This window comes from Heloderma suspectum, chromosome 5 (genome assembly GCF_057233095.1).
Source record: "Heloderma suspectum isolate Gila_16-S chromosome 5, 16-S_ref, whole genome shotgun sequence".
NCBI classification, from domain to species: domain Eukaryota; kingdom Metazoa; phylum Chordata; class Lepidosauria; order Squamata; family Helodermatidae; genus Heloderma; species Heloderma suspectum.
The window spans coordinates 135,502,512-135,574,600 of NC_139462.1; positions in this window are offsets into that span (position 1 = coordinate 135,502,512).

The window sequence follows — 72,089 nt, forward strand, 5'->3', positions numbered from 1 at the left end:
AATAGCGTGCCCTTATTTTCGCCGTAGTCTACGTAAATCTTAACGTAGACTAGACGTGCCAAAAGAAGGAACACAAATGGCGGCGCCCATGGGCCGCCGCCATTTGCGTACGCGCTTTTTTTTTTTCCAAAGTCACCCGTGATAGGCTACGTGATGATTTACGTAGCCTGTCATGGCTGACTTTGGAAATCTAGCCGTGATAGGCTACATAAATCGTTACGTAGCCTATGCACGGGTGTTTGTTTGTTTTTTTTACTTTAGGGGGGGTTTTTTGTCGGGAGACCGGCCACCACCCCCGCCCGTGACCAAACGCCGCCGAACCGCTGCTGGGAACCACTGCCGGGAGGGACATTCGCCAAAGGTAAGTCCCGTCCCGGGGGGGGCGGCGGGGAGAGAATTTCACCATCGATTTCGGGGGGCCGAATGCATTGGCACTTGGCCCCCTGAAGATTCGGGGAGAAATTCTCCGCCATCCCTATTTGGGAGACAATTTCATTGAATTTCTCCAGAGGGAGGAGAAATTCTCAACAGTTTCTCCCAGGCAGGGTTCTCCATTGCCAGGGCTTGTAGCACAGCTTCTTTCTTTTTTGGTAAGCGTTGGTGGGGGCCATGGGGGTTGTGCTGCAAGAGCGTCAACTGTCAGGCAGGCAGGACCCCAATTTGCATCCAGTGCAATGCAGGTGGAGGAGGTGTTGTGTCCATCTCCAGGGATGAGGTGGAGTTAGTGCCCTGCCAAAATTAGTCCTCCAATTTTCTGAAAGTTTTCTCTCCCCATTCTCTTCCATTGTTCTGCCTCATTCAGGATGTTTTATGGTTTATTTCTGAGGTGTTTTTGAGCTTACCTAATCACAGCTAGCCTCCCAGGCTCCCTGCATATCCTGATTTGAAAAAGCCCTATGGAAGAAATTACTTCTGGTGCCTTAAACTGGGGTTTAGTTCAAGGGTAGGAAGCTGAGGAGGCTACAGGCTGCCGTGGAGATGATTGTACAATGAAAAACAGGACACACATGCTTACTCCTTGGCCATCTCCTAAGTAAGGTAAGCCCAAGAAACTCAAACCCAACCCATGAGAATTTATCTGAAATTTCTTCACCATTGAATTTCTTTTTGAAACCAATGTCTCTTCTATCAAATTGAATGAGAATGGTAAAAAAAAATGTGGGAGAAATTTCAGCACAGCACTAATTCTCATGTGGCAGCTATAGCTTCCCCACCACCACCATCACCACCACCACCATCACCACCACCTATGTCTTATACCCCAGTTGCACCCTTTCCTGCTGGGATACAAGGATATAGCCAATGTGATACAGGCCTTGGTACTAGGGGTGAACGAAAGTCACTTACCTTTTCTCGCAGCTTTTTCGCGGTGGGAGGGAGCGCTTCGCTGCTCCCCCCGCGAAGTTCAGGCCGGGGGGGGAGGCTTCCCGCCTTGCCCGGCCGAAATTCAGGCCCGGGGGGGAGGCTTCCCGCCTCGCCCGGCCGAAATTCAGGCCGGGGAGGAGGCTTCCCGCCTCGCCCGGCCGCGAACACGAAAGTAAAAAAAAAAAAAAAAAAGTCCCCTGATAGGCTACGTGACGATTCACGTAGCCTATCACGGCTAGATCTGGAAAGTCAGCCGTGGTAGGCTACGTGAATCATCACGTAGCCTATCCCGGGTGACTTTAAAAAAAAAAAGCGCGTACGCGAATGGCGGCCCCCATAGGGAGCCGCCATTCGCATTCCTTATTTAGTTGCTGTAGTCTACGTCAATGTTTACGTAGACTACGGCGAAAATAAGGGCAACGCAAATAGCGTTGCCCTTATTTTCGCCGTAGTCTATGTAAACATTGATGTAGACTACAGCGACCAAATAAGGAAGGGGAATGGCGGTTCCCTATGGGGGCCGCCATTATCCGTACACACTTTTTTTTTTTTAAGTCACCCGTGATAGGCTACGTGACGATTGACGTAGCCTATCACGGCTGACTTTGCAAATCTTGCCGTGATAGGCTACGTTAATCGTCACGTAGCCTATCAGGGGACGTGTTTTTTTTCTTTTCTTTCATTGCAATGGCGGGGGCGGCAGCCGGTCGAAAGACCGGCTGCCGCTCCCGCCCTGCTCGAACACCGGACGAACCGCCAGCCGGACCCGCCGCCGGGAGGGACATTCAGGGAAGGTAAGTCCCGTCCCGGGGGGGGGCGGGGGGCGGGGGGGGCGGAGGATTTCTCCCCGAAACTTGTTCGGGGGGCCGAACACGTTGGCACTCGGCCCCCCGAAGTTTCGGGGAGAAATTCTCCGCCATCCCTCCTTGGTACCACTGAGGACAATGTGATCTATGTAAAGAGGACAGCTAGCCTCCCAAAGGAAGCTGGCCTGAAACATACAATACCTATTCTTAAAGAGCTACATTGCTTATTGATATGTTTCCAAGCCGAAATGAAAGTAAGGAAGTAAACGTAAACCTTTAACAACTTGGGCCTAGGGGATCTGAAGGATATAGGTGGATTATATAATGAGATATATTCCACTTTGTTTGAAAAACAGTATCTTTTCCCTTTAAAATTGTTGTTTGTTTATTTGTTCACTTGAAAGATTTCTAAGCTTTATTTCCAAAATGCTTAAAGCAGCTGAAAGAAAGATATCAAGATTCTACCCTACTATTTCATGACAGCTTTAAGTGCATTACATTATCACAAAAAAGTGTATGTGGGGTGGGGGAGAATCATTAAAGGATTGGGATGAATATTAAAGCTAAACAATTCAACAGCAGACGTCTATGTAGGCACAATACAACAGGAAGGGATGTAATGAAAAGTGGAGGTTATACCAACTTAGATGCTATTTGAAAACCTTTAAGGGCTCGAGAGGCTGCAGGTGACCTATTTAGATCAGTAGCATGACTCAGAACATTTCCAGAAGTCTTACAGCCCCCGAGGAATATAATGAATCCAGCAAATCCACAGAACAGCAAAACATCAGATGGAATGTAATCTTAGCTAACACTGCCATCTAACTCCCAGCCATTTCGCATTTGCCTTCGTCACAGTGAATGTTGGCATTAAGCAACCCGGGAAGGCAAATTACATGCAGAGCAATAACACATGTCTGCCCACAATATGACTTTTATGTCTTGCTTCTGCTTCAGCTGCAAAATGACACTCGCGCATGTGAGAGTTCCTGAATAAATGTGGAGTAAGTAAGGACTGGGGGCGCAGATGATCGCTCACAGCTAATAGTAGGACTGAGATGAACGTTCTAAAATGAACATTTTCTGCTTGGAAGGGTGGCTTTCAGGCAGATGAAGAGCTTCCTTTTCCCTGACGCTCACCATTTGTGCCCTTTCTTCGCTGTCTCTTTCTGGTCCTAGCAACAATGGTCATACTCCCTGCCTCTGACTCGGCTTTCAGCTGTGATGGCTGGAAGCCTTGCCTTCATTTTGACTCAGCTTCTTGACATGGGCTGTGTGGCATCCCCCCAAACCAAATCAGAATGAGAGCAATGTTCCCTGAGTTCAGTCCCAATTGGCTTCACACCGCCCAAAGAAAAAAACTGGCATTGAACAGCAGCGGAGAGGATGGTCACAAGCACAGTCAAAGGGAGGTACACATGACCCCCTCCATGTGTTCAGTGAAGATGCGGAGGGGTCATGGGTTAGCCCTACATAGGGTGGCCAGGTGTCTTCTTTTACACATTCCTCTATTTGAAGGGCTGCCAGAGAACCAACCTCTGTTTGAAGACGTCTCCTATTCAAAGGGCTGCCCTGTCCAGTTCTGGTTGAAAGACAAATAACCATAAGAACTGTTGCCTGTCACCAGCACCTGGCCAGCAGGCTGCACAGGCAGGCACACAGGTCACCTGGTCACAGTCATCCACAATATGGTGAGAGATACTGTATTTCTATTTAGATTAGTATTATTATTTCTAAATTTCCATCTATACATATACATTAGCACAGGGGTCCCCAACTTTTTGGGCCTGTGGGCACATTTGGGAAGCTAAGACCCTGCTGTGGGCACCACCACAAAATGGCTCTGATGAACAATGTGGCTAGTCACATAATGGCAGCCATGGTGGCCTGGCTAGTCAAACATAATTCACCCAAGAAAGTACAAGCAGAGGAAGGGTCTAAACTCTGAAGCCAATCCACATGTTTGACCCCATGGAGGCACAACAAAATACCCATTTAAGGTTGCAATCCTATGCATGCACACATGGAACTCAATGGAAATTACTTCAGAGTAGACCTACATCCTGCTCATCCTATCCACACACAGACACACACACCTTTCCCCAAGCCCAAAGGAAAGGAAAATGACCCCAGCCCCAAAAGGAATGTTCCCCCCTACTCAGCTGCATGGGGCACTGCATTGGGGACCCATGAATTAGCATGTGCAAATTTTATACAAATTGGTATCCTCTTTTCTCCTCTTTTTGGGTGATGAAGAAGTGCCCACCCAAGCTTCCCAATGCTGGAACTGGCTCCCTCTTCCCTGAAAAATGTCCATCAATTGTTCCTGAGGAGGAGTTCTCCATGTGTACAGATATACCCATAGAGGGCCCCTCCACATGAAGACACTTCATGACTGGCCAGGATACCTCCTTGCATGTAGGAAGTCTCTGTACATACATCTGTATGTGCAGAGGAGAACTCTTTCTTGTTGACTTTCATCAGGAGAGGAAGGAACCAGCATGCACGTCTTGTGGTGGGTGAGACTACTCTGTGTAATCCCACCTGGACATGTAAACGCTTCCCTGCATTTACTGAATACATGAGGGAGTCTGTGTGAACCACCTAATGTTGAGATTTCATCCTTCTTTGCAGATCCCTTCCCAGAGCTGTGAAGCTGTGGGGGGAGTTAAGTTGTGGGGGCGTGTTACTTTGAAAGAAGGCTGATCTGATCTTACTTTTCATAGGCCCAAATAATAAGCAGTTCATGGAAGAAAAACAGAAGCAGTTTGAGGGTCACATCTTTAGCTCATGTCCAACGTAGTGAAGAATTTAATGTCGTCATTTCCAGTTACTATGTTGTGTTTCAGCTCTGACATTGTAAATGTGCTCCATTTACAAGAATGTCTATCCAAAGATTTGGCTGGTTCTTAAATATCAAAATGTGATTTGCCAACCTGACCAGATGGGCAGATCCCCCCACCCCGCAAAAAATTTTTTGAGAAACTCCCCAAACATGTTTGCTAAAATAATGCAAGCTCTAAATTGGGTTCTGTCTGGATTGGCCCTGTCCTGCAGCATTACACTGCAAGCCATCCCTTTCTCCCTTATTTAACGGGACGGGTCAGCAACAGACAGGGCTTGTGGCGAGTGCCACAATGGGAGCTCCATTAGAAGGTGGCATGTGTCCTTTTAAAAAGAGGACTGCCCTGTATTTCAAAGTTTCCTCTATTTGAACGGTTGTCATGTTTAAACATAGCTTAAAGATATGGATAAAGTTCCAGTTAAAAGATAAAGAACCATAAGAACTGTTGCCCATCAACAGCTAGCACTTGTACAGCAGACTGAACAAGCGGGCATATTCTTCCATGCTATGGTGAAATGCGTTGTATTTCTATTTAAATTTTAATAATTATTTCTAAATTCAAATCTATACATATAAATTAGCATATTTAAATTTTATGCATATCACTGTCTTCTTTTGTCCTCATTTTTGATAATGTATTTCCATTTTCGGGAGCGATTCATAAATAGACACTCTGTCCATTAAGCCCTAGAATCTAGCCCTAGGACCTAGATTTTGTCACAAGTATGTGTGGTTCCCAGAATCCTCAGTGTTTCCCCATAGTTCCTGGCATCCCTGGACACTCATGGCATTCCAGGAGTTGTAGTCCTACAACATATCTGGAAGGCACCTGGTTAGGGAAGGCTGATTTAACTTTTATTCCAATACAGATTCGCATTTATAAGATAGTTTAGAAGCAATATATTATATTACGACTATGCTTTTATTAAACAGTGTGGTCATTTTAACAGTATTCATCAGAACAATGGAATACACATTGATTTGTTTGTTCATTTTGAAAACTTATACCCCACACTTCCAATGCATTTCATTGCTCAGGGAGGCTTACAACAATTAAAAATGAAACAATGCCAACTCCACACACACCCCACGCATACACACACAATAGCAGACAAATCAAAATAGGCTTTGCAGATTAAAAAAAAAGTTCTAAACTGATGGTCTGTCTACCACATTTTACAAAATAATCATTATCAGTTTAAAAAGCAGACAGCCATCTGCAGGGGAGCATCACAAAACTTTGCACCGTCTTGCTTGCTTTCACTGACTGAATGTTTGACTCCATACGTCTAGTGCAGTTAACACAGATTCCCTTGCTCTGTGGGTTGACGCTCAATGCAACAGTGATCCCCGAGTTATTACTGTGTTTAAAATGAATTAAAAATCAATTTCTAATATTTCTACTCCCAGGATGAAGATACCTTATTACTACTGCTCCGAATACTGTGGCACAAGCACTTGGGGATTTCTTTGCCACTGCCTAAATGAGCTACCAAAACCCTCATTTGTTACTCTGAGATGTTTATTTTTATCCGGATACTCTGCAGCTGCAGGCATGACAGAATAATACCTTATTCATCCAGCTGTTTGTTCCGAAGAATCCACAACAGCTATAACTGATATATAAAACAGGGTACATGATGCTAGATTACAGCATCCAAGCAAAACAGGGACAGCTGGCATATTCTCAAAAGCTTGTGTCACCACATTAGATTGAAAGATATGAATGAGCAGAGATGCTGGAAAATTAATCGGAAACTGCAAAGGCAGCAGGTGCAAGCCTGTAAGAATCACCACAATCAATGGAAAAGTTGCCAGGCATCATAAAAAGTAAAGGATGTGATTGATTCCTCAAATGATTGGCCTACAAAAGCTGTTGTGGCAGCAGTTTTGGGGGAGTGGGTGGAAACAGCTCAGACATTGCAGGAATCCAAGAATAGGACTTGCTGTCCTTGACTAGTTTGGGGTGTAAAGCAATTGCATTTATTTACTGGGACACCCATGACCTAGTTAATGGGCTATATACCTCTTCAAACTCCAAATGGGGGCCCAAATGATGGAACATTCCTCCATACAAAATAGTTCTCTCCACACAGAAAATTAGCAGTAGAAAATTACTGCCTAAGAGCTTCAGTAATAAATCAAGGGCAAGTTTTAATTTCCATTTGTTTAAACATAATTTTTATAAACGTAAGAGAAATTATTCATGATCGTTCACAGCATTTATACTGCAGATAAAAAATATAAGAAACCCCACCTGTGTATTTCATGGTAAAGGCAACATTTCAAGATTGTCCAACCCTCCAAAGAGATTATTCTAATAATTTCTGTATTTAACAGATTTCACTCACTTTGACTGAAAAGTGATAGCTTGCTCTAACAACGGTCCAGCCAAAGTTAAGCAATTTTATAATCCCATTGGGCAAAAATGAATGGGGTGCTTACACCTCCACTGATTCTTTTGCGACCCGCTGATTCTGTTGCACAAGTGGTAGGTCCGGACAATTCCACTGTGTGAGCGGGACCCACCACTTGCACAATAGCAATTTAGTGCTTCCCAGGGGAAGCCCTGCAACAAGCAGAAATGCTCATTTCTCAGTTGGGGCAAGTCGGTGGAGCTCCTTCATGTGAGCGCCACTGACCTGCCCCGTTCCAGAAAAGAGTGTTTTCACTGATTTTCAGTTGCCCCAGAAGCGCTAAATCTTCCTTCCACAAGCAGTGGGTCCCGCTTGCAGACAGGAATTGGCCAGGCATAAGAGAATTGATGGAGGCATAAGCGCCCCTTGGATTCTGCCCACTGTTTTCAGTGAGAAGCAAGTAAATGTGTGTACGCATCTCTGTCATCGAAATCCATGAGCCATATCAATACAGAACATTAATATTTATTTGAAGCATGTTTACCTCACTCTTCAGCCAAAACAGTCTCCAGTGCAGGTTACAAAGGTCCATAATAAATTATAGACTCTGTCTTCAGGCTTACGATCAAAAAGAAATAATAGAAAGGGGTTGGGGAGCGAGAAGGAAGGGCGGGGGGACAAGCAAAGGCATTAATTCTTAGTTATCAGTTCTTAGTTACCAGTTTTTTATAACACCCTCAAGAAAAGGAGGAACCAAACGTTCAGTGGAGAGACCCTGCCTCTCATTTCTCCCTCCGCTGCCACCTGATGCTGCCAGATGGCAGCTGGTGGCAGGAGGAGTCCAGTGGAGCTGGATTGCAACCCAAACTTGTTTGTTAAGTTAATTTAGTACTGTTTAGCAGGTTCTTATGAACTAATCCTCAAGCACAAGGACATCTGAAGAGTTCCACAATTTCTGCTGTGTCAGCGGGTTTGTGCCTGACTCCATATCCCGTTTTCTAATTGCTTTGTCTAATTATCTAAGAAAAATCACAAGAGGATCAAAGTGGAAATTATAACCTAAACTATCATGAATTATCTGTTCAACTTGTATCTGAGTGTTACATTACATTTCCAGCGATCTTGAGGCACGACACAGTCTTTTGACAGCGAAATAATGCCTATATATTACTTTTTTTTTCCTTTTAGAATAGTGGCTATAAAGTACTAATCAGATGCAATTTACATCACAATCCACAAACCAATAAATGCAGAGTACTGGAATTTAAGGGTGAAAAGAAAACACAGCAGGCTCTTCAACTGCACTGGGAGACCACCTTCCCTCCAGCTTTGTCATTCACATGTAACAGAACTTTATTTCTGTTCACAAATCATGCAAACATGGCTCATTCACAATCCTGAACATGAATGCAAGCAGGAGTGTTTTTACTGAGACATGTTTGCAAATACCTGGATTTGCAATTGCATTTGAAAGATGCATTAAATAAACAAAAACAAAATGCGCACTTTCAAATACACACTTTTGTTTTTAAAGTATTTTCATGCTTCAATCAGTGAGGAAATGTGCACACATCTGAAAAATATGCACAAAAATCCACACTTATCCCATTCGAAATGTACATTTTTTCCTATTCGAACAAGCCAAAAACAGGTTGAAAATGAAAATGGGAGCAGGCCGAAATGAGCTTCCAAGTTATTTTTGGAGTTAGGTGAGCTCAAAAATCACTGGTTCTCCCATCCCTATTCTCACGGGTTCCCATCCCTTTTCAAATGACCCTTCTGTCAAATAAATGCTGGGTTAACTATGGGTCATGCTTCTTCCCCATGCTCAAGCTGAATTGTGCTCCTTTCCAATGCTAAAGATGGGCTGCCTGCTTTTAAAACTGTTTAAACACTTATGTGCATGTATTCATTTATACATTTATCCCTTTGTCTTTTAAAAATGATTTTTTTAAAAAAAAAAAAGTTGCAAAACTGTTTAAGGGTGTCACCACCCCAAGGACTTACCTCACAGTGACTCCCTCAGGCTGAAGGACAGAGATTTGAAGACAGAGGAAACACCTTATTTAAAGCCCTGCTGGGCTCATGCAGGCAAGGAGGGAGGGAGGAGGAGTGTTTCCTTTCTTCACTGGGTTTTGTTTCTTGCTTAAACTGTTTCCCTCCCACTGATGCCAATGGGAGGGAAATGAACTACACCAACTCCAGGGCTGGCATCAGGTGTGTCAGGGGACAAGGCTGTTGATCCTGCAGATCTCCTGGAACAACTCCTTTTTTGTGCTCTCCACCATCAGAGTTCAGACTTGGGGGAAGCACTGGCTGCAGACCTGTCCACGGCTTCGCAGATGAGGCTTGAGAGGTCAGATCTGAGAGCAGACCTCTCTTTCTTCTGGTTCTTCTTTTCCAAGGATGATGGTTTCTTCCCCACCCTCAGAAGGGACAAGTGGGTGATCTGATAAATTCTGTGGCACCTGGGGCACCTTCCCAGGGACCACAGGATTGCAGCGATAGAGAGTAATCCCAAAGGACTGCTGCTCTTAGGTGAAGGGCTCCGAGATCAGAGCCCTCCATCCATCCAATGTCCTGCTGGCAAGAGCTGTGCAAGGCAGGTGGAATGGCAGAGGCTTTTACAGCCTCACCATCCCCATTTGCAAAGGTTTCTGCTTGATGGGCCTCTGAGCCTGTCCAGCTGCTGTGTACAGCTGGGTCTGAGGGGCCTTTGGATCTAGCAGATCCTAGACCTCTCCCCTCCCCATCCCACCTCCCAGCATGCCTCTCCCTCCCTCCGTCCCTCCCCCCTCCCTCCCCTTTTTCTGTCCTCTTTCTGAAGTTGGAGCTCCGATTTGGGGTGAGGAGCTGCCACTGAGCTTTCTGCTGTGGCTGGGAGGTGCTAGGAGGGAGTGGGGCAAGGAGATCCACAATCAGATCTCCTCTAAGGATGGAGCTCTGTGTCCAGCCTCAGAGGAGGGGATCTGTAGCATCCTATGGCATCCCAGTGGCTGTCTAGGGGGCATAGGATTGCTCTGTTAATGTTGTAAGGCACTGTGAAACTTCAGTGAACAGTGATTTAGACAATTGACTGAATAAACTAAATAAGTAGTGCACTCCTAGCTACTTTACAAAATTTGGTTGTTGGGGTTTTTTTTAAAAAAAAATCATTCTGTCATGACACAGGTGTGGATATTTTTAATAAATAAGGGCACAATCCTATGCATGTTTAGACAGGAAAAAGTCCAACAACTCCCAGCATTCCCCATCCAGCACGGCTGGCTGGGGCATGCTGGGAGTTGTTGGACTTTTTCCTGTCTAAACATGCATAGGATTGTGCCCTACGGTATTTTAAGAAGTCATCGGTTTCTCTGAGTGGCCACAGAGTGACTACTCATCAGAATCTTTCCAGTTTTCTCAGCACCTTGCATGAGAAAGAAAAATCTCAATTAAGTGGTCTCACTCTCTTTCACCACACGAAAAGCAATTGCCTATAAAGAGACTGAGCTGGCACTGAGCATTACGAAGGATCCCATAGCCAACATCCTTAGCACAGGTTTCCTTTAAACCAGGGGTGGGCAGCATATGGCCCATGGGCCACATGCATCCCTTGATGCTCCTAGTCCATCCCCCGGCATGCCACTAAATTTAGTGCTATGTAGTTCTAAAATGGTAAGGTTTAACCTGCAAACAAGCTAAATGTGACCCGTTCAGTTCTACGTAGCACTACTGAGTGGCTGGCTTGCCACTGAATTTCAATGACAGACTGCGGGGTTCCTTGTGGACTGTGAGGTGCGGTGGGGCATGAGGGCCAAATTGCCGCCTGGGCCTCCCATAGTTGCCCACCGTGCTGTAAACAGTGCACTCCTGTGCATATCTAGCTATGTAAAAATAAGTTCCATTCAGTTGAGTAGGGCTTTAACTCCAGGTAACTGGGAATGGGATTGCAGCCTAATCGTCCCTCCACTGTACATTGCAAAGTAAGCTATTAGCTCTGGCAAACATGAGGCTATAGCCCATTCAGTAGGTACTAGCCAATCCTGCAACCAGACAAAAATGTTTAGCATTAGATTTAATGGGGTTCGTAATTCCACACATAATTACATTATTGCAGATATGAAACGTAATTATTGCAAACAATATATGCTTAAAAAAACATTTCTGAGTACACAACGGGGAGCATTAAAATGAATTCCCAATCCTTCATTGCCATTCTAAATGTAGCAAGGGCAAGGCACAGCACTTGCACAAATAAAAAACCTGCCTAAGGATAATCTGTCCATTTGGGCACTAGCCAATGATCGTATCGTATTTACAACCACCATATAGCTCATTACTGCAAAGATCATTTCATGTTCATTTCCAGCCTCTCTTAACCATTAGATTAAGATGACCTGTTTTCAGGAAATTTTCTCAGAGACAGAGGAAGATCACTTGCTCCCTCGAATAAATCCAGACAAAGGGTGAATTCATATGATCTTCCTACCTATAAACAGATAGTGTCTATGATTAACTGCAAAGAATCGTGTGACTAGGCTGCCCCTTCTTAATGTCCCGTAACAGTCCTGAGAAGTCCAGCCTACTGCAGAAAATATATGCAAAAAGAAAGGGAATGGTGTGCAAAATAAGGGGGGGAAAGTGGTTGGTCCCGTTCACAGTCAAGGGGAGGACTTCAGGTCAAAAAAGAAGCATGCTGTGGGAGGACTACAGCATAAACGTCCCTTCTCTGCCCCTTCTTAATGTCCCGTAACAGTCCTGAGAAGTCCAGCCTACTGCAGAAAATATATGCAAAAAGAAAGGGAACAGGGTGCAAAATAAGGGGGGAGGAGTGGTTGGTCCTGTTCACAGCCAAGGGGAGGACTTCAGGTCAAAAAAGAAGCATGCTGTGGGAGGGCTACAGCATAAACGTCCCTTCCCTGCCCCTTCTTAATGTCCCATAACAGTCCTGAGAAGTCCAGCCTACTGCAGAAAATATACACAAAAAGAAAGGGAACAGGGTGCAAAATAAGGAGGGAGGAGTGGTTGGTCCTGTTCACAGCCAAGGGGAGGACTTCAGGTCAAAAAAGAAGCTTGCTGTGGGAGGACTACAGCATAAACATCTCTTCGTCCTCCATGCTGACTCCATACAGGTGCACTGTTACTGTACCAAGGCCATTCCTAGCCAAGAACTGCCTCCTGCTGGAGTAGGGAGAGGCAACATGTGCCCCTCCAGATGTTTTGGCTTGCAGCTATTATCAGCCCTAGACAGAACACCCAGTGGTGAGGGTTGTAGGCCAAAACATCTGGAGGGCCACAAGCTGCCAACCCCTGTCCTGGAGCATTGAGAAGCCCATTCTATCCAGCACTGGAGTGCTACCATAGATGTCGTATTAGGTGTGTCAGCAAGGCACAGAAGCCTTTGGCAAGATGAGAATGACCTGCTGCCTTGCTATATTCCTGGCACAGGAAATGGAGGGAGCAGGATGTATTTATTTACTTAAAACATTTTCATACTGCCTGTGACCATGAGATTTCAGGGTTTGACTGGCACCTATTTTGTTGTCATTTCCACTCCAGGCAAGGACCTTTTTATTTTCCTGGTGCTGCAGGTAGGTAATTTTAGAGCCAGTAGTTAATGCTCTCTCTCGCTCTCTCGTTCTCTCTCTCTCGCTCACTCTCTCTCACACACACACACACCCCTTTAGAACTGGGAGTTCTCTCCTTGCCCCCTCTACCACCATTCCATGCTTTACAACTGCATAAATGCACTTAAATTATAGCACCATCCTGACTACAGGAATAAAACGGTGTTTGCTTCTCTTGCTCTGATGCTGTTGTAGAAAAGGATGATATATTTTGAAAGTAAAAATAATACAATGAGCATAGCTGCCTGGCCAACCCCCTGACTATAAAATGTTTTGTTTTGTAAAAGATAAGGAGAAAAGGTGGTGCGGTGAGCAGCTTCTGCCCTGGTGTGCCCCAGCACACTCATGCCAACCCAGCAGCTGATGCACGCCACACCAGTTTGCCATTGCCTCCATTCCTTACTGCTCTGGTTGGTTATTCCCCTGCCCCTGGTCCCAAAATCCAGCACTCCCTGCACCATTGTATTTTCCCAGGCTTTTTCCAGCTGTGTTGTGTTGTAATAGTTTTGCCTGCTGTTACCTGATTGTTGCTTTCTATGTTGCCTTATAATTTTATCATTATCTGTTTTTACTGATGTTGAATTTTAATTTGTTTTATTCCTTGTTATAAGCCACCCTGGGAACTCTGTTCTAAGTATGTTAAAAAAAAGAATAAGGGTTATTAATAAGCAGAACAAATACATGAAACAAAAACGAGAAATGGCAGATAAAAACTTCTTTTAAACAGACTAACATTGCAATTCTATGTCTACTCAGAAGTCCCATTTATTTAGGGATGTTGGAAGAATCCATCCGGGGGATAAAGCTAGCTGAGCTTTAGTCAGCTCATCCCCATGAGCTGGCCTGACTTGATCTGCATTAAGTCAAGCCAGCTTGCGGATTTCCAGTGTTATTTATTTATGCATTTATTTATTTGTGTGAAACAATTTGTGCAAATCACGGCCGCAATTTGCACAAATTAGACAAATTTCAGCCGTAATTTTGCATACATTGCAGCCGTGATTTGCGTAATTTGCCCAAAATTACGGCTGAAATTTGTGCAATTTGCACAAATTGATTTTTATGCCCAAAAAAGAGAGAGGAAAGGTTCCTGGATTTCATGAACAAGCCCCCAGGAAGCCAAGTTGGGGGCACCACGGAAATCCATCAGGCCCCAAAAGTGCTGGAATTCTCACCAATGGACATCCCTAGTCTGAGTCCATGATGATCGGTCTGGAAGGTGCAAACTGGGTAAATCCTGATCAAAAATGGACCAGAACAAATGTCTCATACAACCCTACCTAAGATTGCATTAGACTTTTTGGAAGTTGTATCTTACTGTTTGTTCAGCTTGTGTTCAACTGCAATCACGGTATTACTGCCATGCCAGATACTTCCCCATCCTATATCTGTGCCATTTGATGTTTTCCCTTATATACAGCACTTTGGAGTTGTCTCTCTTGAATTTCATTTTGTTAGTTTCAGCCTAATTTCCCATTCTATCAAGATCACTATGAATTTTATTCCTGTCTTCTGAGATGTTAGCTATCCTTCCCATTTTTGCATCATCCACAAATTTGATCAGGATTTCCTCCAATCCTTCTATGTCATTGATAAAAAATTGTGAAGAGTATCTGGCTCAGGACAGAGGCCTGTGGTATCCCAGTTGAAATCTCCTTCCAATTTGATAAGAAACCTGTCGGGAAAGGGCCCAGGCACCCTGATTTGGTTTCTGACTCTGATTCAGAGTTGGAGGCAGAGCTAGAAGAAGCCCAGCCAGGACAGGGAGCGGGGGAGGAAATTCCCCAAGACTCTCCAGGAGTCAGTGAAGAACCTTCCCAGGGGCTTATCAAGTAGGATAGCCAGGCTCAGAGACTGTCTTCCCCACACCGCATGGGAACCTGAACTCTGTCCAGAGAGAGGAAGCACCAGAAATAACAGATGCCAGAACTCACCATCAAGTTAAGTGGGAGGAGCTGAGAGGAAGTAGGAGGTGTTCTGCCAGAATGGCTACCCATCAGCAGGTTGGGAGGATCCTCCCTGAAGGCAGGAGTCCAGAAAAAGCTGGTCAAGCACAGTGGGAAACCTGTCCAGCAGTTGAAAGGCAACTGCCCTGCTTCAGTAGCTCTGTTTTGCTAATTAGGCCCAGAGCCCAGTTCCCAGCCTTTGTAGTCACTTCAGGTATGAAGACGTGCTATTAACGAAATAAAAGTGTGTGGGGGTTGCACAGCAAGTCTTTGTTGTTTGTTTCACTACTCTGCAGGAGGGCTTGGAATCTCTGACAGAACCATTGATGAGCATGCTCTGAGTATGGTTTTCCAACCAGCTGTATATCCACCTGACAGCATTATCATCCAGCTCTCATTTAACCAGTTTACTAACCAAAATATCAGAGGGATCTTTGTCAAAAATTTCATTGAAATCAAGATAAATTATATGCCTACAGCATTTCCATAACCCGCTGAGCTAGTAACCTGATTTAAAATGGAGATAAGATTAGTCTGCCAGGAAATTGTATTCTTGACTTTTACTAATCACTGCATTATTATCAAGATGCTTACAATCTGATTGTTTTATAGTCTTCCCTAGTTTGACTGGTCTAGTTTCCCAGATCCTCCTTTTCTCCGTTGTTGTTGTTGTTTTTTGAAGGTTGGGACAACCTGTCCATCTCCAGTCCTGTGGCAACTCAGGCATTCTGCAGGATTTCTCAGGAATGATAGGCAGAGCTTCTGAGAGTACATCAGCAAGTTCCATTAGAACCCTAGGGTGCGATTCATCTGGGCCTGAAGTCTTGAACTAATTTATGGTAGCTAGGTATTTCCTGACCAACCCTTATCAATCTTGAACTACAATCCATGCACACTACTTTGATGATGTTATACAGAGTTCCCCTTTGGGGGGAAAAGAAGGGGGCAAAATAATCACGTACGTAAAGTAGCACTCAAGAATGACAGACACACATTTTTGACACAGCATGATATCCCTTCTATAAGTGGATATGGAAGATACTGCAAGAGATACACTGGATAAGCATTTTCGTCAACTGTTTCATAGATCCCCATTCCCTCCAAATGATAGAAGGTTTCAGGAGCAATTTTCTCCATGGGCTTCCCAATGAAGAGTGTACTGCAGACAGATGGTGTTTGTGTAACATCTATTTATTTATAAGTATACAAACTGAGTAAGAGGGAGCAGGCAAACACCCAAATGGACAATGCTAATTTTTAAAGTACCATCAGTTCCTCAAAATTGAGGAGTATGGAGCCCATGGAGACTGCAGCACCACGCTCCATCTTGCAACCAGCTACAAATTACATTGCTAAGCAGAAGGCTCTAAATCCACCTTCTCCAAACTGATGCCTCCAGATATTTTGGACTTCCCACTCCCAGCATTCCTGCTCACTGGCCATACTCTCTGGGGTAGATACCCAAAGTTGAAGCCCAAAACATCTGGAGGGCGCTAAGTGGGGGGAATTTGCTGTAAATTCATAATGAAATTCCATTTGAGGAGAAATGTGGTGACTGTCCCATTTCTAACACTTTGCCCACTGCCTGGAGAATTTCTTCTCTGGCACTCACAGCACAACTTCAAAGGCTGATGAGAAGCAGATGATATACCTTTATGACACTTTGACTTACAACTTCCATTCATGTTTTGGGGGAATCCCAGATAGGAATGTTGCTACTTTTCTAACTGAAATTTTTTATACTTCCCTTGAAATTCCTCAGATCTGTTGCTTGAGTGGGAACCTCCAAATTCCCCTCTAATCTCATTTTAAGCAAAACTCAGTGCCAGCTTGACATGTATCAAGATCTCCACTTTCTTTTTGTGCCCTGCCAGTTTGTGAGCTTCCATTTTGCAAGGCTGAAGCCGCACATAGTAGTAAACTACCTATGGGTGTGACCTGAAGATGTCTCTAACCCCAAAGTCAGAACAGAATCTAGTTAATTGAACTGAGTGATCTCAGCTCCATTCCTGTGGGAACTCTTACTTCACCCCCTAGGGGCCTGAGAAAACTGTGCCATCCAGCCTGTGATTGGCTAACAAGGATCACCTTGAAGTTGTCAGGGGCTTGAGCATATAATCAGGGAGGTTGCAGCCACCTATTGTCTTCATCTGGCTTCGTCTGGCCCTTTCCCCTGTCTGCTTGGGATTGTCGGCTTGTGCGGTCCTGTTCTGTTGAAGACCCATGCCTTGGTACATATAGACAGGTCTAGACAGCTTTGTTATTTTGCCTTTTAAGTACTGTTGCCAAAGATTGTTCTGTTCCCTTGTATGTTATTCCCTTTCCCCTTTTCCTTTTTGTAAATTATTACCTATCATAACTGAATGTGTGTGCTTCATTCCAATTAAGCCTTGGTACTAAGTCCAGAGCTTTCTGCTTGGTTATCGCTACTGTTTATGGTTTCAGGTCTAGGGTGCCAGCTTGGACCCTTATTTCTTAAGCCTTAGGGGTGTCCTGTAAGGTCTGAGACTCCCTTGGCTCAGGTTGAGTTGGATGTTAGGGGTGGTGACAGCGTACCATGCTGGGCTGGTATTCAACTGAGCAACCTTTTGTGCCTGCCTACACTGCTGGGAGTTAGGGCAACCCCCTTCCTCCCCTCAAAACATTCCTCAGATATTTTGCCTGAGATAGAACCTATGAAGTTTGTCTTCAAATTCTGTCTGACTTTCAACTTGTTAAAGTTCCACCCAGCTCCTGAACAAAAGAATAAAATAAAGAATAAAATGAAAAGAATACATAAAAGGAATGCTATTAGAACCTGGGTGTAACCAGTAGGGATGTCAGAGAATTCCACCACGGATCTTGGTGAGGCCAAATGCCAGTGCATTCGGCCCCCCGAACTCCGTGGCGGAACAGCCTGCCACTCCCCCGCCCCCTGCGTATCCCCCCCAGGATGACACTTAGCTGGGGCGGATCTTCCGGGCAGTGGCGGCTCCGGCGGCAGCTTCGGCGGTGGCGGCGGCTGGTCTTCTGAGCGGCTGCTGCCGCCGCCATTTGCAGCGTTGTAAAAAAAAAAAAAAATGAAGTAATAGGCTACATAAATATTTACGTAGCCTATCATGGCTGGGTTTAAAAAAAAAATTACGTAGGCTAAAACAGTGAATCAAAAAGGGACGCAAATAGCGCCCACTACACTATTTACGTTCTCCTTTATTTTCGCCATCATAGTCTACATAAATATTTATGTAGATTAAGAGGACCAAAAATAAGGAACGCAAATGGCGGCGGCCGTAGCCACCGCCATTTGTGTACGCTGTGTTGTTTTTCCAAGAGCCCTCCGCGGCCGGAAATCCAGGTGCAGACGGCTCTGGCCTGGGCCTGGCCGGCTGCTCCGCAGAGCTGCCATGGAGCACAGATGGCCGTGGAGGATTCCGGGGGGGAGGAACAGATTGCCTCCCCCCCCATCGAGGATTCCGGGGGGAGGGACGGAACACCTCCCCCCCCACCATCAGCATAATCCATGGAAAGGTAAGTGACTTTCGTACATCCCTAGTAACCAGTGAAGTTGAATGGTGGGAGATTCCGGGCAGATAAAAGGAAGTGCATCTTCACATAGCACATAGATAACTATGGAATTCACTGCAACAAGATGTGCAATGGCCACCATCCTGGATGGCTTTAAAAGAGGATCAGACAAATTCATGGAAGATAAGGCTATCAATGGCTGCTAGTCATCATGATGGTTATATATTCCTTCCAGTATCGAAGGCAGTATGCCTCTGTATGCCAGTTGCTGGGGAATATGAGTAGGAGGGTGCTGTTGCATTCATATCCCATTTGTGGACTTCCCGTAGGCATCTGGTTGGTCACTGTAGTCTGATCCAGCATGGCTTTTCTTATGTTAACATCTAGGAATTTCTGAAAATTCAAGGGCTGAGTTACATTCTTCAGAGGGACAGTCTATGAAAAACATCTATATCTCACTTCATTTACTTGATCTGTTAGGTTCAGTTCAGATTTCTATTTATTTGTATCCTGCTCCTTTGCAGTCACACCAGAGCAAAATATAAATACAAACATAAATGCATAAGTCCAATAATAAAATACAATCAATCATGTAAATTAAAAGCAGTCATTCAACAGCACATATAATAAAACAACTTAGAATTGGAGGCAGCAGCATGATACCACATCAAATAATGAGTTGCAGTAACCATGGTTTAGAACCCAAAACATGGTTTGAGCTTTCAGACATGCAACAGGCAAACCATGGTTTAGAGTTCCTTGATCACTTTTATTTTCTGTCAGTGCTCAGCTTCATACATGCACTCCCATCTTCATGATGCAGCATCCTCTAAAGGTGGAAATATGGCTGAATCTATTGTTTGCTTCACACATTACACAAAACCATAATGAGTAGCGAAACTATGGTTTGCAAACCAAGGTCAGTTCAGGCATCACATCAAACTTCCGTTCAGGATCCTTAACCATGATTTGGCATGATGTTTGATATAGTCTTAGTAATAACTGCTTGTCACATGGTATACATATAGAGATCCTCCAACAGTAAATAAAAGAAAGCAGAACAGTTCAAAGTTATGCTAGAGAAAGTTACAAATGGGAAAAGTGTGTAGTGTTATGATAAGTATATGTATAACATGTATGTTTTTTAAAACATTTTTCGGTACTTTACAGCACAGTTTTCTTGGCTTAGCCATTCAATTCCTCACAGAATACAGAGACAGCTTCATTGCTGGTTTTTACTTTAATAAGTGCTTCCAATAACTTACATTCTTAATAAGCTAATGTGTCACAGATTATTAAAGTAAAAGGGTTATGTGTCTGTAATGATCTTGTTCAGATGTGCCTCTATGCTAATCAGGTTGAAAGGCAGGCAAGCAGGATTTAACTTTTTATGAACATGCCAGTCCACAATGCAACGATGATCTATGACAGCTGCTATAATTAACTTCCATATCCTTGGACAGAAATCAAAGCCACATGGGGCTTTGTGGAATTGCTTAGGAACTAGTCTTTATTTTTCATTATGTATTGATTAGGGATGACAGAGAATTCCACCACAGACTCCAGTGAGGCCGGATTCTTAGAATCCGGCCCCCCGGAGTCTGTGGCAGAACAGACTGCTCCCCCCCCCCGTCACCTATGAAGCCCAGCTGGGACAGACCCTACCTGCTGCCGTCCATCTGCTGCCGTCCATCCCGTCCATCCCATCCACGGCCGCCTGTCTGCAGATGCGAATGGCATCTGGCGTAGGGGACGCCATTTGCATCCCTGCCTTTGGCTGTGATAGGCTATGTAAATCTTTACATAGCCTATCACAGCAAAGAGCAGGGACGCAAATGGCATCTGCTATACCAGACACCATTTGCGTCCACAGACCAGCTGCAGCCGGACGTCCCTCCCTGTGGAGCAGAGCCAGCCTGGGAGGATTCCGGGGGGGAGGACCAGATCACCCCCCCACCTGCGGACCCCCTCACGGACCCCAGGTAAGGGGATCCATGCATCCCTAGTATTGATAAAACATTTCTATACCACCTTTCAGCTGTAAAAAAAAAAAAAGAGTCCCAAGACAGTTTAAAACAATAAAATATCAGCACTATCAGTGGAGGCTGGTGACTCCTATTTATGGGGGGGGGTGACACATCTGCTCTGGGTTTCAGTCAAAACCAGTCAGAACTCTAAAGGAGCTACCCAAGGGGCTGAAGCCAGGTGGGGGTAGGGTTCAGCACTTTGAATAGCTCCTTTGAGAGTTCTGACTGGTTCTGACTAAAACCCAAAGTGGATGCACCACCCCACTGAAATAGGAGCCACCAGCCTCCGCTGGCATGATCTTCGAAGATTCAAAAATTCAAAGATTTGAAAATTTGAAGATTTGAAGCTTCAGATCTTTGAATTTTCGAATCTTCGAAGATCATACCTGAATTAGGAAAACAAAATCACGGAGAAGCCATGATTCTTCAAAGATAACGCCTTAATTTAAAAAAAAAAAAATCCAAAGCAGGGGATAGGAGGGGGTAAAACTTAGTTTCATTTTAATGGATAGAACAACCCGCTGCTCAGTGCAGGATGCCTGATTTCCAGGCGGTTGCCCATCCAACTACTGACCGGGGCCGACCCTGCTTAGCTTCCGAGATCAGACAAGTGCGTGCACAACCAGCCCTTTGCTTCTTGCTGAGGAAACATTGAGTGCTGAGGAAGCTATGCAATCAGTAGCCGGAAGACGACATGGGGCCGTTGAGAGCATGTGAGCATGGAGAGCCTCCATCTTTAAGAGCAGGAAAACGGCATAGCACTCAAGTGTGAACTGAGCTCATGCATTCAATGAAGCACCGCAACAGGGAAATTGGGTGAGTGTAGATAATCACATTTTAATGTGAGAGCGTTTAACCCGACAGGACACCAAATTCATTGCGATGGCAGGCGCAATGTAGATCAGCCCCCAGTTGTATACAATGAGAAGCTCCAGAGAAATGGTGAATTAGAAATTAAGAAAGTTGTACAGCACCTGGCAACAGTTACTTGTCTCTCTCTTCAAGTTGATGGAAGTGTGGTGGTGAGAAAGAGAAGTTAATTTCCTCAAAAAGCAATAAGGAAACTAACACATGTTACAACTGGAAGACATTTGTGATCTGCTGTTAGAGAAGAAGTTATGTCATCATTCATACACTTTCTCAAGATTAGACTACAAGTAGAAGAAGACAATACTATCTCAAAGAGGTCTTCCCTTTTGACAGCTTTGACCCCTAAAGAAATTATCGATGCAGGCCATCCTGCATGAGACAACAATGTGATGTGGCTGCAAAGAAGGCAAATGCTATTTTGGGCTGCATTAATAGAAGTATAGCTTCCAAATCCCAGGAAGTACTAGTTCCCCTCTACTCCGCACTGGTTAGGCCTCATCTGGAGTACTGTGTCCAGTTCTGGGCACCACACTTTGGGAAGGATGCAGACTAACTGGAGAGGGTTCAGAGGAGGGCAACAAAGATGATCAGGGGGCTGGAAACAAAGCCCTATGAGGAGAGACTGAAAGAACTGGGCATGTTTAGCCTTGAGAAGAGAAGACTGGGAGGAGATAGGATAGCGCTCTTCAAGTACTTGAAAGGTTGTCACAGAGAGGAAGGCCAGGATCTCTTCTTGATCATCCCAGAGTGCAGGACATGGAATAATGGGCTCAAGTTACAGAAAGCCAGATTCCAGCTGAACATCAGGAAAAACATCCTGACTGTTAGAGCAATACGACAATGGAACCGATTACCTAGGGAAGTGGTGGGTTCTCCCACACTGGAGGCATTCAAGATGAAGCTGGACAGCCTTCTGTCAGGGATGCTTTGAGTTAGATTCCTGCATTGAGCAGGGGGTTGGACTTGATGGTCTTATAGGCCCCTTTCAAACCTACTATTCTATGATTCTATGATCCTCTGGTTGAGTCCATTTTTGGTAATGAAGCTGTAACAGAATTTTTCTCAAGTGTCCGCAATAACCGGCCAGTAGTTCAGGAAATACCATACACTCCAGACAATGGCACAAAATATTCTAATAAGCGCAGAGGCTTGTTGTTTGTACTTCAGGTTTACTACAAAATTTGCTTGCTTTGATTTTGGTACTGTCTCCCCACTCCATGACAACAGAGAGAGTAGTTTCTCATTACAGTCAAATAAAGTCTCGTTACTATATGTCCTTGGTAGAGGAATCTATGAATGCAGGACTGTTTGTTTCACTGAATGGCATAGGAACTGCAGCTTATGATCCACATCCTGGTGTAGCAGACTTCTTATGAAAAAAAGAACGAAGATACAGAGAACCAGACATCACAGTGTACAGGGAGAGAGATTTTGTTAAGATGTTTTCAGAAAGACTAGTGGTTTGTAAGAACCCTAAGAATCATTATGTAATGTGCCCCATATGTTCTACTGTTTCTATTCAATTTCACTAACACTTCATACCTCTAGTCAGTGTTTCAGTGGCTTCCAATCTGAATTTGTGTTCTTGGTTCATTGGTTAAATTTTACAAGTCCATTTGTGTCCACTGGGTGTCCAAAAGCTAGGACTGGCTGTCCATTTGGCCACACAGGTATTACTTTAAAAAATACCTTGCTCCAAGCCCCATACCAGCCAGACACCCCAGAAGGGTTCCACAGTTGTTGGTACTGAAAGCCACTGAGAGGTCCCACAGAACCAAAAGGGCCACAATCCTCCAATCTGTTTTCCAGCATCCACCAAGGTGACCAAGGCTGTTTTAAACCTCTGAACTGGTCCTTGGAAGGGATCTAAATACTCAGTCTCATCTTTAAAAAGCCATCACTTGCTCTAAAAATTAGAATCGAATACCTTACTCAAAAATTGTAAGTGAGAGCCTGGCTGGTCATTATCAAGGGTGGTGGGATTCAGGGATGGCCTTTTCCATAAGGGTCTTACAACTGCTTCCTTTAATGGAGTTGAAAACTCACTCTCATTAAGGGAAGCACTCAGTGTCTCCGCCACTGCCACCCTCACCCCAGTGCTCTTAGTCAGCCAAGATGGACATGGATCTAAAATTCATGTGGTGAGCCTCAATGCTCCAAACAACTTCTCCACATCCTCGGGCAGAGCAAGCTGAAATTTATCTAGCAAAACAGGGCATGCTAAATTGGTTTGTTTGCTTTTATATTTTTAAAATGTCTATCCTGCCTTTCCACCAAAAACTGGTGCTCAGTCTGGCTTTGAATCCCTGTGTATTCAGCCATGTTTGTGGTGCCGAATTAGGGTTGCCAACTCTCTTTTTTCTGACATGCTGCTCCTCACCCTGGAAGGCAGGTACATCATGATTCTCCCCACGTGGGGAGTAGCTGCGCCAGCTGAGATGTGCGAGAATTTTGTTGCAGTTTGGTTTTGATAAGGATTTACCAACATTCACAGATTTCTTCATATTTGAGAGAGAAAGAATGAGAGATTTTTAAAATTTTAAATGTAGAAGAAAGTGAAACTGACAGGTTTGTGGCAGCCTTGTTCAAAGAATAAAGCAAACATCCCACAGGGCATGCTCAAACCCTTGGGTGTGCCTAAGTAGCACTTTGAATGCCTGCCAAGATAGACATGGGAAGCTGTGTGGCTACAGGGGTAGTCATACTACTTATGGTGAGATCAGTGGAGGCTGGTGGCTCTGATGTCAGTGGGGCGGTGATTCTGCTCCAGGTTTCATTCAGAACCAGTCAGAACTCTTCACACCTTGGACAGCTCCTTTAGAGTTCTGACTGAAACCTGGAGCAAATTCACTGCCCCACTGACATCAGAGCCACCAGCCTCCACTGGGCAGGATCAACATTTTAATGTAATATCTCCATAGATTTTTTTTTTTTTTGTAACATTTCAGCTGTCATTGACATACATTTAATAAGGAGGGAAGAGCCCTCAATATCATAGACAATGAATGGGAAGAAACTCACTTCTAAGTCAGGCATTCATCCGTCATGTTCAGCATGAAGCAGAATCCAGAGTTTGATTAGTTTAATTAACTTCTTGCAGTGAGATGCAACTGATCATTTAGTAAACCACTCTTATGGCTAATTTCTTGGTATGATTATCCTTCTGCTATTTTTATCTGCGAAGAGCTGATGGGAGTTAGGCGGAGTTCCAGAAAATGTCACTTCTTGGCTTCATTTAGTGCATCCCATGCTCATAATGGCATCAATAGGAATAAGCCTTCAGTAAGTTGTATTTTGTCCCTCTTACTTGATAGCTATATATTTATTTATACTAAAATAATTTTCCCAATTTGTTGCTTTCATCTGAATCAATTTTATCTGCTACTTTTAATATGCATCATTCACAAAATATGAGATGTTATAATACATTTATTTATTTATTTACTGTATTTTTATCCCTCTTTTCAGATAATTATTGTCTCCCAAAGCAGCTCACATGACATAAAAAAGGAGAGCCATCAGGATTACCAACTAAAATGACAAGACAGAAACACAAGGGAAGAGGAGGGAAAAGGAGTGGGGAGAGATCAGTTCTTTAAGGCCGGAACAGGGTGGTGAGCTATAAATGGATGCCCACTCCACTGGGCATTCAAATACACATTCGTACCACTAAAGCAAATAGCCAATGTGCCCTCCTCTAAAGTGTGTATCAGTTTGTCCAACTGCTTTGGGAGAAAGAATCTCAGATGTGCAGAATTTGTTTGGAAAGGCAAGCCCATCCAAGACACTCGGTGGCCTTTCTGTAGATACCTGAGAGCATGGGAGGCAAAGCAGAAAACCCTGTGTGGATTAAGGGGCAGGCTTTACATACCCCTATGTACAGTTGCCAAGTAAGGAGGTAAAAGTGTTAGACAAGAATAGGGAGACATACTTTATTGATAGTTCCCCTTGCTGGACCATGATAAGTCAATATGGATGCACATCTGGATAGGGATGTGAAACTCCCCAGGCAGCTCACTTGGGGGGCAGGGAAGAGGAGGAAAGGACATAGCTGGGAAAGAGAGGCTGTGGTCTGGAGGGAGAGGCCCTGTGGGTCAGACCCAGCCTGCAAGCCACCAGCGCTCCACCCATGATATGCAGCACCCTCCCCCAATCTGTTGCCCTCCAGAAGTTTTGGACTTCAGCTCCCATCAGCCCAAGCCTGCATGGTCAATTGGCAGGAATGCTGCGAGTTGTAGTCTAAAACATCTGGAGGGTGCCAGCTTGGGGAAGACCAATACAGGATGTATTGTATAGGTTTTCTTCATCTGTAGACCTTGCACAGGGTAACTCTGCACTTGCTTCAGTACAGGTAGGATTTTGTCTACAGTACTATGGAATAAATTTGAAGAGATGCTTCATCCTTCCTTTCTGCAATTTCTGGCTGTTCCTCCAGGTTAGTCCATGAAACAGGCTTTCTTCTTGTTCATGAGTAATGCCTCATTAAACTGGGGTTCACCTATGAACTGATTCTCCAAACACTGCTCTAGTAAAAGACTGAGTTCTTAAGCTAGAAACAAGATTAAATAGCCTCAATAAATCCCTCCTGCCAGAAGGATTATAAATGTGATTCTCTGTTTCCACATCACTAATCATTCTCAATGGTAAATGCAGCGCAAGGTCACATTATGCATTATAAACAGGCAATGTGCAGAGAAGGAAGCTGAAAGGACACGCAGAAGCACAAGGAACTATTTTGCCATCTTCAATCAGTTTTGGTGTTCAAAAGGAGTGTGCTCTCTGTTTATTAAATACCATTGTGTAGAAACCACACTGTGCTGAAATGTATCCCATGTACATGGGTCGAAAAAACAACCAAAAACTATTTATGGAAATGGTACAAAGCGATGCATAATTTAAAAGGCGCATTTTATCGAATGTAAACATTTGCAAATTACTTCAACATGTTTTAGTAATGAACATCTAAATTATTTAAATTCCAGTTGCAATCTGGATAGCCAAAGGAGGTCTTAAATGAATTTCTAGGGGGGAGGGGGATTCTATTCTGAAAGTGGGTTTTAGGTCCCAAAAAGGTAGCATATTGGTCAATAATTAATAGGTGTACATTTATGTTTTCCCATAATGTTTTACTCTTTAGATGCAGTTAATGTTATATGAACATACAAAATAGCCTTATGCCGAATTGGATGGACTGCCCCTACCATTAGGCAGACTGAGGCAAGTGCCTCAGGCAGCTGGTTTGGGGTATCATAAAAGGGCAGCCATAATTAGTTATTGTTTACTATCAGGGAGAGATGCCCCTGGCATTTTCTGCCTCTGGTGCCAAAATAATGTGGCCAGCCTTGGATACAATGCACCTTGATTTTAGGGTGGAGATATGTGCTGTTCATCCCATGAAGGTGATTGGTGGGAGATTCAGGACAGATAAAAGGAAGTACTTCTTCACACAGCACATAGTTAAACTACGGAATTCACTACCACAAGATGTAGTGATGGCCACCAATTTGGATGGCTTTAGAAGGGGATTGGACAAATTCACAGAGAAGCCTATGACTACTAGTCATGATAGCTATATGTGACCTCCAGTATCAGAGGCAGTATGCCTCTGTATACCAGTTGATGGAAAACATGAGTGAGAGGTTACTATTGCACTCAAGTCCTACTTGTGAATTTTCCACAGGCAGCTGGTTGGTCACTGTGTGAATTGAATTCTGGAGTAGATGTTCCCTTGGTCTGATCCAGGATGGCTCTTCTTATCTTCTTAGGCCAGTCTTGATTAGACTATTTATTTATTTATTTATTTATTTATTTGACTTGTACCCAACCTTTCTACCAAAAATGTCACTCAAGGTGGCTTACAATCACTAATAAAACTTGATACAAACAATAATAAAATGAATACATTAAACACAATTGAAAAGCAATTAAAAACTCAACAACAACAGACTACAAACAGCATCCAGCTCAACAGACTTGCTTATACACCAAGGGCCCGCTTGAATATAGCGGTCTTTGCCTGCCAGCATAAGGAGAGAAAAGAGGAAGTGAACCTAGCCTCCCTTGGCAGGAAGTTCCACAGCCAGGGAGTGGCCACCGAGAAGGCCCTCTTTTGTGTCCAAACGCACCTCTGAAGGTGGCAGGCAGTCTTGAAAGAAGGGCCTCTCCAGAAGATCTTAAGAACTGGGCAGGCTCATATGGGAGAAGGCAGTTCTTCAGGTAGCCTGGCTCCAAGCTAGATGATTGGCCCATTTAGCCAGGATTATCTATTTTCATGGCCAACAGCTCTCATGATGGGGATGAATGCAACCATTGAGTTCCCCTCTACAGAATTTTGTCAGAGAGTGGAATGAAATCAACTGATTCTTCTAGAACTGCCAGGATATCAGAGTCATGGATCACAAAGGGCTCATGGAACATGCTTTGAATGTAGAAGGTCCCAACTTCAGTCCTTGGCATCTCCAGTTTAAAAAAGCTCAATAGCCTGGGCTCAGCTGCTGCTGCTTACAATATACTGGGCTAGATGGTTCACTAGTTTGATTCAGTATATAGCAACGTCTTATGTTCAGACCATAGGCCTGAATACCCAAGAAAAGGAGGTCCCACCAGTAAATAATTTTCGGGTGGTGCTCTATCCACAGATGCTTTTACTTTGTGTGCAAGTTTCTCCACACATACAAAACCTTAACTTTGAAATATCCTGGAGTGACATTTCTATGTGGATAAATGTGAAATGCAAAGAGGGACAATCCCACCTGACAACTTATGCTGTGCAACAACATTTCCTATTCTTCTAACACACTCCTGCCTTAATTCACTTCTTCCTACCTCCCTAAACATTTTATTTTTCATTCTCCCCAGAAAGGTAGTCTGGATATGACTCAGTGTTTCCATCGACTTCCACAAATGGCTGTATGTGCATGTCTGAGCTCTGGTAGCTTTTCCATGTAGATGTGATTTCCATTCCTACAATGATGGGTAATGTCCACGGAGAGAAAAGGAGAAGAAGTGAAGCCACATGAGTTGCTAAATTTAGAATATGCCATTGTGGGCATAACAAAAATGTCACACTGAAAGCTCCCAGGGGCCAAATGCAGAAATGCTGCTATCCCGTTATTCTTTCTACTGTACTGGTTACAAAGTTAACATGAGATACTAGTGTATATAACCCTTCAGGAATCATAAAGACTCTTTTTGAGAACACGTTCCAAGAAGGTATTATTGATGTTGAATTTATTATGGAACCTTTAGGACGCAATCCTATGGCTGCCAGTCAGTGGTTAGACAGTCATAGGATAGGCTGGTTCCTGGGAACTGACCTCAGAGCCTGTGCTCCAAGGTCGGTTCCCTGAGAAATGACCTCCACCCCCTCCTGTGTTGCCTCATAAGCAGTGCAGAATGGCCCCATGCAAGAGTGTTGGACTGGGAGCTGGGAGATCCGGGTTCTAGTCCCCACTCGGCCAAGGAAGCTCACTGGGTGACTTTGGGCAGTCACACACTCTCAGCCCAACCCACCTCACAGGGTTGTTGTTGTGAGGATAAAATGAAGAGGAGGATAACGTAAGCTGCCTTGGGTTGCTTGCAAGAGGAAATAAGGTGGGATATAAATGCAATAAAAAAAGAGAAGCACAGAGTGGTGAAAACGGGGTGTTCTTGGGGGCATGCCGGGGCGGGGAGGGCAGAAGTGCCGTTCTGACGCTTCCTATGCATCATCCAGCATCCGTCTGCCCACGCTCCGATGATCCCCTCCGTGCTGCTCCTGTCCTGCATTGGATACACTGCCACCTCCAAGTTCCAAGGCAGCCACCTATCCCAATTGGGTTGCACCAATGTTAGCTGTATTCATTTTAGCACCCATAAAGTTGCTTTAACAGCCTGAGGTGTGACTTGCCCTTTGTTTATCATTGTAATCATTTTAAATTTTTTAGAGATCCAGAAATTCTGGTACTAGAAAAACCTCTCCTTCCAGTAAATTTCTGCACTGAATTTACCATTAATTTATAGAGCGGAAACTATGGGAAGGATCCAATAGTGCCTGGGTGCTAGCGCTATTGACTTTGTGCAACCTAGCGCAATATCAATGGTGCTTGCTAGCACAACAGGTTTCCCGGAAAACCTCATTGTGCTACCAAGTGCTATTGGCATTGTGCACTGATTTCCACTAGTGCAATTTCAAAAGCAATAGCGCTAGTGCATGGACACCATTGGATCTTTCCCATTGATGAAAAGAAAAAGCTACACACTCATTAAAGGAGTCAGTGGAGTTGACCAAAGCTGAAAATAAGAACAGAGGGGTTCATAACTAGAGTTGATTGATCTCATCTGTTGTCTTCTCATTGTGGTTTTCAACCACAAGGATGGAGTCATATGGTATTCTCAGTGACAGGCTTTCCCCACACACCAAAAGGTATGAAACGATTTGTTGATTCAGACCAATAAAATGAACTCTGTATCACATCATGATGCAGCTCTAATGGAGTAAGCTCAGCCATTATGGCTTTGTCTGATGAAGTTCTGGATCAAACCATAATGTTACCATCTGTTACACTATGGTGAAACAGATGAATCTTCCTGGAGCTGAACCAGACAAACTAATATGGATTTTTTTCCAGGAAAGTAGAGCAGACCCAAACAGCTCATTCTTATCATTTATTGGTTTTATTGGCTGCCTTTCTACCCAGAGAGTACCCAAGGTAGCATAAAGGCAAACCATTAATAGAAACACAACATGAGCTAAAACAATTGAAAGCTCAAATGTTAAAAACAGCAATACAAACAAGAAATGTAAATAAATAAAACAGCTAAAAATATGATGTGTTGGCTGCAGTCCCATCATTGCATCATAAAATAATCTAAAGATTCCACCTTCCACTAATTTTGGAGCAATTTGCTTTAATTTGTCCAGTGTCCACACTCTCCATTGTAAAAAAGCTTCTGCAGTGAATGGAATTTCCCTTCAGCTTCAGAATGGTTCATCTCCAGGGCATGGTTCTTGTCATGAAGCACTTACTTTGAATGGGTATGTTTTTAGATAACTCAGTTCTTTAAAAAAAAAAAAAACCTGAATACCTATAACCATTAGTGTCATTGATCTACCAACTCGCACTGGGCTTCTCTTGCTTCTGCCCAATCTTTATGCGAAAGTATGCAGCCTAAGTTGCCAGCCATCTGCCTCTTTGATGTTCTGCAAATATCAACATCATGAGGCTCTTTCCATCTGTCCAATATTTCAAAATATTTTGGGATTTCAAAGTTGAGAAAAGTGACTCTTTCACTGCCTCCTCTTCCCCACAACCCCGTTTTGCTTTAGATCCAGCCAGATAAAAAGTTCTCTGAACCGGAAGCCTTGCTTACTATTTTATGACATTTGTTTGGTCCTGATAAAGGCTTTGTCCAACTGTGGATTTTGACATTTTTCTAACAGATCGACACAACTTCATTTGTTTCTTGTGAGCTTGAAAGGGGTATCTCAAATATGACCGGACACATCGCTTAGTATTATTCAGTCTCATCTTCTTCCATGAATTTCAATCAGATTTTGGTCAAGTCAGCTCCAGCTACCATGACTAGACTAAATAGCAACCCATGCAAGGAGCACCTCCAGTATTTGGATGTCTCATTTTTATTGCATTTGTAACACATCTGATGACTTAGATATACAACTTGCATGCATGATTTATCCCTGACATATCAGATGATAAACTTGCATGCATTGATCTGGTCACAATAACATCCTGGAATAAAGAAACAAGACAATAAATTGAGTTAAATGGCTACAACCTAACTTATAAGGACCTGCAATGAGCAGCAACTATATCTAAATTTTCCATACATCAAGGAGAGAGCTGGAAGAATCTCTGACTGTCTTCCTTGCTTGGGTGACAGCACCAGAACTGTCAATTAAGGGCTAAACTGCATGCTAGCTTGTTTGCTTTTTCTTTAGTGTAAGCACATGGGGGGCCCAACTGAGATTACCACACAATAGGAGCGGTTAAAATTTCCCACCCAGCAACTTCCCTCCCATGCTGGGGCTCAAGAAAGGTGGGAAAGTGCCACTATCTAATTGTATGGTAACCCCTAGTGGCTCCTCACACCGGCAAATAAAAAAAACATCTATGTAATGGATGGTGAAAAGGGACCTTTCACAGGTAACCCATAGGAAGGGCCTTGTCCCATAGTATTTTCACTTAAACGTAAACTGTAATATACAAACCATCAGGGTGGGTGGGCAAAAGCCAGAGGGCATATTTGCCCACCAAGATTGCCTTCCCATACCCTGATGGTGCTAACTGCTCTCTCAAATTATCTACAACAAACAGAGCATAGCTCATTCAGTATGCTGCCATTGTCAGACAATCCCTTCAGATAGGACAGGTGGCAAATGACTTGGAATTGGAATTCACCCAGAGCCTTCTTTAGAACTAAACCAACTGGAGATATTCTTAGAGTAGGGAGAGAGGACTGTATTCAAAAGGCCCAGCCATCCAGTCCCTATTCAACACTTTCTGTATTTTTTTCCTGAGCCACATCTTCCAGGCCCCTAACTCATTTTAGGTTGTTAGCTCTCGTGTGCTGGCAGGGTCCATCTGAGGAAATTTTAAAACCCTCATAGAAACCTAGCCACAAATAATCTACTGCCCGCCTGTAACTATTCCATTAACAGTATGCTTAGACAAAAAAAAAATGTCCTACAACTCCCAGCATTCCCCAGCCAGCTATGCCTGCTAATACCACCTTCTTGTATTCTACTACCGTCTTGAACCACAGCTGCAGAAAATCTGTGCTTGTTATTGGTCACTTCCCCTTCCACAGCTTGCATCCTGGTGGAAAGAAACTTCTGGATGCTCCTCAGTTGCTGTGCTGAATCTGAAGAGGCCACTGGAAGCAGAAGAACTCCCTTATCAAGGTGAGCCATCCCCTCAACCAGATTGGCCAGTGATCCCAGTATCAGGACTCTGGCTTCTGGCTCACATGCTTCCATCCCAGTACAAAAGCACCACCACTGCAAGCCAAGGAGCACCATTCTTTCTCTCTCTGTACATGGTGATGCTGCCGTGCTTCATAAGCGTCTAGTACCTTCAACAAGGCCGGTCAGGACATTGGTTTTTCCATTTACTTAAGTTTTCTTTCATGACTATTGTAAAACTATTTCCTCCCTCTTGGGACCATTCTCCAGCTTTAACAAGACCCAGAGAGAAAATGTATTTCACCTGTTGATGAATGCTTTCAATAACATTAAGGAGAGAATTGTAGCAGGTCAAGATGAAAATCTCTCTCTCCTTTCATGATCTCAAAAGTCAACTTATGGATAGCAGTGCATTCACGCCTTTGCAAATTGCAAAGCAACACAGCATGTCTTTCTAGTTGATGAGCTTCTTTGAACTCCACTGTTGAGTAAGAGTCAACAAGAAGAATTAAGTGAAGAGGGGAGAAGCTTGAAATATTTTAAAATCACTAACTTAACAAGATTCTTTATGCAAACTGTGGAATCATTGCTCCCTGAGCCATTAGCCTCTTCCCTGAACTCTGTGTGAGGAAATGGTGTTTGCAGTTTTTACACAAGTTCTTCTTGGCCCGAGGCAGCCAAGTGGGGACTTCCCCCTTGAAGTCCCCCCACTCCACCCTCCCCCAGCCATTAGATTGTTAGGAAACTCCTCCCTATATAACAGGCCTATTTTCTTTCCTCCAGGATCATGCAAGTGGCCTAATAAGATCCTCAAGACATGCCTAAAATAATGCATAGCCTCACAGTTAGGGATGTCAGAGAAATCCGCAACAGAATCAAATGAGTTTGGATTTCTGTGAATCCGAACCATGGATTCTGCAGCGGACAGGCTTTCCCCAAGTCACACAGATTCCGTGGACTTGCAGAACTTCTTTTTTTTTTTACTTTCCAGAATTTTACGCAAATTTAGTCATAGAAAAATACATTTAAAAAAAAAAACTGGCTGGAAATGTGTATTTCCCCCATAGGCTAAAGCATGAATGTGTGCATTTGGGGGTGTGCATTTTGGGAGGGATTTGCACATTTTGAGGGGATTTGTACAAGTCTGAATTTGCACAAATGCAAATTTGTGCAAATTCAAGAAATTGGGGGGGAAATCCAGTTTCACCAATGAGCAGATGATGGAACAAAAAGCGCCTGACAATCTGCAAAATGCAGACAGAATAGATTTTACAAAACCCACACAATCCAACTCACAGCATTACACAGGAGTAACAAATGCTTCCTATGGGGTCTCCAGGCCCGTTCCCACCCCCGGTCCAAAGCCCTGGCTAGATGTGCAAAATCATGCCTCTAGCCAAGCATGCAGGGTGGGCAGAGCATGGGGGAGAGGATCCCCTCCATGTTCTACGTGACCTGCATAGGATAGTCACTAGCCTACAACTTTGGAGGCTGGCAGCGACTCTCTCAGTAGGAGCATGCCCTGAAAGCAGCAAAGGTCAAAAACAGCCATTTGAACTGAGCCTGGAAATGGATCATGAGCCAATGCAGTTGGTGAACCACTGGTGTAATATGCTCACAATATGCTCACAATATCTGGTTCCAGTTAGCAGTTTAGTAGCTGTATTCTGAGATAACTGCAGTCTCCAAACTAGGGATGTACAACCCCCCCCCCACTGTCCAGTCCAGGGAGGGTCCATAGTGGGGCAATTTGGGCCGCTCAGGGCCCCACAAAATCCTCCAGAGCCCAGCCATGTCCGCTGGAGTTGGCAGAGTGGCTCTCCGGCTCCCTATATGACGTGATACATTAATGGTGGCTGCCATTAGCCTATCGTGGGGAAAAATCCAGCTGTAAATGGCATATTGTATGCCATTTGCAGGCATAAAGCATTGACTTTGACCTAAATACAGCCATAAACAGCTGCAATTTAGGTCAAAGTCAGTGCTTTATGGCCGTAAATGGTGTACAATGCACCATTTACAGCTGTATTTTGTCCCACGAGAGGCTAATGGCAGCCACCATTAGCGTATCACATTGTATAGGGAGCCAGAGACCCACTCTGTGGGAATTCCTCCACACCCGGAGGTAAGTGCAGCTGCTCCACCACGGACTCTGGAGGTCGGATTCTTTGGAATCCAGCCTCATTTCAGTCCACGGCGGAATTGTCTGGCATCTCTAGTCCAAACTGTCTTTAGCAGCAGACCTCTGCGTAAAATATTAACAGTAGTCTCATCTGGAGGTTGCCATAACTGAGGCTACACTGTCTCTGTCCACAGTAGGGTGCCACTGGCAAACCAGCCTAAGATGTTAAAAGATGCTCTGTTTCTTGAGATGGTTGAAGGGACACCTCCAAGTTGTGAACATGTTCGTTCAGACGGCGTGCAACCTCATCTAAAACAGGATGACTAAGACTTACGCAAGCAGACAAACCACCAAGAAGTAGTACTGCTGTCTTATCTGTCTGAGCCTCAGTTTGTTGGCCCTCATCCACTCTATTGCCATGCTCATGCTCCAGTTTAGCACTTCTGCTACCTCACTTGAGTTAGGAGAAAAGGAAAGAAGAAAAGAAAAAGGCATCCACATAGTGATGACAAGGGATGGGCGGATTCCCTACCTGCTGCTCCAGGGGGAAATCCACCCACAGGGGGAGGCGATCCATCCCTCCCCCCGGAATCCTCACCCGCTGGCTCTGCTCTGTGGCAATTCCGCAGAACCGCCATCTGGCTCCAGAGCACCAGCAATGCAGCCACCATTGGCATGCCGTACGGCTGGCTGAGGCTGACTCCGGACACAAATGGCATCCACTACGCCATTTGCGGCCGTAAAGCTCTTTGTTGTTGTTCAGTCGTGTCTGACTCCTCATGACCCCATGGACCACAGCACGCCAGGCCTTCCTGTCCGCCGCTCTCTCCCAGAGTGTGCTCAAGTTCATATTCATTGCATCGGTGATGCAATCTAGCCATCTCATCCTCTGTCATTCCCTTCTCCTTTTGCCTTCAGTCTTTCCCAGCATCAGGGTCTTTTCCAGTGACTTTTCTCTTCGCATTAGGTGGCCAAAATATTTGAGCTTCAGCTTCAGTATCTGTCCTTCCAATGAGCACTCAGGGTTGATTTCCTTTAGGATGGACTGATTTGAACTCCTTGCAGTCCAGGGGACTCGGAAGAGTCTTCTCCAGCACCACAGTTCGAAAGCATCAATTCTTCGGCGCTCACCTTCCTTATAGTCCAGCTCTCACAGCCATACATTACTACTGGGAAAACCATAGCTTTGATTAGACGGACCTTTGTCGGCAAGGTGATGTCTCTGCTTCTTACTATGCTGTCTAGGTTTGCCATAGCTTTCCTCCCAAGGAGCAAGCGTCTTTTAATTTCATGGCTACAGTCACCGTCTGTGGTGATCTTGGAGCCCAAGAAAATAAAATCTGTCACTGTTTCCATTTCTTCCCCTTCTACATGCCAGGAAGTGATGGGGCCAGATGCCATGATCTTCGTTTTTGTAATGTTGAGTTTCAAACCAGCTTTTGCACTCTCCTCTTTCACCCTCAACAAGAGGGTCTTGAGATCCTCTTCGCTTTCTGCCATTAGGGTGGTATCGTCTGCGTATCGGAGGTTGTTGATAATTCTCCCAGCAATCTTAATTCCGACCTGTGATTCATCCAACCCGGCGTTTCTCGTGATGTACTCTGCATATAAGTTAAATAAGCAGGGTGACAATATGCAGCCTTGTCGTACTCCTTTCCCAATTTTGAACCACTCGGTTGTTCCATGTCCGGTTCTTACTGTTGCTTCTTGACCCTCGTACAGGTTTCTCAGGAGACAGGTAAGGTGGTCTGGTACTCCCATCACTTTAAGAATTTGCCACAGTTTGTTGTGATCCACACAATCAAAGGCTTTAGCATAGTCAATGAAGCAGAAATAGACGTTTTTCTGGAATTCTCTTGCTTTCTCCATGATCCAGTGAACGTTGGCAATTTGATCTCTAGTTCCTCTGCCTCTTCGAAACCCAGCTTGTACTTCCAGTAGTTCTCGGTTCGCATACTGCTGAAGCCTAGCTTGTAGGATTTTGAGCATCACCTTGCTGGCATGTGAAATGAGCGCAATTGTGCGGTAGTTTGAACACTCTTTGGCATTGCCCTTCTTTGGAATTGGAATGTAAACTGACCTTTTCCAGTCTTGCGGCCATTGTTGACTGTTCCAAATTTGTTGGCATATTGAATGCAGCACTTTAACAGCATCATCTTTTAGGATTTCAAATAGCTCAGCTGGAATACTGTCATCTCCGCTAGCTTTGTTGTTACTAATGCTTCCTAAGGCCCACTTGACTTCACTCTCGAGGGTGTCCGGCTCAAGTTCAGTGGCCGCACTATCATGGCTATCAGGGACATTCAGATCTTTCCTGTATAGTTCTTCTGTGTATTCTTTCCACCTCTTCTTAATCTCCTCTGCTTCTGTTAGGTCCCTGCCTTCTTTGTCCTTTATCATGCCCGTCTTTGCACAAAACATTCCCTTGAGATCTCCAATTTTCTTGAAGAGATCTCTAGTCTTTCCCATTCTGTTGTTTTCCTCGATTTCTTTGCATTGTTCATTTAAGAAGGCCTTCTTGTCTCTCCTGGCTATTCTCTGGAACTCTGCATTCAGTTGGATATATCTTCCCCTTTCTCCCTTGCTTTTCGCTTCCCTTCTTTCCTCAGCTACTTGTAAAGCCTCATCAGACAGCCACTTGGCTTTCTTGCATTTCTTTTTCTTTGGGATGGATTTCGTTGCTGCCTCCTGAACAATGTTACAGACCTCTGTCCATAGTTCCTCAGGCACTCTGTCTATCAGGTCTCATCCCTGAAATCTATTCCTCACCTCCACTGTATATTCATAAGGGATATGATTTAGGTCATACCTGAATGGTTTAGTGGTTTTCCCTATGTTCTTCAATTTAAGCTGAAATTTTGCAACAAGAAGCTCACGATCTGAGCCACAGTCAGCTCCAAGTCTTGTTTTTACTGACTGTATGGAGCTTCTCCATCTTTGACTGCAAAGGACATAATCAATCTGATTTCGATATTGACCATCTGGTGATGTCCATGTGTAGAGTCGCCTCTTGTGCTGTTGGAAAAGAGTGTTTGCTATGTTCAGCGTGTTCTTCTGGCAAAACTCTATTAGCTTTTGTCCTGCTTCATTTTGTGCACCAATGCCATGCCTGCCTGTTATCCCAGTGATTTCTTGACTTCCTACTTTAGCATTCCAATCCCCTATGATGAAGAGGACATCTTTTTTTGGTGTTAGTTCTAGAAGGTGTTGTAGGTCTTCATAGAACCGATCAACCTCAGCTTCTTCGGCATCAGTGGTTGGGGCATAGACTTGAATTACTGTGATGTTGAATGGTTTGCCTTGGATTCGTACTGAGATCATTCTATCGTTTTTAAGGTTGTACCCCAGTACTGCTTTTCCCACCCTTTTGTTGACTATGAGTGCTACTCCATTTCTTCTAAGGGATTCTTGCCCACAGTAGTAGATATGATGGTCACCTGAATTAAATTCGCCCATGCCTGTCCATTTTAGTTTGCTGATTCCCAAGATGTCGATGTTCAATCTTGACATCTCATGTTTGACCACCTCTAGCTTACCTTGATTCATTGATCTGACATTCCAGGTTCCTAAACAATATTGTTCTTTACAGCATCGGATTTTCTTTTCACCACCAGACACATCCACAGCTGAGTGTCCTTTCGGCTTTGGCCCAGCCGCTTCACTCTTTCTGGCGCTACTTGGAAATACCCTCTGCTCTTCCCCAGTAGTATATTGGACACCTTCCGACCTGAGGGGCTCATCTTCCGGCGTCATATCTTTTAGCCTTGTGATACGTTCCATGGGGTTTTCTTGGCAAGGATACTGGAGTGGGTTGCCATTTCCTTCTCCAGTGGACCACATTTTGTCAGAACTCTCCGCCATGACCTGTCCATCTTGGGTGGCCCTGCACGGCCTAGCTTATGGCTTCACTGAGTTATGCAAGCCCCTTCGCCACAACAAGGCAGTGATCCATTAAGCTAAATGCAGCCATAATAGAATCCAGCCTCATTGGGGTCCGTGGTGGATTTCTCAGACATCCCTAGTGATGACCACCTTATCCCAAATCTCATAGGAACATAGGAAGCTGTGTCAGTCCATTGCCCATTGTCCACTTTTCCCAACACTGACTGGCAGCGGTGGCTCCCCAGAGTTTCAGGCAGGGTTCTTTCACAGCCCTACCTGGAGATGCTGGGGATCAAACCTCGGACCTTCTGCAAGCCAAGCCAGGTGCTCTACCTCTGAGCTCCAGTCTCCCCCCCTGATAATCTCACTCAGCAGTTTTATGTAGATATTAGATATTAAAGAGCATGAGGGGCAAGCTGAAACCTTGTGGGACCCCATAGCATAAGTGCTGAGGAGTCAAGTAGTAGTCCCCCAGCACCACCATCTGGAATTGACCATCCAGTAGGAATGGACAGACTCACCCCTGTCTGGGTTGGCTGGGATCTCAATAAGCCACCGCCCCTGCTTGTGTGCCTCGGACCCGCTCCTCAAGACGCTGTGCTCGTCCAGACCCACACACTGAGCAGCTGTGTGCCTGATGAGCAGGTCCAGCAGCCACATTGCCTCTCTCTGAGTCACCATTTTACACAAGCATAGTGACTCATTATTTTCTGTAAATTTAATATTGTGGAAATGGTGGCCGGAGAGGGAAGCCCCTGTTGTCGTCCCCCTGCCCCGCTGCTGCCACGGTAGCCAAGATGGGAGGAGGAGAAGGGAGCACTGGAGCTTGCAAGGAGGGACAGTGCATGGAAGGAGCCCGTGAAGGCTGGGCAGGTGGCTGAGGCAGGAATCACACACCAACTGTGGGCTCTCTCTCCCCTTCTTGCAAGGCAAGAGTGTGCATAGGACACCTGCCTCCACTGCCTGTCCAGCCTTCACGGGCTCCATTCTGGCTACCATAGCAGCAGCAGTGGGGCAGAAGGAGGACAACAGGGGCTTCCTTCTCTGGCCGCCATTTCCACAATATTAAATTTATGGAAAATAACCAGTTGCCATATTTGCATAAAATGGCAACTTACAGAGAGGCTGCACAGTGCTGGGTGCTTGTAGACAGGCCCAGAAAGTCCCAGCGGTTCAGTGAGGGGGGGAGCAGCTTGGCAGGCTGAGTTTGGGTGGCTGAGCAGGGAGGTGTCTCTCAGACTCCACCCCTACTTGGGTGCTCGCGACATCCCTACCATGCAGGTAGGACACAGAATCAACATAAAATTATGCTTCCAATTCCCAGTCCAAACAGCCTAACCATTAGGGTGCCATGGCTGCTGGTATCAAAAGCTATGGAGAGGTCCAAGAGAGTCAACAGAGTCACACTTCCCCCCTCTCTCTCAGCATTTGTCATACAACAGGACAATCAAGAGAGTTTTGATGCCAAAACTACATCAAAGGTCAATAGAAATGGATACAGAGAGCTAATGGTGCAACCTAGAAGATGTCCCAGAATCTTCTGAACAACACAAGGGTTCTGCAGGTGCCATTTTGTCACCTTGGTAATCCAGTCAGTTTACAAAGCACTTATCAGCACCTCTTTAAATTTGTTTTTGGCTATCCAAAATCACTTACAAATTATCTCATTTTCTAGAGTGTTTTCCATATATGTACTGTCATGCTTTACAGCAGGCATCAGAGCAAGAAGTATTTCATAGCATTCCTATGGGGGGTAGGGGAGAAATATTATTTTTAAAAATATACGTTTAAATTTAGTGCCACAAAAATAAAATTAGTCAATTCACATGATCATACTGAACACTTCAGAGGAACCCTGAAGAAATATACAGCACCATAAAAATAAAAAATAAAATGTTCTATTAGCCATAATGAGGGTAATATCTTACAATTTACATCACATTGTCAAGGAATTTAATAAAATTGGACAGCTTCCCCAGCCTTGGATAGCACCACATTTATGTGTTCTTATTGATTTAATGTTTAAAACACCATTGTTGTAAAATCAGCTTGAGATCATGAACGCAGGAGCCAACATCATAACAAAAGTCTATATCTAAGAGACACGTTGATTTTAGAAACAGAGCTATTAAATTATATTTGGGGAAACAGCGTAGAAACTTTAAGAATGACTGTTCCCTTCTCTTGAAGAAATTACAGAACAAAGCCACAATCCAAAGCCCTGTGGTGCTCCAGTTCACAGATGGGACTCATCTCTGCAGAGAGACTGGTCCATTCTCCTGTATAAATGGGGAAATTAAGAGAACTCAGTGACTGGATTTGCACAACATGCTAACCCACACTCAGTGCTTGAATGTGAGTTGTTGTTGAACCATGCATTGTTTGTTGAGCCATGGGTTGAACCCACAACATTTTCTGCAGGGTGACTTGTTAACCATGCAGTGTGGTGTATTTTTCTCGAACAAGAGATCTTAAGAACCCATAGTTTGTTGCTGGGTTGTTCAGGATGGTTAACAATAGGGATGGTGCGGGCGCCCGATTCCATCTGGGAATCCAGCGGAACCCACCCACCCCGCCCACAGCCCTGAGCCCCACTTGCCAAGCCCTTCCCCTGCTCACCCCTGCCCCTGCTCGGTGAGTGGCCTGTACTCACCCCAGCAGCCTCGTCAAGCTCTGCAGTCGCCATTTTTTGAAAAATAAAATGTCAATCGCAAAAATGCTCATATTTGTATATGTGTGAGATGCGCATTTTGCAAATGTGCAGAGTTGCGTAAGTAAAAATGTGCATATTTGTGCATATGCAAATATGCACATTTTTGCGATTCCTATTTTATTTTTCAAAAAATGGCAACCACGGAGCTTGACGAGGCCACCAGGGGAGTGCAGGCCACTGGCCAAGTGGAGGAGGGGCTCGAGCATGGTCCAGGGACCAGCGAGCAGGGGCAAGGGCTGGGCGGGCACCTGGAGAACCCAGTCAGGGGTGGGTTCTCACATCGCTAGTTAACAAGCCACACTGCATTGTTAACAAGGCACTCTTCAGAAAATGTTCAGACAACACGCTAACCCATGGCTCAACAGCAACCCACACTCAACAACTGAGTATGGGTTAACATGTTGTATGACATGTACAACATGTTAATGTTGTATGTGCATCAGTATGTGCATCAGAATCCCTGCTTCCAGTTAGAATAGGGATGTACAAAACCTACATGTTTTCTGCAGAATTTGCAGCAGCTTAAGTAGTGATCACTCCTCCTTATCCAGTTGATACAAACAGCAGATCATTTGGAAAAGCTGTTAGTGGATACATCACTTCAGAATGTACATTGTGGCATGTTTGAATTGCCCCAGCATGTAAAAGAAGTCCTGGCAAATCAGAAACTAATATTTGGTTTTGATATACAGGGAATCTTTCTGTTACCAGATTATTCTATTTTATGTTATTATTTTATGTATTTATATACTGCCTTTCTGGGCAGAGAACCCCCTCAAGGTGGGTGTACAAAATTAAAAACAATTACAAAAATAAAATACCCGTAATATAAAAACAAAACATTCAATATGAACGATAAACAGCTGCAGCCATTAGCATTCTTCAGCTACAGAGGTTGGTCTATCAATAGCAGTTTCAGTTAAAAGTAGATTCAAATAACCAGGTCTTAAGGCCCCATTTAAAAACAGGTAGTAAGGGAGACAGACACACTTCCAGAGAGAGGGAGTTCCACATGGATGAGGCCACCACTTAAAAGGACCTGTCTTCTTTGCCTGTCAGCCAGATGGATCTTACTGGTGGGCATGTGAGCAGGGCTTCCAGGACCAATCATAACACCTGGGCAATAACATCTAGGTGCAGGTGATCCTTCAAATAGCCTAGTTCCAAGCCACTTAGGGCTTTAAAGGTAACAACCAGCACTTTGAACTGAACCTGGAAATGCAGCTGGTATAGAATTGGTATTACATTCTCCAATCACCTGCCCCCGCCAAAGCAACGAGCAACTGCATTCTGCACTGGCTGAAACTTCCAAACTGTCCTTAAAAACAGCTCTTTCTAAAGTGCATTATAGTAATCCAGTCTGGATCTAACCAAAGCATGAATAACTGTGGCAACTGTGGCAGCTGATGAATCAGTCAAAGCTGATTATAGCCTCCAACCCAGGACTACTGACACCACCTGTGCTTCCCTAGATAGTGCCAGCTCCAGGAGAACCCCCCGCTGTGCCGTGCTCCAAGACTGGTCCAAGGCTGGTCACACAACTCCATCTAGATTAACTGATGGGCTGTTCATGCATCATCTGAATCGTGTATGGCTGTCACCGACGTTTTAGTCCACTTACGGGATGGTTGTATTTCAATGGATAGTTGTTGTAGCAGTTTTAAAGTTTGTGTGTTTGAATTCTATTGTAAGTTGCCTTGAGTCTTTTCCTGAGAAAGGCATAGAAGAAACAGGAGCAGGAGGTTTTTCCTACCTGCAGTGCCTTCATCTTATGTCTGGACTAAGCTTCAGGTTGTTTGCCCTCATCCATTCCAAAACTTCCTCCAGACACTTGCTGAAGACTTCCACAGCCCCCCTGGGAACTGTAGATGGAAAAGACAGGTAGCGCTTAGCCTCTCCCACATCTCTTTTCTTTCTCTCACAGGAGGACCATAAAGCCATTCACTGCGAGAAGGTGACTTGGAGGAGTACATCTCTCCCATTTCTCCAGTCCTCTTCTCACTCAAGCATACCTGCCTTCCCGCCTACTTAGCCTGGTTCAAATGGCTGCAGAATCCCTGCTTCTGTGCTGTTTGGTAAAAATGTAATCCCCTCAGCCCTTTTCACTCCATTTCCCCAGCCACACCGCCGAGCTAAAGCAGCCTGCAGTCTACATAGCTCATCAGAGAGGAAAGGACACCTCCTTCCCTACAGTCTGCTGCTGTTACTCTAGGTCACAATGGTCTTCAACTGGTGGGTTGGGACCCACTACTAGGTTGCAGCCTGAGCTGAGGTGACAGCAACAGCACTGCCACCACACAGATATCTGGTGAGGAGGAGGAGGAGGAGGAGAAGGAAGGATCCCCAAATGTGATGTGTGCTCAGACTAAAGGTGAGGCTCAGGCTGAAAAAGTTGAAGAATACTACTGTAGGTAATGCTGAATGAGCTGAAATGTTCCTCTGTGCACATGCATGCACGTGAGCACACACACATCAGTTGAGGCATCAGTAGTTGTCCCAACTACAACTATTGGCCCAACCTGTTCTCTCTCCAGTCACATGAGGGTGGCTTTGGTGTTGGAGGTGTTTTATAAGTGCACACCTGCACAGTGCAATGTGGTGGTGGTGGTGGTGAAGATGCAAATGAACTGAAGGAACTGGAAGCTGTGGCAAGCTGTGCATGCTTCAATTCCACAATTAATCTTAGACATTCTCCTAGTTAAATTGGAGCTCAGAAGGCATGGAACTCAACAGAGAAAGCCCATGGAAAAATAAAGGTATGGGATAGGGGAAATCCCACCCCCCTCCGTATTAATTCTCACTGACATCAGCTTGGACTTCAAATTTCACCTGACTTTTCCTGTGATATACCAGCTCTATTAGCAGCTGCTGGAGGTTAATGTTTATTTTGCTCATCTAGGCAGTTCCTCTTTAATATAATTTTAACATATGATTTTGGATCCTTTATTAGACAACTCTGAGAGCAAAATTATAGCTAGCAGAAGCAATATGGAACAGTAAGTGCTTTTCAATTACAGTATCATTTAGATGCTTTAAATAGAAGAGAAATGATTGCCGCATCATCTCTTGAGACCAGCACTGTTTGTTTCAAAAGATTAGGAGGTGAGATTGAGAAACCAAGTAGAGCCTGGGAAAGAGAGGTAAGAGTGTGTAAAACATGATATGCGATGTCAGTAGGTTTGAATGACAGTTATCTTCCTGTGATTTATGATGGGGCAAGGCAAGAAATACAAAATATAGCTACAGCTATAGTTCATTTATACAGGAGACGGTAGTCCTATATTGCTTGAAAGGGGTCTCTGTATTCACAATATGTAGAAAATAATTGCCTCAGACATCCAACTGTGGAGACTATACCAGTATCTGATTCACACTGCTAACTCTTTCATATGGATATACAGCCATGGAAAGGGAGGTTCGTGGGAACCAGGCTGTGCACATGAGGACCTAGTCACGTCCACAGTTATAGCTGCAGTGGTTTTTAGCAGCCATTGTCACAGAGACGGCTGCCAGTTCCCCATGTGTACGGCCCATTGCTCACTAGCCTTACTCCATGCTGCTGAGAACCAATGCATGATCCCCCTGAAAAAAAATTAGCAGGGTCAATCTTATGCCTAGTGATGCATTTGAGTCTGGCAAGAATCGACATAAGATTTGCACATTTCACTGAGGTGAGTTATGCAGTACTTTTGTTTTAGACAGAGAAAGGCTCATTTTACACCTAGCTCTGATGTGTTCTCTACTGACTTACAGATCGCTAATCTTATGACAGGTTTTTGTTGTTTTTACTTTGGGTACCAACATAGCTGTATTCTCCCCAAGGGTGATGACTTCCCTGATCAACAGGAAGTAATTTTTCCTTACCAGGGGCAAATAATGAATTGCAGTGATGGGAAAATGGTGCTCTGTGCATGGCACTCTTTTCTTTATAATGCTACTGTACGTTACTGATGCTGTCACCTGGTTAATGAATTTTAGCTGATGAAGTATTCCAAATTGAAAGAATTAGATCATCGCTTTCATTTAAATATATCTGCTTATTGCCAAAATCTTAGAAGAAGTGCTTTTTGGAGGAGGAGGAGGAACAAGCATTTATATAGCACCTTTCAAGAGCTCATTGTGGCTCAGATTGCAATCCTGTTTACACTTGGGACTCACTTCTGTATAGACAAATACATTCTTGCAGTAATCATTACAACAACCTTGCAAGGCAGTGAGTAATATCGTCAGTCCAGGGCTAAGGCTAAGAGACAATGGCTTGCCTAAAGCCACTTAGCAAGTGCATGCCCAAGACAATCACCACTCCTATTCTTAGTATACTGCAGTTGAGGCTTTTCTACATGAGGTTTTTAACCCGCCACTTTACTGAGGCTTCTGCTTCTGGATTCTTCGTGGGATTAAGATCAGCTCCTTTACATGTGTGTTTTTCCGAGGGTCTTCTTTCTCTGCCTTTCTATATGTTCCATTACACAACCACTAAATGGTGTTGTGGTATAGTGGAATTGTGCAAATACACCAAGGTTTCATGCCGCCATTCACAGAAATACTAGACTTTCCTTGTTTAAAAAAAAAAAAATGCTACAATGGTTGTAAAGCACAGGAGAGGCCCTGGAGGAGGAGGATGTCATGTAAAGCACCCACAAACTACTGTGAGTGAAGAATCACAAGTATAAATGCCTCATGTAGAAAGGCTCTTAAAGGGTTATATAACTTTAAAAATTTATATCAAAATTACTGCTCATTATAAGAGGGGAAGGCCATCTTTACAATTTTCTTTTCCATTCCCTATTACGGTCACATACAAGAACTAAAATAGCCTTTAAAATTATACATGGAGTTCTTAACTCTCAGTGACACACTAATTAAAATTTGTCCTTGCCCAGAAGAATTAACCCTCATCAATACATCAATTAAAGCTTTAGTTGATTAATCTACCAATTAATCCAATTAAAGCTTGTAATCATATTATTACATCACATGTTGTGGACCTGGACCCTGGCACTGAAAAGCAGTTTCAGGGCTGAATTAGCAGTAATAATACTTAACATTTAAATAGGTCTCAGGTTTCAGAGTGCTTCGCATACTCATTATTTCATGAATCCCAATCCTTACAACAACCATTTAAGGTACACCATATTTCATTCCTATTTTGCAGGGAAAGGATTTTATAGTGGCTTGCCTACGTTCATCACAACACAGGTAAGAGGTGAGCCAGAGTCCTCCTGATTCATGTCTCCCTCTTAGTCACTACACTTCATTAAGCTCAGACTTAAATTAAGCTCTGGGTATTATGTGGAAAAACTCTTTCAATAAGCTTAGCACAACAGTTAAAGTGACCTTAGAGGAGGGGTGTCTTTTGCCATTCATGTCTGAGTGCACCAGACACCCAGCAGGGGGAAGCGTTTTCCCTCAAGTCCCTGGACTTTGACTTGTGAGTTGTGAAGAGAATTGGCATATAATAAGGGGGCCATGCACCCAACAGCATAAAACCCCGTCTACAATATGGAAGCAGTCTGACATGTCACTGACGCATCGGAACAAAATGACAAAAATAATATGACTGATCTTTTGGGGCTGGATCCATTGCAAGAGTCAAGATTTTGTGATGAATAATCCAGCCTTCCCTAACCTGGGGCCATCCTGATGTTTTCAATTTCAACTCCAATCAGCCCCCCAGCCAGCATGGCCAATAGACAGGAATGCTGGGAGTTGTAGTCCCAAACATCAAGAGAGCACCTGGTTGAAGAAGGCTGGTATAATCCAGTGACTGCATTAGCTGTCACATCCCTGTTTATGACATCTCTGATGGGCCTGGAGGTGAAGTTCATAGCAAAAGCTCTCAAGCCATGAAGAAAGGGGCCCACTGACTAATGTCAATGCTCTTCAGGTAAGGAGAGACCTTGTCCCACATCGCCTGGCCTCTTTTTCAGCTGGCTGAGCAATGAAACCCACTTGTCTGCCCAATGATAACAGCAGCTGATCACTTTTTGATGGGCCTGTTTTTCATCTTCCTTCAAGCAAGCCTTCTTGTCAGCTTTTCTCCAACAACCACCACAACTTGGCAGATGGGACAGAAAAGGAGGGGAGAAGTAAAGCCCATAACTGGTGAAGTTATACTCCTGTCCTAATGTTTTAACAGAGGGACAGGAGGAGCTCACCAAGGGCTAGGGAAGTGACTATATGGTGTTATGGTGTAGCAGGGATGAGCCAGCTGACCAGAGCAGCTGCTGGAGCCGGGATCTGCTCTTAGCCCAACCATACGGGTGATACAGGACCCCACTACAGGTGGACAGATGCAAGCATGAGCATGGCCCCCAAGTGACAGTCATGATATAGATAGCCTGGCCAGTTCCTCAGGCATAAGTAGAGGAGAGAGAGACACCCCCACGCCCATTCTAGCTGATCTTGCGATAACTGTGAATAATAATTTCTGTGACAGATTTCCTCTTGATATCAGTGTCCATTTCTTTCTTGCCACCTGCAAAATAGTCATCCCTGATCCTTCCGGCTCCTCATACTGAAATTTTATTCCTTTGTGGTTGGCAAGAAAGAGGCAGGGACTGCTCGGAGTATAACTAGGCCACACCACAACCCTTATTTAACGCTACAATAAATTGAAGAGATATGGGAGAGGAGGCCCACTCTGTCTCCCCTGTCCAAGGATCCGACCTGGCTGTCCATGTTTCTATTGTCCTTCAGGCATATATACTTGAGCCTCTTGCCTGTGGTCAAATCCCTATGTTTGTCCTGTGGCTGGGCTAAGGGTAGGTCCCCTATCCAGCAGTCGGGCAAAATCTGCCAGTTAGAACCTATCTCACCCTCCATGCCATGGGTTACAGCCCCCCCGCCGGGAAAACATATTGAGCATGTTGGGACAGGTGCATAACTTGATCATGTAAGGGCTCCCACACACCATTTCACTCCTATGCCTGCCAGGGGAAGGAGCCAGCTTCACTTGACTCCCTTCTCTCCAGAACTCTCAATTATGAGTTCTGGAAGGCATGTGGCTAAGTATTTGAAGTAGATATTTGATACTTCCATGGCAAGCTGGTGTACACCACAGCCTCAGGACAAATGAGCTAACATACAAGATCCTTCTCCCCCATGGCAGAACTTTCTGAAGTATGGGTGAGGCATCAGGAATCACCCTCCTCTAACAGGATGACCATGTAGGCACTGTACCCACCAGTGAATGCACATCTCTCTGCCCAGAAGAAGACACTGTGTCTACAAGTCCATAACCCCAGAGGCATGGAAGCGGAGACAAGAGAAACTAATGGTTTCATAATGGGTCTTCCTTGCCCCCAACACCCTCACCTGGAGCATAACCTCCTGCCCCATCTGAAGCTTTACACATGCAAAAGAAGAATTCCCATGTGTGCATGAAATACTTCCCTTCAATAGGGTGTTCAACAGCCCATTCACCAGATAGCTCCAGAACCCTGGATCTTGGCCTCAACCTGAGCATCTTTCAGAGGCATTAGAACTTCTTTGCCTTTGGGCTGCCTTTTGATGACTGTCTTTAAGCATATATAGGCTGGAGTTTGAATATTTGTTAGGTTTCTATTTATTTCATATTAGATCAACAGTTTTATATGTTTTCGCATATTGTCGTCTGAGTTTTCAGAATGTGAACTGAAACTCATTTATCCTTTGAAATGCATAGTTCTCTGAAACTTGCAATGGAGTTCTCCAATCAAGAAATGTATACAAAAGTGTGTATGCTGGGGGAAAGTACACACAAAAATGTGTATATTAATGAAAACAACAGTCAAAATGCATTATATTTGGGAAACTGATTGCAAAAATATGTATGTTAGGCAAGCATGAGCAAAAAAAATGTATTAAGAGAAATGCACACAAAAAATGTGTACGCATTTTCACGTGAACTTTTTTTAAAACAAATCTCAGTGCTGCAGATGAACTGAACTTAAGATTGGAAAAATAAGAAACTGACAGAAACTGAAATTCTTCCATCCCTAGTAGAGCATTCATCTTCTCACTAAAGATAGAAGAAAATACTCTGCATGTAACAGAGGTATGTATCACACTATGGAACCCCTAGACCACAGCCACTGTTGATGTTTGATGCTGCTACAAGCTAGGGGAAGCTTTATAGCAACAATAGAACGCCAACTGGGGTGACACTTTGAAGGGAGTTGAGTTCTTCAGTCCAGCATTTCACAGGTAACATGAAAAACATGGATATGTTTTCTGCCATTAGCACTGATTCCCTCCATAATATGTATGAATGCATGCAGTGTATGCTTTAAGAATCCAGATGTAGAATGGTGGATTTTTTTTTCATTTTATTACATTTTCAGGATAAGGATTGCCATTTTAGGAAGGGCAGTGGGGACAAGCCCTCTGTGTTTTAGAGCACAAGTGACTGTATGTCAAGGGTACCTATATTTCTGAGAAAAGCATACGTTCTATACACTAAAGAACCAAATCCCTTTGCTTTTAAAGGCTGCTCTCTCTCTCTCTCTCTCTCTCTCTCTCTCTCTCCACACACACACACAGAACTCTGAAATGGACATGTGATTAAGAATGGCCAGGCTACCCATAGCATAAGAACAAGGAAAAGCAAAACCTGCTTTCATGAACAACTTTCTTAAAAAGTCAAATACTGACAGATGCCAAGGCTCGGCAGTACACATGAATTCAGTGTAAATCTGATTGTCAGAAATTGTTGTGTGAAGAGTACCTCAATAATTGCTCTCCACAAAAGCAAATTATTTGTTTTCCAGCATCTGAAATATCATCTCCATCCATTAGCATGCCACCTAAATGTTATCCCTGCTCCACAACCCTCTTGTCTCATCATAGCTTTCCCTGATAAATAAAGTACATTTTCAATGTCAACTCAAATATCAGATTTTTTAAAAAGATTGCCACTGAGAAAAAAAGGAAAACAAATTTATTAACAGGCTTCTTTTTATCACTCCAGTATCACATGCAATAAAGCATGCCCCTATCTTTTTTCTTTGGCTCCACGTGAACTCATTTCTGCATTATTAGTGACAGAATTTAAAATGCATCTTTTAAAAAATGGCATGAAGTAGCAATGCTGACCTCACAGACCTATTGTGAAGGTAAAATGGGAAAGTCCCCTGTACTTTACTCTGAGTTCCTTAGAGAAAGGTGGAACGTGAAAGAACAGAACTATGTTCCATTTTTCTTGTATATGGCTTTTTGGATGATATGGGTTTAATTTCCTTCCTGTGTGTGTGCTAAACCAAAAGGTCAGAGGTTAAAGCCTCAGTGCTGGTAAGTCTACAAAAAGTAGAGGAGGTAAAAGGAATGGAATGGAGGTTGAACAAATGGCCAGAGAGATAAGAAGCCTGCAGAAGATTTTTGTTTGCATTTGTGTGCTGAAGTTTTGCAAGGAGTAGTTTCAGCTTTGCAGAGAGTTGAGCAGAAGGAATTCAGGGTAAAGGTGAGTTACAAAAGCACAGGCTCACTTTAACATATAAAAATTTGTGGCCAAAAGGAGAGTTTAGAGAAGAGAGAGGAAGGTTGGAATGAAAGAACAACCAGAGAGAGAGAGAGAGACCAGAGTGTTGCTTGGGAGAAGCTTCTTGGAAAAGCAGAGGACTCTGACAGTAAAATATTGCTGGGAAGAACTTGGATAAAATAGGGATAGTCTAGTTAGGGTTAGCTGGATGCATTTAACACTGGTTATTTTCTTATCCTTTTGGCTCTTACAATTTTGATGTGTGTGAGAGTGTGAGTGTGTGTGTGTTGCATCCATGCAGATAGTAAAACCTTTTTCCTAATCAACATCATCATCATACATAATAATAATACTTTTTCCAGTAAACTTTAAATTTAAACTGTGAGGTATCCTTTCTTGTTGGGCTAACACCCCCAAGCCTAAAAGCCAAACCCTACACTACCTAAAGGTTTTTACAAGAGACCCAGAGGTTTGTAAGGCTGTTTGGTGGAGGCAGCTGAGAAAAATAAAGCATTCCACCTGGTGGCACTGGAAAGCTCTACTTGGCCTGTTCTCCTTTCCATAAATAGATCATGGAATAGCTGGTCCCATGACCTGGACAGACAGGCATAATAAACAAAACTCAACTGTTTTTGAATGTTGAACTGTTGTTCAACATTGTTTTGTTTCCAGCGCCTGCTGAAAACATTTTTATTTCAGCAAGACTTCCTTGACTGACCAGCCAAGTTTTATTGGTACTCTGTTTTTAAAACAACTGTTAATATTGTATTTTATTCATTTCATCTTTTAGTGTTCACTGTTCTGTGATCTGGAGGAGTCTATAAATGCTGTAAATAAATAAATAAGCACCAAGGGAGGCTTTCTTTCTCAGCTTAAATGCTGCACAGGGGATTGGGTGGGGTCACAGTGTGTGGGGAAGGGAGGGTTACCTCCTCCCTCCCCAGGTGCAACACATACTCCTGAGGGGACAAAACCATCCTTCTCTGCCGCAGTGAGGCTTCAAAGAGAAGATACCATTTGTGTGAAGGGAACATTTTTTTTCCTAAACCTCCCTGCTGATTAAGGGGGCAGATCTGAGGAGGGGAGGCTTCAGGCTAAACACATAGACGCTGTGGGCTGGCGGTCCCACTCCTGTCTTAATGCAAAGAGAATATCTGCTTTTCTTCTAGGATTTGTCTCCCCAATTGACAATAATTTGCCTGTGTGCTACTCACATGAGAGCTTCAAAGTACCACATTGCAATTGCCTAGTTCTCTGGCAATTACTCACCAGTTTTGCATCCCCATCCTCCCATTTCCACACCCCTTTTCCCTCTGGAGGCCTCCTGAGATTTCCTAGATTACTCACCACTCCTCCCTCACGTCTTCATTTTGCCTCCCATGGAGAGGGCATGCAAAGATCGCCTATCTCTCCACAATTCCATTTATTCCACTCTAGGTTTTCTCCACTTAATCTCCACCTCCCAGCATGCTTTCAATTCCATTTTCCGTTGCTTCAGACCTCTTCCCTGGGTTGTTTCCCTCACACGGAGCCCTTTGAGTTTAAATACTCCTTCAGAACCATCTCTCTTTACTGTATCTTTAACCTGGTTTTTTTTTTATCATGTAAACTAACAGCAATCTCAATTCTCCAAGTGCCGGTCCGAATGTAGCCAAAACAGCACCATTTGCGCACAAGAGGGAGTATTGGCAGGCTTGGGGAAAGCCCAAGTTTTACAGAAGTGCAAAAAATCTCTAGAGAAAAAGAATCCTAAAGGGGGAGACCTGACTGAGCATGCTCAGTGGCCAAAGATGCACTTCCTGCTTGTGCATGGGGTGGGGGGACTCACCCCAAGCCACTAAAGGACATATTATACATATTGTTGGCCCATTGATTGGACAGCCCAGTTCCCTGGGAATGCTAAATGGGCCAAGGGGCCACTAGCAAGATGTGTTCATTTGGTTATGAGCAGCAGTTGCTTCATGCTGCTGCTTTAATATGCCTTCCATATTAGCAGGCTTTTAATGGGTACCAAGCTGGATAGACTGGGTAGGGGGCTGGAGCTCTAGGGCCTACAGCTTGTAGGAGGTGGCACCTGTATCCTGCTTTGTTGGTCTAAGACAGGCCAGTAGTGCAGAGGGGTAGCTGTAGGCCTGGGCCTCTGGCTCCCTGCACTTATCCTGATCTGTGCCTAATATGGGTTACCTGGAAATAAGAGGGGATGAGCCAGCCTACTATTTTATAACCAAGATGGGAACCCATTTACCAAATACCAGTTCTGTACACTTACTAAGGCAGCCTTGGATAGACTTGGATTGGGGCCATATGGTTTTGGCACACGTTCCTTCAGAACTGAAGCAGCCTCCTCTCCTTCAGTTCTGGCCTTGAGTTTCCTGGACATCCAGAGCCAGGGGATAGGAAGGTTGTGAACTGCAGACCGGAAGGTCGGCAGGACAGCAGTTCGAGACCCGAGTGCCGCGTGATGGAGTGAGCTCCCGTCTTCAGTCCCAGCTCCTGCCAACCTAGCAGTTTGAAAGCAAGAAATTGCAAGTAGGTAAATAGGTTTTGCCAAAACAACACACTGATGATAGCAAACACTCTTTTCCAACAGCACAAGAGGCAACTCTACACATGGACATCACCAGATGGTCAATATCGAACTCAGATTGATTATGTACTTTGCAGCCAAAGATGGAGAAGCTCTATACAGTCAGTAAAAACAAGACCTGGAGCTGACTGTGGCTCAGATCATGAGCTGCTTCTTGCAAAATTTTGGCTGAAATTGAAGAACGTAGGGAAAACCACTAAACCATTCAGGTATGACCTAAATCATATCCCTTATGAATATACAGTGGAGGTGAGGAATAGATTTCAGGGATGAGACCTGATAGACAGAGTGCCTGAGGAACTATGGACGGAGGTCCGTAACATTGTTCAGGAGGCAGCAACGAAATCCATCCCAAAGAAAAAGAAATGCAAGAAAGCCAAGTGGCTGTCTGATGAGGCTTTACAAGTAGCTGAGGAAAGAAGGGAAGCGAAAAGCAAGGGAGAAAGGGGAAGATATATCCAACTGAATGCAGAGTTCCAGAGAATAGCAAGGAGAGACAAGAAGGCCTTCTTAAATGAACAATGCAAAGAAATCGAGGAAAACAACAGAATGGGAAAGACTAGAGATCTCTTCAAGAAAATTGGAGATCTCAAGGAAACGTTTTGTGCAAAGACGGGCATGATAAAGGACAAAGAAGGCAGGGACCTAACAGAAGCAGAGGAGATTAAGAAGAGGTGGAAAGAATACACAGAAGAACTATACAGGAAAGACCTGAATGTCCCTGATAGCCATGATAGTGCGCATAAAGAAGGGCAACGCCAAAGAGTGTTCAAACTACCACACAATTGCACTCATTTCACATGCCAGCAAGGTTATGCTCAAAATCCTACAAGCTAGGCTTCAGCAGTATGTGAATCGAGAACTACCGAAAGTACAAGCTGGGTTTCGAAGAGGCAGAGGAACTAGAGATCAAATCGCCAACTTTCGCTGGATCATGGAGAAAGCAAGAGAATTCCAGAAAAACGTCTATTTCTGCTTCATTGACTACGCTAAAGCCTTTGATTGTGTGGATTACAACAAACTGTGGCAAATTCTTAAAGTGATGGGAGTACCAGACCACCTTACCTGTCTCCTGAGAAACCTGTACGAAGGTCAAGAAGCAACAGTAAGAACCAGACATGGAACAACCGAGTGGTTCAAAATTGGGAAAGGAGTACGACAAGGCTGCATATTGTCACCCTGCTTATTTAACTTATATGCAGAGTACATCACGAGAAACGCCGGGTTGGATGAATCACAGGTCGGAATTAAGATTGCCGGGAGCATTATCAACAACCTCCGATATGCAGACGATACCACCCTAATGGCAGAAAGCGAAGAGGATCTCAAGACCCTCTTGTTGAGGGTGAAAGAGGAGAGTGCAAAAGCTGGTTTGAAACTCAACATTACAAAAACTAAGATCATGGCATCTGGCCCCATCACTTCCTGGCAAATATAGAAGGGGAAGAAATGGAAGCAGTGACAGATTTTACTTTCTTGGGCTCCAAGATCACCGCAGACGGTGACTGTGGCCATGAAATTAAAAGACGCTTACTCCTTGGGAGGAAAGCTATGGCAAACCTAGACAGCATAGTAAGAAGCAGAGACATCACCTTGCCGACAAAGGTCCGTCTAATCAAAGCTATGGTTTTCCCAGTAGTAATGTATGGCTGTGAAAGCTGGACTATAAGGAAGGCTGAGTGCCGAAGAACTGATGCTTTCGAACTGTGGTGCTGGAGAAGACTCTTACGAGTCCCCTGGACTGCAAGGAGGTCAAGTCAGTCCATCCTAAAGGAAATCAACCCTGAGTGCTCATTGGAAGGACAGATAATGAAGCTGAAGCTCCAATATTTTGGCCACCTAATGCGAAGAGAAAACGCTCTGGAAAAGACCCTGATGCTGGGAAAGACTGAAGGCAAAAGGAGAAGGGGACGGCAGAGGATGAGATTGCTAGATAACATCACCAATGCGATGAATATGAACTTGAGCACAGTCTGGGAGAGAGCACAGGACAGGAAGGCCTGGCGTGTTATGGTCCATGGGGTCACGAAGAGTCGGACACAACTGAACGACTGAACAACAACTAATAGGTACCGCTTCGGCGGGAAAGGTAGCAACGTTCCGTGCACTCGGTGTTCAGTCATGCCGGCCACATGACCACAGAAGCGTCTTCGGACAGCGCTGGCTCTTCGGCTTAGAAAAGGAGATGAGCACCACACCCTAGAGTTGGACACGACTGGTTGGGGACACCTTTACCTTTTTGCCAATGTCTTCTGAGCAGACATGCACAGGATTGCTGTGTAAATCTACCATTCTTTCTGCATTCTGTTTCACTGATCTTTCAGTCGGCATCTGATCCATATGCTGAGCAGCTCAAGTGTGAATCGCTGAGCCTCTGAGTAATGTGGAGTCAGCAGCACCACCCTGTGGGCTTTGGAATAAGTAATGATTGCAAAGCAGGAGAATTCCATTCAGGGAAGTAGCTGTAGGGTGGGTGGTGGGTGGAATAGACCACATTCAAGAGACACATTCATGCATTTTCTTGAGAGTTTCCCTTTCAGCAGCAAAGGGCATACCCAAACTGATCTTATGTTCTCCCAAGTTGTTTAAGAAATGTGGCATGTGGGGGCATGAGTGACATAGTAAGGGGCCTTTTTGGTGAAATAGCATCCAACCATCAGAGGCCAAGTTCTTTTAACTGACTTTGAGCCAAACTACACGTTATGCTAATCACGTTGCTGTATCTCATGGCTATCTTTTTATTTACTCTAATGTAAGTGTGTGCAACCCTGATTTGGATTGGGACCACCATGCTCTGGAAAAGGATTAAACCTTCCCCACCACCACCACCACCATCATTTGCTTCCTGAAAGTCTCCATTGGTGTCAGTGTGTGTGGGGGAGAGGGGGGGATGTGGGGAAGCAAATAGTGGGGAGAAGGTTTCATCCTCCTCTGCTGGATCATAGTGATCATGACCATGTGCACTTAAATCAGAGTAAATAAAAAGATAACCCTGAGCTACATGCTACATTAGTGTAACGTGTAATTTAGCTCTGACATGCCAAAACTAGGGAAGTTTAAAAAGTCGCTTGGGAGTTCCAGAGGCACCAGTCGGGGAAGGGAAGGGAGACATTCCTTTCACAACCCCCTTTGTTTCAGAACTCATGTAATTATTCCTCTGGAGAGACCACATTTCTGGCCAGCTTACTGGATTTATGTACTGAATGGTTTATACACAGTTGAATGGACAGAGTCTCTATAAAAAAAGAGAAGTGGAGAGAAGGATTGTTGCTAATGCTGCTGTAGTTATTAATGTACAAAAAGGGGCCACAACAATGCAATCTTAATACACCCTGCTTGCAATTTAATATCAAATTTACACCAGGGTAGGACATAAACTCTTGCTGGGAATCTTCCCCTTCCCCTTCCGTATCTCTGTTGAAATATTTTACCCCTCTCAAAGGCCAGGGGGGTGAAATGCAATCCATGACCCAAGTGTTCCCCACCCCTAGAATAAGCAAACGATTGTCTTTTCACCAGCTTCGAAGATTTGTGTTTGGGTTACTTTGTTGGAGAAAATGCGTGCTTGCTTCATGAAGTTGCACTTGTTAATAGGGTGTTTCTACATTAAGCAAAAACAACAACAACCCAAACCCCACATCCTTTCTGGAGCTTCCTATTTTCAATTTCTTTGTGGGATTAGGAAGGGCTTCAAACCAGCCACATGGTTTGAACTGAGGGAGTGCCTTCCTCCCTCCCTGGCATGTGTGCAAAGGAGTGAGGGGGAGTCTTGTTTTCATAGCTTAACTTCTACTGTACTGTTTCCTTGCAGCCCCCAGGAAACCTCTGACTTACTTCTGAGTAGACATAAAATGTAAGATTGTGCCATAAGTCTGCAACCCTTGCCACACTTATGTGGGAGTAAGTCCCATTGATTTTCAATGCGACTTACTTCTGAGTAGACATAAGATCTCCCTGTAAGTCTCCAACCCCCAGCACACTTACTTGGGAGTAAGCCCCATTGAACTTAATAAGGTGCTCTGAAACAACAGAGGACGTTGCTTCTGAGCTTGGTGGGGTGGGGGATCAGATGTGTCTCCTTTCATTGCAGGGAGGCATTTTACCCTCTTCTCCCTTCAACCGAGAAATGCAGAGGCAGGAGATGCAATCGGCAGGCGCTTCTTGCCCTTGCTCCTTTCAAATCTCATCCTGGCCACGCCCCCAACAACCAAAAACAAACACCCACAGCAGGCAGACACAGTGGTTTGTTCCACTACTGGATAATTTCATGGGGAGGTCATGGCATTCATCTTCCATGGGCTGGGAAAAATACCACTTTTTTGCGTTTGGGGAAAACATGAGATAGGCTGGGGAAAATGGTGGGAGACACCCTGGAGGGTAACGGCGTCATCTAAAGAGCCCACAAACTTCTGAGAGGGAGCCATCTCAATAGCAGGATAAAAGCTCCGTGTGATGAACCCTTTCTGCATAGGGGCATCTTTCCCCATACCAAACCTGAGATACTGTCACGTTCAACAACTGCATGTGCAAATGGCGGGTGCAGGGTAGTTTCATAGACAAGTTTTTCATTCAAACGTTTAAATGTTTATGGCTGCTGTTAATGGGGGGTTGATTTCTTTCTGATGTCTGAAACTGTCGGTACTAGTATAGTAGCACAAAAGGGCCCGGAGACCTATCCTGATAACATATTGCATGCTTTAGTACCATGTACTGCTGTTGTGGCAGTGTTGTGGCACTGGAGGGCCTGCATCACCCTTTGCATGCCATGGTAAACATGCATGTCACAGGTGGAATTAAGTGTAGCCCCTTTATGCCAAGGCAATCACTGAAAGGGTGAACAACCATCCTCCAGAAAATACTAAGAACCCTTCAGTGACTATTCTCTCATTTGTTTACCTCTCAGGGGCCCAGACTGGTCAAAACATCATGATGGGTTATGCTCTTGGGGTTATGCTCTTGGCATCAGAAAAGTAGTATTGCAAAGTCTGTTGGAGAAAATATTTTGAAGTCAATGGTAGGCGAATATTTCATGGTACACATTAAAGAGAACAGACCAAGTTGTGACATATTGCAAATAATGCTGTGAAGGGGGGGGGGCGGAATTATACGCATATGTGAATCCATTTTTGCAGACATGTTATGACCAACTTCCAAAAAAGTATGGGACCATGTCTAGCATGGATTACAAGTGAAGACTCCGATTCCTGATAAGAAATGTACATAAAATGGAACCCATTTCCATGTGCAGCAGCCACTGCCTCTTAAGGATGAGTGAAAATTTTGTTTCAGTACATTTTTTTATAACACTTCACTAAAATTTGCAAATTTCTTCATATTTGGGACAAAAAGAACTTAAAAAAAAAACTGAATGTGGAAGAAACCAAAATGGTCAGATTCATTCATCCAGCTCAAGGCGTTGAGTGCTTAACTCTTTAAAGTCTGGGTTTGAATACCTGTGAATTCAAACATGTTAGTGCTTAATTAGGGTTGTCGCTAGGGTTGCTGGAGAAATTCAGGATGGACTAAAATGAGCTTGGATTTCTAAGAATCCGACCTGAGGAATCTGCTGCAGAGCACCCCCCTCAAGCCGTGCAGAGTCTGTCGACTTTCGGATGTGGGTTTTTTTACTTTCCCAAAATTTACATTTATAAATTCATAGGAAAATATGTAAGTTTCTGCTGAGGAAACATTGAATGGAATGGGGGAGAATATGCTAAATGTTACGTACTAAGGTAAATTATGTAAATACTTACATAATTATTTGCATATTTTTTCTGCTTTATGAAAAAAAAATCGCATCTGCCTGTGGGCGGACAATGGAACAAAAGGTGCCTGGCAATCCATGAAAAACAGATGGAGCAGATTTTACACAGTCCGTACATGCCTAGTTGTCGCCTCCTGTTTTCTGACAGGCTCTTCAACTTTAACAGCTATATAGCAAGCAGGTCCAACATGACCCTTTCCATGCTGAGAATAGCTGTACTTATTGAATTTGGCCAGCATCAATGGATGAGAATTTCATTTCAGTTTGTTTTTGATCAGAATTGACCAACATTGGCAATTCCTTCATATTCAGAATAGAAAAGGTTGTTGTTGTTTAATGAATGCAGGAGGAAGCAAAATGGACAAATTTGTCCATCTTTACTGCCTCTTTGTGCTGTCAGTTCTTTGCTGACACCTGAATAGGGCATCTGTGGAGGACAGCTCTGATTTCACCCATCATCACCACCTTACCATACAGTGAAGCAGCTTTGACGAAGTCATCATCCTGAACACCTGAGCCTGGTTCTGCAGAGTCACTGGCTATACATTCCAAGTCATGACTGAAATTGATACATTCTCCTGCATCATAGCTATATAATCCTAAGGTGTTCCTTGTTGTTGATGCTCCTAGAATTATAGTATTTAATGCAGCATCTACCAAGAAGTGATCCTACCATTCCTACTGTGGACTAACCGCTTCATATATGCCTGGAGTGATGGCTGGTAGCATAAACCAGTTCAAGGACTTGCTGTAGTCTGGATCCAAAGTTCAAATGCTCCATGGATACAGGAAAACTTTTCTCCAGGTGGATACTGCTTAGGTACAGTACCACTGAACCTAATTCACTATTTGCAGGTTTGATATATACAGTTAGTTTGGCTTGCCACTTCAGAGTTTGATCAAAGGTTAAGACTGGGTTTATGTTGTAATGTCCAGCTTCTTTGCACACAAAGGTCTGTGCTGAGTTCACACATTTCATATCAGTAGCCTCACATCAATCGTTCATAGAAATATGAAAGACTTGCCAGGTGATGGTCGAGCATGGCATGAAGTCCTGGAGAATGTAATGGCCATGAAAGTTACCATAGCAGGTGCAGTTTCCAAATGAGGTTATCATCCATGATATGTTGTGTTACTTGCTGATAGGAGATTGGAAGGGGAAAATGTAAGGATAATAAATCTAATTAATGAGATTCTCTGCTAACTAGTGACAGGCCCCTACTCCCTGTCTATATCTGGCATGGGTCCAGAGAGATGTGGTTTATCTTATGGTGCAAGGAAGCACTGAATCATTACAGACAACTATTTGAAATAGGTAAGAATTATTTTATTAAAGGAAAGAACATATACACACCTTTCATCCAGCCTTAATACGAAAATAGAAAAATAACAGAATTAGCTTACTATTCACCGGTGAAGGATATGTCTTCCTTGAAAGAGACCCTACGAATCTTGAATGAAGGCTGAACCTAGAACCTAGGGTGTTGCAATCTTTTATAGAATCATAGAATAGTAGGGTTGGAAGGGGCCTACAAGGCCACTGAGTCCAACCCCCTGCTCAATGCAGGAATCTAAGTCAGAGCATCCCTGACAGATGGCTGTCCAGATTCATCTTGAATGCCTCCAGTGTGGGAAAGCCCACCACCTCCCTAGGGGATTGGTTCCATTGTCGTATTACTCTAACAGTCAGGAAGTTTTTCCTGATGTTCAGCCGGAATCTGGCTTCCTGTATCTTGAGCCCATTATTCCATGTCCTGCATTCTGGGATGATCGAGAAGAGATCCCGGCCTTCCTCTCTGTGATAACCTTTCAAGTACTTGAAGAGCGCTATCATATCTCCTCTTCTCAAGGCTAAACATGCCCAGTTCTTTCAGTCTCTCTTCATAGGGCTTTGTTTCCTGTCCCCTGATCATCTTTGTTGCCCTCCTCTGAACCCTCTCCAGCTTGTCTTTATACCCCTTTATTATGCCAATTGATATGCCTATTGCCATAAAAGGAAACTCTTATGTGTTATACTTGCCGGTTGGTTACAATAGAGTGGCATAGCCTTCTCAAGGAGTCTTCCTTAACACACTCTTGTTGACATCTTGTTTACTCCACAATTCTATATTCCCCAACTTGTTCTCTGTGATTTAGACCCGCCTGGGGCATGAACCTTACGGAGCAAGATTTTTGTCTTGACATGTTTTCTTTTCCCCAGGTCAAGTTGAACTAATAGGATGCCAATAAGAAGTCAAGATCAAACTTTGGTTCAGAAAGCAGCCTTTTTAACATAATATGATTGTTGCCTTAAAAGAAAACTTCTTTGCATTTTAAATCCCATACATACTCATTCCACTGTAAGGTTCCTTGAAAGAGTTATAGCAATAGAACCAACTGCTGTTGACTATGCTGGATGGGGTTGATGGGACTTGTAGTCCAACACATCTGGAGGGCACCAAGTTGGCAATTACTGCTCTAGGGTAACATGTACTTGTGGCAATGATGTATGATGCCCAACCTCTAGTTTAAAAGCTGCACTTATGCACATTCCATCAAAGGTATTATTTTCATTCAGTGTTCCGGTGTCCACTGTCTCTTATGTACTAAATTATGTACTAAATCTCCATTTGACCAATGGAGGATATTTGCACAAATTTGGGGAAATCTGTACAAATCTCCCATTCGATAGCTGCTCGGTTTGCACAATTTTCCCATTTGCACAAAGCGAGCAGTGATCACAAATGCGAATGGGAATCAGGTACGAGATGAGCAGCAAGACGATATTCAGAAAGTTCTGATGATCCTGAACATCGCTCATTCACCCATCCCTAGCTACTGGCCAAATGGGAACAATATTTTGAAAATACTTACTGTGTTCAGTACTTACTGTGTTTTTAGTTTTGGTTTTAAATATTGTAAACATTTTAACTGGGCCTTTGCCTTTATTATGATATATTTTAATTTTTATTTATTATATTTATTTATTACATTCCTAATCCATCCAATAACTAATGTTCTCTGGGCAGATGTTTTTTTTTTATTTTGTAAACTGCTTAGAGATATTTTTTTTTAGATATTCTTGGCAAGAATACTGGAGTGGGTTGCCATTTCCTTCTCCAGTGGACCACATTTTGTCAGAACTCTCCGCCATGACCTGTCCGTCTTGGGTGGCCCTGCACGGCATAGCTTATGGCTTCACTGAGTTACGCAAGCCCCTTCGCCACAACAAGGCAGTGATCCATGAAGAGAATGGTAAGTGGTATATAAACTGTTTAAATAAATAATGAATAAAGAATGTATGTTTTGATTTAAAAAATAACATTGCTTTTAAATTTACTTAATGAAATCCAGTAACACTGTTAGTTTCACATATGTGCATGTTTTATGAAAAAGGTCATAATGAATTAACTATGCTCTTCCAAATATTTATTTATTACATTTCTATACCACCCAATAGCCAAAGCCCTTTCGGCAGTTCACAAAAATTAAAATATGCTTATTAATCCTAGAATGTGGGGAAAGGGTCTTAGCTCAGTGGTAGAGCATATACTTTGAGAACATAAGAGCCATGCTGGATTAGTCCAAGCGTCCATCTAGTCCAGCATTCTGTTCACACAGTGGCCAACCAGCTGTCGATCAGGAACCCACAAGCAGAGCATGAGTGCATAGCACTCTTCCACCCATGTTCTCCAGCAACTGGTGTACATAGGAATACCGCCTTAACATGCAAAAGATCCCAGGTTCAATCCTGGCATATCTAAGTATGACTGCAAAAGACTCATGTTTGAGAGTGACCATCAGTCAGTGTAGTTAGTGTAAATGGAGCAACAGTCTGCCTTGATACAAGGCAGATTCCCATGTTCCATCTAAGCAAAATTTTATTATATCTTTGGAAGTTATTAACTGAATTACATATTATTTGTCACTGGGAAGCTAACATTACTGAACATGAAAAGAAACAGGCGCATTTTGTTAACGCACACAATGGCTTTCTATGCATTTGCCCAGGTACAATAGCTATGTCACATTACAGTGGCAGCTGTCTTTAAAATTGCTGTTTTGGAACTGTTCCCTTAGATATATATTTTTTCTAGTCTTTTGATAGCTTCAGTGCATAACTTGTACAAGTTAAATAAAATAGGTTTGGTTTCTTTTGGAATTAGTCTGACATCAGCCCCCAAATTTCAGTAGATTGATTGGACTGTTGGTGATAGAACAAATGTTAACCTTTCCCATCCTTTCCAATGTGCAAGAGTGGTAACAAAGGCCAATATCATCAGCAGTTGACATGGGCTATAACGTATTTCCCACTTTTAAAAGGGGACATGGGAATAAATGATAGCAATTTGGTTTTTGTGATGTCTGAACAACATCTCACCCAGAACACTATATACTAGTTCAGCCTTCCTCAACCTGACGCCTTCCTCAGTCTGAAGCCTTCCAAATGTTTTGGATCTCAATTCCCATCAGCCTCAGCCAGCATGACCAATGGGTCAGGAATGATGGATGTTGTCATCCAAAACAGCTGGAGGGCACCAGGTTGGGGAAGGCTGTTTAGATACTTGAACGCAGTGTCATGTGACAAGCTGTTCTCTGTGTTTTTACAGAGAGAGAGAGAGAGCGCTTTTATGTTAGTTGCCATAGTTACATAAGGGTTTTTTTTCTCTCCTCTCAGGAATGCCACTGCATTTTGCAGCATAAGAGTATCTCTTTCACAAACACATGATTGGTTGATTTTTGTGCTTTGCTGACATGCAGTCAGGGCTGGATGTATATTGCTGTGTACACCTAGTCACTGAAGACAGCTTTATTATTTTCTGCCAAAAGACAAGGGAGAAGACCTACACTTTCAGCATGAATAAGGTTTACGTGAATTAAAGCAGAGGAAGAAGAATGAATGTTAAGACACCCCCCATAAAAAAAACTAGGCTGCGTGCCTGATCTTGCTATATCACTTTGCCTTCTATCTTCTAGCTGGCTGCCTCAGAGAAGGCAGTACCTGAGAAAAATAAAGGGCAGGTGCTCTAAAATCCACAGGACAAACTATAAGAACTGATGTAGCAACATTAAATATATGAAAATTACAGATCCCCCATCTTGCACAAAAATGGTGTCTTGTAGCAAGGAGCAGGTAGCTGTGGGGTGCTCCCAGACCACTTGCCAAGCCCTCCAGGACTTGCACAGCCCATCGAGCAGTAGTAGGTGGTAGCAGCAACTTGGTGAGCACATGGGTCTGTCCATCCCGAAGTTGCACCCCCAAACATGAACAGAAATGTGAGCACATTTTGGGGGGCAAATCTCACATATTCCCAAGGTTGCAATCGCAGCTACAAAATGTGTCAGTCCACAAGTGCATTTTTCATGAAAACCCCGCATATTTCCAAGCTTGTGATTGCAATTGCAAAATGCATCAGTCAGAAAAATGTGTACTTTAAAAAATGGCCATTTTGAAAAAAATACACATTTTCATGCTTTAGTCTATGAGGAAGAAGTATGCATAAAAGATTACAGAAGTGAGACACACATAAGTTTGAAGTTTCTAGGTGTCAGAAAGCTTAGGAATGTCTTTACTTTCCCTGGATTTCTTCAGTGTCTGTGTTAAGTACATAATTTAAGTGAAGGGTTAGTCCTGGATCATTTTATATGTGTCAAACCTAGCCCTGGAACGGATAACATAATTAAATGGGCAAGTCTCTTTGGCTATGTGCACACTGCTTTTTCCTCTCTGCTAAGAGAAGATTAAATAAATACTGGCACTACATCTGGTATGTTTTTTCCTAGACTATACCACTTCAGCCTGTAGGTGGGAGCACTGGATTTTTAAATGCATGCTAAGTAAAATAATCCCCTTCACATGCAAAAGTAGCACATTCAGAAGGAGGGTTTTAGACAATCCACATCAATATTCTATGTTTTTTTACATGTTGAATCTGCAGTCAGTAGCCACAGGTTACTGGGGTTAGGAGCAGTATGAAGATGAACACATCAGAGGGAATGAGAAGCAGTGATGGTAGTAAGGGGACTTTTACAAATTAGTGAAAGCATCCACTGTGGGAGGGTGAGAGGAAAAGCCAACAATGGGCGGTGTGGACATAAGCAGGCAATGTGGCATTGGGCTTTACTAGGGGTGAGGGAGAAATTCATTTGGTTTGCATTTTAATGTGAACATAGATAATTTCACACTTTCAAATCAGTGCATGAACCAAACTCAGTTAAAAATTCACACACCTCTGAATTCTGAAGTGGAGTTCTCCAATCAGAAAATGCACATTTTATTGGGGGGGGGGGGAATGAAATCAGGATCAGCCTTCTAGCTTTCACTGGGATGAAGACATTTTGGTTCACAGCAAGGATCAAATTCCTGCCCTTGCATTCAAAATTAACACACAAACACACACAGTCAGGGTTCCCCTTATGACCCGGACCCCCTGAGCAACTCCTTAAGGATCTCTTGCCAAGACTCCCACCTTAAGAACGTAAGAAGAAGAGCCATGCTGTATCAGACCAAGGGTCCATCTAGTCCAGCATTCTGTTCACACAGTGGCCAACCAGCTGTCAACCAGGAACACACAAGCACAGCATGAGTGCAACAGCACCCTCCCACCCATGTTCCCCAGCAACTGGTGTACATATGCTCACTGCCTCTGGTACTAGAGGTAGCACATAGCCATCAAGACTAGTAGCCATTGAGACTAATAGCCTTCCTTCTTTTACCTTCCCCTTTTCAGTAATATGGGGTTTAGCTTAGGCTGTAAGTGTGGGGTGATTGATGCTCTAGACATATGGTATAACCACAACAGTTTATTGGTAAAGTTAAGCAAGCAAATCACCACTAAAGGTGTTTATACAATAGAGGTGAGTGATACAAATGGCATTAAGAGAAAATAAAAGTTGCAAAATGCAAGTTCCTTTACCCTAGCTGTACTTAGACTTTTCTAGGCTGCTTCTTCCTGCTCCTTCTTCAGACTCTGGCCTCCCCAACTCTGCTCTTACTGCTCTTGTCTTTCTGACACTTTCTTTTTATACCCTCCTCCCCCAAAACCAAAAGTACTACGTCAAACCCAAAGAAATGAAACTTAACTGGGGAAATGAACATGAAACTTAAGTGGGGAAAAGAAACTACTCCTCTCAGGGATACCTCCTCCCAAACATAAATTCCAGGCCTCTAGGCCTGCCTTTTTTCCTTGCCTCTGTAAGCCTCAAACCATCACTCACACACACACACACACACACACACACATATTTTAAGAGTATTTGTTATAGTTACTTTTTATATCTCATAATAACCAAAGATATAGGTGCTCCTGAGGAAAAAGCCAATTGTCTTAAATCATAGAATCATACAATAGTAGGGATGGAAGGGCCCTACAAGGCCATCAAGTCCAACCCCCTGCTCAATGCAGGAATCCAAGTCAGAGCATCAAATGACAGGGGTGGGGGAAGAACTGACACCCTGTCTTCCCTAAAAAAAAAAAAATCCTAGTCAACCATTTTCAGACTTTTCTCTTGATCAAGAACCTCCACATTCACCTTGACATTTCACTTTAGCCCAAAAATGGGAGCCTAAGCCAGTCAACTCTTGGGTATTTTATCCACCATTCAATATTTTATCATAGGCTCAGTATAAGTGATGGATGTGCACTGACTTCAAGATTTGGTTTGCAAAACAACCAGCTTGTGGTCAGATTGCTTCAGAGGCTTTGGCTAGGGGACCAAAGCTGAGGCAAGATTTGGACATCTGAAGCGTCATGTCTCCCATTGACTGCTATAACCTTGGCTTTTTGACAGAATGGAATGAAATTTCAGGCATACTAGACACATATGAGGGGATGAAGCCTGCCAAATGTCACACAAATAGGTTCAGGGGGTTTCTGCTACATATAGGGATGAATGAGAATTTCATTTCAGTACAGTTTTGATAAGAATCTACCAAGATTTATTTATTTACTTATAAATATATAGATTTATTTATTTATTTATTTATTTATTTATTATATTTGTATACTGCTCCTCATCTAAAGAGATTCTGGAGTGGTGAACAATAAGAGATAAAAGAATAAAAATATTTTTTTAAAAAAAAGTAAAACACCATATTAAACATTCTTAAAAGTTCTCCATCCATATTTGGGACAAAAAGAACTTCAGCTTTTAAAAAATGGAATGCGGGAGAAACCCAAACTGATAGATTCATCTTTCCAAGCCCAGGGCTTTGAGTGCTTTGCTCTTAAAAGTCTGAGTTTGAATCCCTGTGTATTCAAACATGTTATTGCTTAATTAGGGTTCCCTCCTCTTTTTTTCTGACAAGCTCCTCATCTTTAACAGCTGTAATGCAGGCAGGTACATCATGCTCCTCTCCATGCTAGGAATAGCTGTACCTGTTGAACACTGTATTTAGCCAGTGCAGATAGGTGAAGATCTCACTTCAGTTTGATTTTGATAATAATTTACCAAAATTTTCAAAGTTTATATTTGGGAGAGAAAGAACTTGAGATTTAAAAAACAGAAGAATGTGGGGGGAAGCAAAACTGACAGCTTCATCCATCCCTAGCTAAGTGCCTTTAATTTTTGATATTTCTGTTTTAAAGGAAACTGTCAATAAATATTTTATTTCTTGGCAGAATTGGCTGAAATTTGCAGGGATAGTTTCCCATTCCAATGGGCTCAAGCTTGCCCAATTTCAGATGAACAGGCACAAAGACTTTTGTCCAATAGCAGCCTTTGAAATTTGGGAGAGTTCCAAAAAAGGACACACTTATCCCCCTAAATCTTTTGTGAGATATTGTTATTAAAATGCCATAAAGTGTAGAGGTGGCCTTAGCAAAGAAACTTGCATAATGTTTGAAAGATAGGTGCAGTGGCATCTGCAGAAGGGATGTGTCTCTCCTTCCCCCTTTCTGGGGCAATGCCTATGGAAGTGGCATATGTCAGAGATATGAACTAATAATAATAATAATAATGATGATGATGATGATGAATATAATGAAATGCACACACTAGAAGGAACAGAAGGAGAACGGAACAAAAATGGATTCAAAGAGGTTTTTCCTAATTTCTAGGGATAGGGGTCGTGGATTAACTACCTACTTAACATTGTTCTACACAAGAGGAAGGAAGGCACACAACAAAGACCAAGAGAAACAGCCATTCTACAGCAAGCAGCAATTCTATAGGAATAGTCAGGGTGTATCTAAGTTGAGTGGTAAAAGAAGGATTTGCATTGGAGGAAAATGACAGGGAGAAGGACTGGAAAGGAGAAAAGAAAGGTTTGGGGTCAGGAGAACAGAAACCAGCCACAAGTCAAACCAACACCAACACTGAGCCACCTAAGCGCTTCCAGACACATTGCTTCAGCCGAGAGAACAACTACCAAAAGAGCAGGAAATACTCTGCAGCGAAGTTTTATAACACAAATCACATCCTGCCCTCAAACCACAGTGATTAGGGAGCCCCGATAAAACGTGCCCTATGCTATGATTAGAAGGTGGATCTGTCAGTCACTCAACTCCACTTCCTCCCTCTCCCCTCTCCGCGCGCAGGTGTCTTCAAAGAAATTAAACCTAAAAGATATGCTTTTCTGCAGACAGACTGTCTACCTTTGCAGCAAATCATAATGAAGCTTCGTAGTGGTTCACCTTCGGTCTGATCACTTAGGAGGGAAAGCGCATTTCACCTCAACAAGCTGAAGGTTCAGTCTGAAGCAGCCTGATTCAGCTTGGGATTCAACTGAAGCTGATGTACATCCTTAGGAGAATAAATCAGGAATTTCGAACTTGGGGAGGGGAGATCTGTAGACCCCCAAACCCTCCACCCCCTTATCTGGCAAAACTTACCAAGTTCCACTCCTTGACCTTACAAAATCTGCCCCAGGGTTCTATCTACTGACCCACCTGTGATTCCACCAACTGACCAGCTATTTTCAAAATCACAGGTAGGCAGCTGTATTGGTGGCTACTGTAGTCATAGGCTATGAGCTGTCATCACTGAACGTATTACCAAGATGCCTTCATATCTCCAGTGTAAATACATTCATGCTATCTGGGCAATTTACCTGCAAGCGTAACACTGTCTAATCCCTAAACATATTCAAGGGGAAACATACTGGGGGCGGGGGGGGGGGGATATGACAAAAATGTCTCTCCAAAGGTAAAACTGACACCAAGCGATGATAATGAGCTCTTACACTGCCAGGCGTCTTGCATCAATTACTCAAGAGATAAGCCTGTCTTGAGGATTTATGTCGTTCAAGTGCAAATTACAAAATCACTTCAGCTTGCAGCAGGATCAGCCATTCCAACTGCATGGCGGTGGCTTGACAGCTGTGGGCCTCTTGGTGCTTAAAGCAGCAGCAGCAGCAGCAGCAACAACAACACACCCAGCATTTTGCCCTTCTCCTGATTTGTATGTCTGGATGTAGCTACACTGAGCCATGTTTCTCTCAGAGAAATTGTTAGCTTAACATAGCCTGGGGGTGCACAGAACTCAGCGGCCATCTCTCTGTGAAGATGCTTAATACAGTCCCTGCATGAAGTGAAGGAGGGTATCATCTACTAGGAACAAGTGTATGGTGCCAAGGGTCTTATACTGGGGGCTGCCAGTGGCCAGGCTCCAACACCTTACCTCCTACGCCACCAAGGCAGCATCCCAAGTGAAGGAGCTGTACGTGTACTATCCAGAAGTGCCACCTAGACAGCATTGCAGGCTGCACTAGTTGACCTGGTACCTGGTCAGTTGACACAGGGAGCAGATGCATCTCTACCGGGCTCTGTAAAGCCTCAATCCTAGGGTCTGGCTTTCATTCTGAGTTACTGCAAAAAAATATCCTGCTAGACTGAGCTCCTGTTTGCCACCCTTCCCCACACCCTGTTCCTATGACCCTGACACCCTTGTTTCTACAGCCTTTCTGAACTGTAATGTTTGCTTTGACCCATTCTGCCTGCCAGATGCTGCCTTGGGAGCCTTTTGCCATTTTGGACTACTTGGCACTGTCCTCCCCTTTGGTTGATAACTTGCTCCCTCCTGATGGGGGAGCCGTGGCCCTGTTCCACCCCATTGTGAACCCTGACAGCAGAGTACTTAGGGATAGACTTAGGGAGGAAGTTCTTCAAACTAGGATGGCCATGTATCCTCTTTTACAGAGGAGAGTCCTCTATTTGAAGGGTTGTCAAAGGACAGTCCTCTATTTTAAAGGTGTCCTCTATTTGAAGGGCTGTCCAGTCCAAGTCTGGTTTAAAAATAAGGAACCCTAAGAAGGGAGAGTGGGGGTCCTGAAGATGCCCAACAAGCAGTAGCACCCGGGCATGAGACTGAGCAGGTACACCGGTCACCAGGTCACACTCTTGCCCGCTATGTTGAGATGTATTGTATTTCTATTCCAGTTATAATAATTATTTCTACATGTGCTCATATGCATATAAATTAGCACAGACAAATTTAATGCAGATATGTAACCTCTTTTGTCCTCTTTTTTGGGTGATGCATTTCTGATTTTGTTTAACAATATCGAAGTGTCCACCCTACTCCTAACATTTTCGCCCTTTGTTTTAGGGAAAGCTGCAAGACTCATTCATTCAAGAGAGCGTTTGACTAAAGGGTTGAGAGTTTTTAGGAGTTCATCTAAGGCTGCTATTTCTATACTAATAAGTACTGATTTAGGTTAAAATTGGGGTGGATTGATTTCTCTGTTTCGAGTCACATTCATGTGTTTTTACTCATAATTCCATTCTGTTTCCACATTAAGCTGCATTTTGTAAATAAAAACCTCTCAAATAAGTACTGAAATAAATATTTTAATGCACATTTAAAATGTGTGTTTTCTATCAAAATATGTATTTAAATGTGTATTTTAAACTATACCACAACATTCAGAGGAGGACAACATCTGTTTTTTACAGATTATATGTATTTAGGTGTTGTATTAAATTATTTTAAGTGTTGGGCGTGGGGATGGACGTATTTGTCAATTTCGATTTTGATGGGTTTCTCATTTTTTTAATCTAACTTTTAATTCTTCTTGAAGAAAACAGCTCTTTTCCAGGTATTTTCCTGAGTTAACCCACCTCAGTTTTATTGGCACTCTGTTTTTTAAAGAATAATTTTAATATCATGTTTCATTCTTTTTATCTTTTGTTCATTTTATTTCTTGTTGTTCACCGCTCTGGAAACTGTTTAGATACAAATGTTTTAAATAAATAAACATACATACATACTTACATTCAGAATTTCTCCAGTCTTAAATTCAGTTCATCCCAAACTTTGCCCCCATCCTTAGTTGTGAACCACTTGGAGTTTATATAGTGGAGTTGTTGTTCAGTCGTTCAGTCGTGTCTGACTCTTCGTGACCCCATGGACTATAGCACACCAGGACTTCCTGTCCGCCGCTCTCTCCCGGAGTGTGCTCAAGTCCATATTCATTGCATCGGTGATGCTATCTAGCCATCTCATCCTCTGCCGTCCCCTTCTCCTTTTGCCTTCAATCTTTCCCAGCATCAGGGTCTTTTCCAGTGACTTTTCTCTTCACATTAGGTGGCCAAAATATTTGAGCTTCAGCTTCAGTATCTGTCCTTCCAATGAGCACTCAGGGTTGATTTCCTTTAGGATGGACTGATTTGACCTCCTTGCAGTCCAGGGGACTCGTAAGAGTCTTCTCCAGCACCACAGTTCGAAAGCATCAACTCTTCAGCGCTCAGCCTTCCTTATAGTCCAGCTCTCACAGCCATACATTACTACTGGGAAAACCATAGCTTTGATTAGACGGACCTTTGTTGGCAAGGTGATGTCTGCGGTGATCTTGGAGCCCAAGAAAGTAAAATCTGTCACTGCTTCCATTTCTTCCCCTTCTATATGCCAGGAAGTGATGGGGCCAGATGCCATTATCTTAGTTTTTTTTAATGCTGAGTTTCAAACCAGCTTTTGCACTCTCCTCTTTCACCCTCAACAAGAGGCTCTTTAGATCCTCTTCGCTTTCTGCCATTAGGGTGGTAACGTCTGCGTATCAGAGGTTGTTGATAATTCTCCCAGCAATCTTAATTCCGACCTGTGATTCATCCAACCCAGTGTTTCTCATGATGTACTCTGCATATAAATTAAATAAGCAGGGCGACAATATACAGCCTTGTCGTACTCCTTTCCCAATTTTGAACCACTCGGTTGTTCCATGTCCGGTTCTTACTGTTGCTTCTTGACCCTCGTACAGGTTTCTCAGGAGACAGGTAAGGTGGTCTGGTACTCCCATCTCTTTAAGAATTTGCCACAGTTTGTTGTGATCCACACAATCAAAGGCTTTAGCGTAGTCAATGAAGCAGAAATAGACGTTTTTCTGGAATTCTCTTGCTTTCTCTATGATCCAGCGAA